The sequence below is a fragment of the Pseudophryne corroboree genome, chromosome 1 (assembly GCF_028390025.1).
Source record: "Pseudophryne corroboree isolate aPseCor3 chromosome 1, aPseCor3.hap2, whole genome shotgun sequence".
In the NCBI taxonomy this organism is placed as follows: Eukaryota; Metazoa; Chordata; class Amphibia; order Anura; family Myobatrachidae; genus Pseudophryne; species Pseudophryne corroboree.
This window is the reverse complement of record NC_086444.1, coordinates 113,408,031-113,480,119: the sequence shown is the minus strand read 5'-3', so window position 1 is coordinate 113,480,119 and position 72,089 is coordinate 113,408,031. Positions and strand designations below refer to the sequence as shown.

Genomic DNA, 72,089 nt, shown 5'->3' with positions numbered 1-72,089 from the left:
CCAGTTACTGGAGAAGGCCCCGAAGGATTTGAGCAAATGTAGCCCTTAGACTATGATATCTGACACCATCTAAAGATGATATTAGCTATGGGGCCAAGATGTCTCACAAATGTTCATAAATAGGCAGTTTATGGAAAAAAAAAAAACAACACTATTTTGTGTAAATACAGTCATAGGCCCTCATTCCGAGTTGGTCGCTCGCAAGCAGCTTTTAGCAGCATTGCACACGCTAAGCCGCCGCCTACTGGGAGTGAATCTTAGCATAGTAAAATTGCGAACGAAAGATTAGCAGAATTACGAATAGATACTTCTTAGCAGTTTCTGAGTAGCTCCACACTTACTCGGCAACTGCGATCAGTTCAGTCAGTTTCGTTCCTGGTTTGACGTCACAAACACTCCCAGCGTTCGCCCAGACACTCCCCCGTTTCTTCAGACACTCCCGCGTTTTTCCCAGAAATGGCAGCGTTTTTTCACACACACCCATAAAACGGCCAGTTTCCGCCCAGAAACAGCCACTTCCTGTCAATCACATTACGATCACCAGAACGGAGAAAAAACCTCGTAATGCCGTGAGTAAAATTCCTAACTGCATAGCAAATTTACTTGGCGCAGTCGCAGTGCGAACATTGCGCATGCGCAATTAGCGGAAAATCGCTGCGATGCGAAGAAAATTACCGAGCGAACAACTCGGAATGACCACCATAGTTCTCAATATGCGCATTTTGTTATGCTCTTCATAGCCAATTATCAAGAATATTTACCATGTAATTATTACAACTTCTTCAATCAAAATTCGAGTCATCATTGATTAGTTGCTGCTAAAGTCTAAGTAACCTGATTTAACAGTACAGGATGCCCTTTCTGTGTTGACTTCTCCTATCATGATTGCTATGGGATAAAAAAACATCTGTCTCACTATAGATTAGAGGGAGTTATTATTTTAGTACTTTAGTTATAATTACAAAGCCTCCTAATATAGTAAAACCCTTTATGTCAAGAAGCAAACTTTTCAATTTTAAACTAAAATACATTTCCAAATTTAGACATTGGCAACATTTTATCAAAACTAGGGTAAATGGTTCAGACCATGTAAAGATTACAGTTATATATAATCCCAACATAATTTATCTAGGATCAGCATCAATGGTAAATATTTGAAATCCCTCTTTTATAATAAAGAAAAATTCCTAATTAATTTGACAAAAATCCGTTATTTCAGATTAAGCCAAGAAGAGTATGGAGAGCAATTATTTTATTTTTCTTGCTGGTGAAGATTTGTAGCTGAAACGTTGTTTACACTAGAAGCTTGTTTTCATTAAGCCATACTAAGTATAGGCTTTTTCTTGAAATGTTAAAGTTTTGTCCATTTTGAGCATGATACTGTTCACAAACCTTGTAAATTATGAAAGTGTATCTTAATAACTGTTTTCATACCGTAATCTATTAAAGAATTGTGTACAAATCTTTGGAAATTGTTTTGTACATTATGAAATGTGAGCTAATTTGTAAACAGAACATACAAACGTCTGCGAAAGTTTTTAAAGTTGCCACCAAGGAATGATATTTTTTAGTTGGTTGAGATGGTTCTAAAATGTAATATAAGTCCTAATGGTACATCAACTCAAGAGTTCAACATAATGCGCGCACCTGACTAGATGTTGAAAGTCTGTAAAATTTATTGTTTATATTTGCTGCAGGTTCCATTTGGATGTGTTCCTGAAACATACAATTTAATGCATGCATATTCACAATTGTGCCAAAATGGATCAGCTTGAGTTAATTGCTTTATGAAAGTAGGCTACTCATAATTACAGAAACGTTGCAGAAATACTCAAGCTAAAGAAACTATGGGGCTAATTTAGGATGGATCGCAAATAGCGATCCAACCGGAATTTTTCCGATCGCTCCGCGGGTGCCTCACTCATGCCTCACTCATTAACTGCGGGCGCCTCACAGAAAATGCGAATGCCTCTGCTTGTCAATCAGGCAGAGGCGCTCGTGGGGTGGGGGACGGCAATGCTAAATTTCCAAGGTGGAGACAGAGCTTTGCGAGAGCGCGGCTTAAAATTGGGGCGGCAGTGGTCGAACGGGGCTTGTAGCATGGGCATGATCGGGGCAGCTGTGTGACGTCACATGCAGACACTGCAATAACAAAAATGGTGGCGGGCCTCCTGCCAGCACAGCCAGGCTGCGCCGGCAGGAGGCTGCCCTATTTTTAGCAATCACACTGAAATTTCAGTACGATTGCAATTTCAGCATGCTCAAAGGCAGTGGTTAGCATGCTGGGCAGCCTTGCACTGCGATTGGCGGCCCCCAGCATGCAATCAAAAGGATTGCACATTCTGGCTACTTAGCAGAATGTGCAACCCTTACTGAATCGGGTCCTATATCATGGAGAAAGTTTATTACATGTTGCCAACCAAGATCAGTGGTAGCAGAGTACAGGTGTGATGTCTAACAGATTTGCTGCAGAAAATCGGCAAGCCACAGTGCTCATTTCTGCCAATCAGGGTGGCAATCTGTCTGTCGGGGTGGTATAGAAAATTTAGTACAAAATGAGTAATCAGAAGTATTGGCTAACAAGCTGGGCTTTAAGGAGAATGTAAGGAAGCTGGATAAGGAAGAAGTCTTATACACTATCACAAAAAGCTGCCCCAAGAGTAACAAGGTGCTCCTAACTTCAATTACTTGGAGACAAAAGCGGTCACCTAACTACTAGTCAAAAGAGCATTTTAGTTAAGTGCCTGTTCCCTATCCACCACTGCTTAGTGAATCAGAGCATTTTGAATGGTTGAATACTGGATGTCAGATCTGGTATGTAACAATAACCTGCTTCTTTTGGACGGACACCAATCACTAGAAAAAGGGTTTGAGTAAGTCCTGGTCTGTGCAGAGACTGCACAAACCTCTGTTTGCACAGCTCTCCTGCACATGCGATCGCACCCTTGCACAGCGATTTCCCCCTCCCCCTGTAGGCAGCGATCAGATCTGAACTGCGCATGTGAGAAGCAATGCGTCGGCACGTCACACAACAGCACTGGGCATCGGTGCCTAGCAACGGGATGGTGCGAAAAATCCGAACACATGGGCGTTCACAAGAAAATTAACAGGAAGAGGCTGTTTGTGGGTGGCAGCTGACCATTTTACAGGAGTGTCTTGAAAAACGCAGGCGGGATCAGGCGTTTTCAAGGAGGCCGTCTGACATCAGCTCCGACCCCAATCATCAGAATTACATCGCAGTGGCTGAGTAAGTCCTGGGCTGCGCACAGAGACTGCACAAACTGATGATTGTGCAGCTCTGCTACCAAAGCGAATCCACACTTACACACAGTTTATACCCTCCCCCTGTGGCGGAGACTATCTGATAGCAGGGCAACAAAAAACGCAGCCCAGCAATCAGATCTGAATTAGGACCTTGGTTTTGCCCATTAGCTAACAAATTTGCTGCTGTGATCAGGTCTGAATTAGGCCCTCACACCTTAGTAAATATACCCCTTAAAGAGCAGTGTGACAGCCAGTCACAGGCAGTGCACCGCAAATCCCTGGTCACAGGTAGAGTGAGACAGCATCAGTCACTGATAATTCTGTTACAGGCTGCATAGGCCATTTCAGTCAGAACAGAGAACTATCCCAATTGAGCAATAAGTGTGTTGGTAACAGAACCAGTGAACAGCATCCAGCTTATCTTTGCCTTTTAAATTAGCATAAACCATGCTTCATTTCATTACTCAGCTTACATTCCACTTTGAGAAGCTAGCATCACTTAGTTTACACAGCTCTTAGTGAATAAAGGGAGTCATTCCGAGTTGATCGCTCGCTAGCTATTTTTTTGCAGCGCTGCGAATAGATAGTCGCCACCTGTGGGGGAGTGTATGTTTGCTTTGCAAGTGTGCGAACTGCGAATGCATGTGCAGCCGAGCACTACAAAAAAGTTTTGTGCAGTTTCCAAGTAGCTCAGAACTTACTCAGCCACTGCGATCACTTCAGCCTGTTCTTGTGCGGAATTGACGTCAGACACCCTCCCTGCAAACGCTTGGAAACACCTGCGTTTTTCCAACCACTCCCAGAAAACAGTCAGATGACACCCACAAGAGCCTTCTTCCTGTCAATCTCCTTGCAATCGGCTATGAGAATGGATTATTCGTTAAATCCATCGCTCAGCAACAATCCGCTTTGTACCCGTACAACGCACCTGCGCATTGTGGTGCATACGCATGCACAGTAGTGACCTGATCGCAGCGCAGCAAAAAATCCTAGCGTGCGATCAGGTCGGAATGACCCCCAAAGAGAGAATTACCTCATCTAATTTACACAACCGGCCACTGTTTACTGTGATTTATAGAAACAGCAATACTGCTTCAGTCCAACCCCGCCAACTTGTAGACATTGAAAATATTGCGGGGACATATTCTCTTTGTACGAACATGGAGGAGATACTTCTAATTAGGGATGTGCGGCGGGCACTTTTCGTGTTTTGGTTTTGGATCTGGATCCCTGCTCGTGTTTTGGATCTGGATTGGTTTTGCCAAAACCACCCTTTCGGGTTTTGGTTTTGGATCTTGATGATTTTGTTTAAAAATACATAAAAACAGCTAAAATCACAGAATTTGGGGGTAATTTTGATCCTACGGTATTATTAACCTCAATTTCTACTAATTTCCAGTCTATTCGGAACTCCTCAAACATCACAATATTGTTTTTAGGCCAAAAGGTTGCACCGAGGTCCCTGGATGACTAAGCTAAGCAACACAAGTGTGCGGCACAAACACCTGGCCCATCTAGGAGTGGCACTGCAGTGACAGACAGGATGGCACTTTTAAAAAATAGGCCTCAAAGAGCACATCATGCAAACAAAAGAGGTGCACCGAGGTCGTAGGGTGACTAAGCTAAGTGACACAAGTGTGCGGCACAAACACATGGCCCATCTAAGAGTGGAACTGCAGTGTCAGACAGGATGGCAGTTTTAAAAAACAGGCCCCAAAGAGTACATCATGCAAAGAAATAAAAGAGGTGCACCAAGGTCGTGGGGTAACCAAACTAAGCGACACAAGTGTGTGGCACAAACACCTGGCCCATCTAGGAGTAGTGGCATTGCAGTGGCAGACAGGATGGCACTTATAAAAACTAGGCCACAAAGATTACATGATGCAAAGAAAAAAAGAGGCGAAAGATGGAATTGTCCTTGGGCCCTCGCACCCACCCTTATGTTGTATAAACAGGACACGCACACTTTAATAAACCAATCATTTCATCGCCAGGGTCTGCCACATAACTGTGGCTGAAATGATTGGTTCATTTGGGCACCCACAAAACAAACTGACAATTAATCTGTCCCTTCACAAACTGGCTCTACAGAGGCAAGATGTCGTCCTCATCCTCATCGACCGATTCCTCACCCCCTTCAGTGTTGTGTACATCCTCATCCTCACAGAGTATTAATTTGTCCCCGCTGCAATCCACCACCACAGGTCCCAATGTACTATCTGGAAGCTGGTCTTCCTGGAAGAATTGATCATTTATTTTGATGAACATTATCTTCTCGACATTGCGTGGAAGTAACCTCCTACGCCGATCGCTGACAAGGTTACTGGCTGCACTAAAAACTCTTTCAGAGTACACATTGGAGGGGGGGGGCAACTTAGGTAAATAGAGCCAGTTCGTACAGGGGCCTCCAAATTGCCTCTTTTTCCTGCCAGTACAGGTACGGATTGTCTGACATGTCTACTTGGATGCTGTCACCAATGTAATTCTCCACCATTCTTTCAATGGTGACAGCATTATATGCAGTGACATTAGACATGTCAGAAATTGTTGGCAGGCCCTTCAGTCCGGACCAGTTGTCCAAAGTTAGTCCTGCCTGTCCTGCATCACCGCCAGTGGTTTGTTTAGGAATCGGATATCTAAGTTGTTTCCTGGCAGCCCCAGTAGCGGGAGAAAATGAAGGAGGAGCTGTTGCCGTGTCACATTCCGCTTCAGCTGACAATGTTTTCACCAGCATGTCTTTGCACCTCTGCAGACTTGTGTCCGCCGGAAAGAGAGACACCACGTAGGCTTTAAACCAAGGATCGAGCACGGTAGCCAAAATGTAGTTTTCTGATTTCAACAGATTGACCACCCTCGGATCCTGGCAAAGTGAATGAAGGGCTTCATCCACAAGTCCCACATACTGAGCAGAATTGCTCTGTCTTAGCTCCTCCTTCAATTTCTCCAGCTGTTTCTGCAAAAGCCTGATGAGGGGATGACCTGACTCAAGCTGGCAGTGTCTGAACTGACTTCATGTGTGGCAAGTTCAAAGGGTTGGAGAACCATGCACAACACGGAAATCAATCTCCACTGCACTTGAGTCAGGTGCATACCCCCTCCTTTGCCTATGTCATAAGTAGATGTATAGGCTTGAATGGCCTTTTGCTGCTCCTCCATCCTCTGAAGCATATAGAGGGTTGAGTTCCACTACGTTACAACCTCTTGCTTCAGGTGATTGCAGCGCAGGTTCAAGAGTATTTGCTGGCACTCCAGTCTTTGGCACGCAGTCACTGAATGGCGAAAGTGTCCTGAAATTTTTCGGGCCACTAAAAGCGTCACCTACACGCCCTGTCATTTCTCAAAAAATGCTGCATCACCAAATTGTGTGAGCAAAACATGGGACATGCTTGAATTTGCCCTGATTTAATAACCGCACAATATTGGTGGCGTCTGATATCACAAATCCCCATGAGAGTCTAAGTGTGGTAAGCCATTGGGCGATGATTTTCCTCAGTTTCTCTAAGAAGTTGTCTGCAGTGTGCCTCTTACTGAAACTGGTGAGACACAGCGCAGCCTGCCTTGGAGCGAGCTGGCATTTCTGAGATGCTGCTACTGGTGCCGCTGCTGTTGTTGCTGCGCAAGGCGATACATCTACCCAGTGGGCTGTCACAGTCATATAGTCCTGAGTCTGCCCTGTTCCACTTGTCCACATGTGCGTGGTTAAGTGGACAGTGGATACAACCACATTTTTCAGGACACTGAGGATACTTTTTCTGACGTCTCTGTACATTCTCGGTATCGCCTGCCTAGTGAAGTGGAATCAAGATGGGATTTAGTACCGGGGACACACTACCTCCATCAATTGTTGAAATCCCACTGCACTAATGGCTGATACCGGACACACGTCTGACACCAACATAGCTGTCAAGGCCTCAGTTATCCACTTTGAAACAGGATGACTGCTGTCACATTTCATCTTCCTCGCAAAGGACTGTTGGACAGTCAATTGCTTAGTTGAAGTAGTACAAGTGGTCTTCCGACTTCCCCAGGCCAGGTCCAAACCTGTTCCTTGCCACTCCGTGTCGTAAATGGCATATTGGCAAGTTTACGTTTCTCCTCAGACCATTTCAATTTATTTTTTGGGGTCTTTTTACTGAACTTTGGCTTTTTGGAGTTTACATACCCTCTACTATCACATTGGGCATCGGCCTTGGCAGACGATGTTGATGGCATTTCATTGTCTATGTCATGCAAGAATAAAACGATACGGGAACTACCACTGGACCAGCGCCTCACTTCTCATGGACAGATATATCCCAACCTCCGTATAACTCCTATTATAGAGAGACTTCCAGGAGCGTTTTCAAGGATTGTGCCATGGAAAAGAAATGGTATGCAAACATAGTGTGATACTGTATAAAAGACGACAATTTAATACGTAGCACACATCACATGACCAAACATAACATTTAAAAACAATTAAGAACACAGAAGACCACACTATGGTGGTGCAGACATTCACTATTATAACTGGCCTCCTAGGCAACGATGGTAAGAATGGCTGATTACCGGCTGTAAGTAAGAACTGGCTCACACCAGTTCTTAAAGCATGAGTATGTCAGAGGAAGTCACCAAGCTGCAGCATAGGGATTCCCCGGTCTCAGAACTCCTTCACTCGCCAGATCAGTTCTTTGTGCCTTAACGTCCATACAGGAGGTCAGTCAGAAGAGCACCATACAGTCATCCTGCCATTCTAAATCTCTCAGGACCCTTAGGGCGTCATTAGTATCTCTCAAATGAGATTTATTAAGCAGAACCAAGGGCTGCAGGTAATAGTCAATAAATTCTGATAATCCCGCCGTGATTGAGTCTATCCCGGATACTATAGGTCTCCCTGGTGGATTGGTCAGATCCTTATGAACCTTAGGGAGAACATATAGCACCGGGATAACTGGTTCGGGATTAATAAGGAACTTCTGTTCCTTTTCACTTAGGACCTCCTGGGTTCTGTATTTATCCACTAGATTATTTAATTTGTCTATAATATTGCCCGTAGGGTCAGATCGTAATTTATGATAGGTGGTTCAATCATCTAGCTGGCGGAGGACTACAGCCTCATATTTCACTCTATCCATTACCACCACCACCCCCGCCCTTATCGGCGGGTTAGATGATGATTTCTGGGAGGTCTTTTAGGTTCTTAAGTGCCTGTCTTTCTTTGTATGTAAGGTTTGATTTTTCCCCATTCGTAGTGATTTTATTTAAATCGTCATGTACCAAAATAAAGAAGGTTTCCACAAAATTACCCTTAATATATGATGGATAAAATACTGATTTGGGCCTAAAGGGGGTGATGACCCCTTGCTCATCTACTACATTAGTCTCAGTTTCCTTACTTAGAAAGAATTTTTTGATGGTTAACTTTCTAATGAATTTTTGTAGATCAACAAAGGTAGAGAACTTATTGATTGTATTCGAGGGAGCATACTTTAGTCCTTTCTCAAGGACTGATATCTCCTCCTTAGTGAGAAGATGGGAACTTAGGTTAAAAATTTTCACAAACCCCTTTCCAGGTTCAACATTGTTCCCAACCACCTTCCCCTCCTGCTCCTTTTTTCGTTTATTCCCCGACCTCCTCCCCTTTGGCCCCTATATCTAGGAAGGGTTATCTGCGCCAATCTCTGTCTCTGCCCACTCCTAAAAAAGGAATCCACGGACTCCTTTTTTAGGAGTGGGCAGAGACAGAGATTGGCGCAGATAACCCTTCCTAGATATAGGGGCCAAAGGGGAGGAGGTCGGGGAAAGAAATTAAAACAGCTTTCCCGGAAAAAACAGTACAAGAAAGATAAATATAAACGAAAAAAGGAGCAGGAGGGGAAGGTGGTTGGGAACAATGTTGAACCTGGAAAGGGGTTTGTGAAAATTTTTAACCTAAGTTCCCATCTTCTCACTAAGGAGGAGATATCAGTCCTTGAGAAAGGACTAAAGTATGCTCCCTCGAATACGATCAATAAGTTCTCTACCTTTGTTGATCTACAAAAATTCATTAGAAAGTTAACCATCAAAAAATTCTTTCTAAGTAAGGAAACTGAGACTAATGTAGTAGATGAGCAAGGGGTCATCACCCCCTTTAGGCCCAAATCAGTATTTTATCCATCATATATTAAGGGTAATTTTGTGGAAACCTTCTTTATTTTGGTACATGACAATTTAAATAAAATCACTACGAATGGGGAAAAATCAAACCTTACATACAAAGAAAGACAGGCACTTAAGAACCTAAAAGACCTCCCAGAAATCATCATCTAACCCGCCGATAAGGGCGGGGGTGGTGGTGGTAATGGATAGAGTGAAATATGAGGCTGAAGTCCTCCGCCAGCTAGATGATTGAACCACCTATCATAAATTACGATCTGACCCTACGCGCAATATAATAGACAAATTAAATAATCTAGTGGATAAATACAGAACCCAGGAGGTCCTAAGTGAAAAGGAACAGAAGTTCCTTATTAATCCCGAACCAGTTATCCCGGTGCTATATGTTCTCCCTAAGGTTCATAAGGATCTGACCAATCCACCAGGGAGACCTATAGTATCCGGGATAGACTCAATCACGGCGGGATTATCAGAATTTATTGACTATTACCTGCAGCCCTTGGTTCTGCTTAATAAATCTCATTTGAGAGATACTAATGACGCCCTAAGGGTCCTGAGAGATTTAGAATGGCAGGATGACTGTATGGTGCTCTTCTGACTGACCTCCTGTATGGACGTTAAGGCACAAAGAACTGATCTGGCGAGTGAAGGAGTTCTGAGACCGGGGAATCCCTATGCTGCAGCTTGGTGACTTCCTCTGACATACTCATGCTTTTAGAACTGGTGTGAGCCAGTTCTTACTTACAGCCGGTAATCAGCCATTCTTACCATCGTTGCCTAGGAGGCCAGTTATAGTAGTGAATGTCTGCACCACCATAGTGTGGTCTTCTGTGTTCTTAATTGTTTTTAAATGTTATGTTTGGTCATGTGATGTGTGCTACGTATTAAATTGTCGTCTTTTATACAGTATCACACTATGTTTGCATACCATTTCTTTTCCATGGCACAATCCTTGAAAACGCTCCCGGAAGTCTCTCCATAATAGGAGTTATACAGAGGTTGGGATATATCTGTCCATGAGAAGTGAGGCGCTGGTCCAGTGGTAGTTCACGTATCGTTTTATTCTTGCATTTTGTGTTGGGAGGTGGGAAAAGCCTCTCTTGTGATTCACCATACCACTAGCTGCCTCTGCGCACTGTTTGGGTTCTTCATACTATCTATTGCAATTGTCTATGTCATGACTAGTGGCAGCAGCTTCAGCACTAGGAGGAAGTGGTTCTTGATCTTTCCCTATTTTATACTCCAAATTTTTATTCTTCATTATTTTTCTGGAGTTATATAACAATGGGGGTCATTCCGAGTTGATCACACACTGGCATTTTTCACAGCGCAGCGATCAGGTTACTACTGCTCATGCATATGCACCGCAATGCGCATGTGCATCGTATGGGTACAAACAGCATCGTTGCTGTGCAATGCTTCTAGCGATTAATCCATACACACAGCTGTTCGCAAGGAGATTGACAGGAAGAGGGCGTTTATGGTTGTCAACTGACCGTTTTCTGGGAGTGGTAGGGAAAATGCAGGCGTGTCCAGGCGTTTGTAGGGCGGGTGTCTGATGTCAATTCCGGGACCGGACAGGCTGAAGTAATCGCAAGGTCTGAGTAAGTTCAGACTTACTCTGAAATTGCAAAAAACTTTTTCGTCCCGCTCGGCTGCACATGCAATCGCACACTTGCAAAGTGAAAATACACGCCCCCGTGGGTGGCAACTATGCGTTTGCACAGCTGCAAAAAGTAGCTAGCGAGCAATCAACTCGGAATGAGGGCCTGTATGCGGCACAGGAGAGCGTACCCCTTCACCACACATGGCAAACCCTATAAAAATTATTTGGATAATAACCCTTTTATTTGGAGTTATTATAATAATATGCAGCACAGGAGAGCGTACCCCTACACCACACAGGGCAAACCCTGTAAAAATTATTTGGATAATAACCCTTTTATTTAGAGTTATTATAATAATATGCAGCACAGGAGAGTGTACCCCTACACTACACAGGGCAAATCCTGTAAAATTATTTGGATTAAATAGTAAAAACCCTTTTATTTGGAGTAAATAATATACAGCACAGGACAGTAATACTGGACTTATAAGGCAGTACCGCTGTAGTTATACGGCAGTACCACTGGACTTGTACGGCAGTACCCCTGGACTTATACGGCAGTACCACTGGACTTACATGGCAGTACAACTGGACTTACACGGCAGTACCACTGGACTTACACGGCAGTACTGCTGGACTTATATGGCAGCACCACTGGACTGGACTTATATGGCAGCACCACTGGACTGGACTTATACAGCAGTACCACTGGACTAATAGCACCAAAGGACACCACAACTGGACTTATGGCAGCACAGGACACCACCACTGGATTGATGCAGCACAAGACAGCACCACTGTGAACCGAACCCGCTCATCTCTACTTCTAATATTACTTTTACCCATGTGAACTAGGGGTGTGCACCGGGCCATTTTTCGGGTTTTGTGTTTTGGTTTTGGATCTGGATCTCCTTCATGTTTTGGATCTGTATTGGTTTTGCCAAAACCATCCTTGCAGGTTTTGGTTTGGTTTATGAATTTGGACCTGTCGTTTTTTCGAAAAAATCATCAAAACAGCTAAAATAACAGAATTTGGGGGTATTTTTGTTCCTACAGTATTATTAACCTCAATAACATTCAATTCCACTCATTTCCAGTCTATCCTGAACACCTCACAGTTTTTAGGCCAAAAGGTTGCACCGAGGTAGCTGGATCACTAAGCTAAGCGACACAAGTGGGCAGCACAAACACCTGGCACATCTAGGAGTGCCAATGCAGTGGTAGACAGGATGGCAGTTTTACAAACTATGCCCAAAAAATGCTCCAAAGAGCACATAATGCAAAGAAAAGAGGTGCAAGATGGTATTGTCCTTAGGCCCTCCCACCCACCCTTATGTTGTATAAACAGTACATGTACCCTTTAACAAACCAATAATTTCAGCGAAAGGGACTGCCACATCTGTGACTGAAATGATTAGTTTGTTTGGACCCCCACAAAAAAAGAAGAAATTGATCTCTCCCTGCACAAACTGCCTCTACAGAAGCAAGATGTCATCATCATCAGTGCTTAAAGTGGTCCTAGAGAGGTGGTGGAACTCTCCCCCCTCCCCACGGCACCCATGTAATAAAGGTATTGCGTGCGCCATAGGCGTGCGCAGCAAAAAAGGGGTGTGGACTCAAAAATAAAGGGGCGTGGTCACACATAAGTAATAATGCCCACAGTAGTAGCACCCCATAATACACATAATGCCCACAGCAGTAGTGCCCCTTATACAATGCCCACAGTAGTAGTGCTCCTTATGCAATGTCCACTGTGCTGGTAGTGCCCATAGTGGTAGTGCCCCTTATATAGAGCCCAAAGTAGTGGTGCCCCTTATGCAATGCCCCCAGTTGTAGTGCTCCTTATGTCTCCAGGAGTGATGCCCCTTATGAAGTGCCCCCTTTACAATGCCCTCATTAGTAGTGCCCCATTAGTAATGCCCCTGTGTAGTATTGCCCTCAGTAGTAATGTTGCCTGTAGTAATGCCCCCTGTCGTTTAACCCCAGTAGTAATGCCCCCAGTGGTAATGCCCCTGCAGATATGACCCCTGTAGTTTACGCCCCCTTTAGTTTAGCCTCCCAGTGGTAATGCCCCCAGTAGTTTGCCCCTTGTAGTTTAGCCACCAGTAGTAATGCCCCCAGTGGTAATGCCCCCCTCTAGTTTGCCCCCTTGTAGTTTAGCCCCTGTAGTTATGCCACCAGTAGTTTAGCCCCAAGTAGTTATGCCCCCAGTAGTTTAGCCCCTGTATTTATGCCCCCTTATATTTAGCCACCAGTAGTAATGCCCCCAGTAGTAATGCCTCCAAGTAGTAATGCCCCTGTAGTTACGCCCCCTAGTAGTAACGCCCCTGTAGTTATGCCCCCAGTAGTAATGCCCTCCTGTAGTTTTCCCCCTTGTAGTTTGCCCACAGTAGCTTGCCCCCTTGTAGTTTGCCCCTTGTAGCTTGCCCCCAGTAATAATGCCCCCCAGTAGTTTGCCCCCAGTAGATGCCCCACAGTAGTTTGCCCCCAGTAGATGCCCCCCAGTAGTAATGTCTTCCAGTAGTTTGCCCCCAGTAGATGCCCCCCAGTAGTAATGTCCCCCAGTAGTTTGCCCCAGTAGATGCCCCCCAGTAGTAATGTCCCCCAGTAGATGCCTCCGAGTAGTTTGCCCCCAGTAGGTGCCCCTCTGTAGTAATGTCCCCCAGTAGTTTGCCCCTAGTAGATGCCCCCCAGTAGTAATGTCCCCCAGTAGATGCCTACCAGTAGTTTGCCCCCAGTAGATGCCCCTCTGTAGTAATGCACCCCAGTAGTTTGCACCCAGTAGGTGCCCCTCTGTAGTAATGCCCCCCAGTAGTTTGCCCCCAGTAGATGCCTCCCAGTAGTTTGCCCCCAGTATATGCCCCTCAGTAGTAATGCCCCCCTGTAGTTTGCCCCCTTGTAGTTTAGCCCCTGTAGTTATGCCACCAGTAGTTTAGCCCCAAGTAGTTATGCCCCCAGTAGTTTAGCCCCTGTATTTATGCCCCCTTATAGTTTCGCCACCAGTAGTAATGCCCCCAGTAGTAATGCCTCCAAGTAGTAATGCCCCTGTAGTTACACCCCCCAGTAGTAATGCCCCTGTAGTTATGCCCCCAGTAGTAATGCCCTCCTGTAGTTTGCCCCCTTGTAGTTTGCCCACAGTAGCTTGCCCCCTTGTAGTTTGCCCCTTGTAGCTTGCCCCCAGTAATAATGCCCCCCATTAGTTTGCCCCCAGTAGATGCCCCACAGTAGTTTGCCCCCAGTAGATGCCCCTCAGTAGTAATGTCTTCCAGTAGTTTGCCCCCAGTAGATGCCCCCCAGTAGTAATGTCCCCCAGTAGTTTGCCCCAGTAGATGCCCCCCAGTAGTAATGTCCCCCAGTAGATGCCTCCGAGTAGTTTGCCCCCAGTAGGTGCCCCTCTGTAGTAATGTCCCCCAGTAGTTTGCCCCTAGTAGATGCCCCCCAGTAGTAATGTCCCCCAGTAGATGCCTACCAGTAGTTTGCCCCCAGTAGTTGCCCCTCTGTAGTAATGCCCCCCAGTAGTTTGCACCCAGTAGGTGCCCCTCTGTAGTAATGCCCCCCAGTAGTTTGCCCCCAGTAGATGCCTCCCAGTAGTTTGCCCCCAGTAGATGCCCCTCAGTAGTAATGCCCCCCAGTAGTTTGCCCCCAGTAGGTACCCCTCTGTAGTAATGCCCCCCAGTATTTTGTTCCCAGTAGGTGCCCCTCTGTAATAATGCCCCCCAGTAGGTGCCCCTCTGTAGTAATGCCCCCCAGTAGTTTGCCCCCAGTAGGGGCCTCTCTGTAGTAATGGCCCCAAGTAGTTTGCCCCCAGTAGATGCTGCTATACAACAGAAAAAAACAAAAACAAAATACACCATACTCACCAAGCCCCGCTCCGTGTCCGGCTGCTGCAGTCCTCTAGGCGCCCGCTCCTCGCTCATGACGTCTCTCCCATAGCGCACAGTGACAGCGCCGGAAGCCGGAGCTCAATACTGAGCTCCTGCCTGTCAAAGTCGAAAAATATTGGCCCTCATTCCGAGTTGTTCGCTCGGTATTTTTCATCGCATCGCAGTGAAAATCCGCTTAGTACGCATGCGCAATGTTCGCACTGCGACTGCGCCAAGTAACTTTACTATGAAGAAAGTAATTTTACTCACGGCTTTTTCTTCGCTCCGGCGATCGTAATGTGATTGACAGGAAATGGGTGTTACTGGGCGGAAACACGGCGTTTCAGGGGCGTGTGGCTGAAAACGCTACCGTTTCCGGAAAAAACGCAGGAGTGGCCGGGGAAACGGTGGGAGTGCCTGGGCGAACGCTGGGTGTGTTTGTGACGTCAACCAGGAACGACAAGCACTGAAATGATCGCACAGGCAGAGTAAGTCTGGAGCTACTCTGAAACTGCTAAGTAGTTAGTAATCGCAATATTGCGAATACATCGGTCGCAATTTTAAGAAGCTAAGATTCACTCCCAGTAGGCGGCGGCTTAGCGTGTGTAACTCTGCTAAATTCGCCTTGCGACCGATCAACTCGGAATGAGGGCCCTTGTTATACATATCCATTGTACTAACCCCTCATGCACATGCACGCTGCTCGTGCACCCGGTCCCCCGTGCATACACATACCCGCAAGTTGCGTAAGAGACGCTCCAGCGACTCGTGCGCATGATATGTGTATTTACGGCGGAGTTTGTGAGCGTGTAGCGTGCGACTCGAACGCAGCATATTTAACCCAAATAGTGCATTTTGTAGATATAGTTCCCTTAGATCATGTCAGCGAGTAATGTTAGTTTAAACAGTTCCTGGACAGAGAGATTCGTCTTTGCATGATAGGAAGGGTCAGATAAAGGTTGGTAGGTGATGTCTAGTATCCAGCTGTAGGGTATTTTAAGGGTAACATTCCGGTATTAGTTAGGAAAAGATCGCTTACTGCGTGCAGTTATGTACAAAAGTAGATTATGAACATTAACTGTATTTGCTGTAAATTACACATGCGGCGGGAATCCAGAGGATGCCTCCCACCAGAGCAGTTGGGGAAGGACATCGCCTACCTATTCAAATCCACCTATGACCTTTGCTGTAATGTAGGGACACATCCCTGTGTCCAATGAACAATGAGATTACAGGGACCATTGTATTGTGAATGTATGCTGTGTATAAAAAGACCACTGTTGCCTGGCCGGACACAGACTCTGAAGGCTTTCTCCCTGATAGCTGAGGACTGGTCCAGGACGCGCTTGCGAACGATTCCCCACGTATGTATATTCTCTGTAGCCATTATTCTCTGTTATTCTGTTAGATTTCCTTGTTAGCCTGTAGTGTATAACTTGTACCTGTTTTCCCCTTTTCTCTGAATAATCCGCTGCGGTGTTAGAGCCCAGTGGTTTACCACAAACCGGTGTTGTGTTTTCACTTTCCTGCAAAGGGCTTTCTTAGCGTCTCAATCGCTATAAGGTGTATAAGCATTGTTAAGGTTTTAAGGTATTACATCGTTGCAGTACTAGGCTGCTAAGGTTTAAAGTATAAGCTCATCCTTACACTGTTTCATTACTAAAAGGTTTACTGTATATCACTCTGTGTGCGTACGCGCCGCGTGTACGTTGTACCCACGGCACGGCGTCTGATACGCTAATAGTACTCAGTGCGCTAACAGCGTGCTTAGTACGAAGCGTGAATCTGTGTGCGTACGTGCCGCTCGTGCGTCGCACCCACGGCACAGCGTCTGATACGCTAAGTGCGTATCCATACGGTACTCAGTACGCAAATAGCGTACTTAGTCCGTAGTGTGTGTAATAAGTCTGGCGGCCATAGCGGCTCCACGGTAATAGTGTATAGCTTTATGTTTTAAGGTAATATTTTACATTATCATGCCTCCGGCTGCCGCCGGGCGCCCGCTGGTAACGCAATCTCAGTGGGCGCCCGGCATCTCCCTGCAGCGCCGGCCACACACCTGCGTTCCGTCTCCAAGTGGAACTTACCGTTCTGGCTCACTTTAACCCCTGGTCATCATCCTACGATTCCTCACCCCCATCAGTGTGTATATCCTTGTCTTCTCAGACTATTAATTCGTCCCAGCTGGAATCCACCATCACAGGTCCCTCTGTACCTTGTGGAGGTAATTGCTGGTAAAGGTCTTCCTCATGGAATTTGTAATTAATTTTGATGAAAATAATTTTTTCCACATTTTGGGGAAACAACCTCCTACGCCGATTGCTGACAAGGTCCCCGGCTGAGTACACACTGGAGGGTGGGCAACTTAAGTAAAAAAAAAAGCCAATTTGTGCAAAGGCCTCCAAATTGCCTTTTTTCCTGCCAATATTGAAATGGACTGTCTGACATGCCTATTTGGATGCTATCACTAAAATAATCAGCAACCATGCTTTGAATGGTGACACTACATATACTTCATATGGTACAGCATCAGTGTCACAAAAATGAGTCAGAAATATATTTTTTGCTCTGGATCACACACAGAGGATATATCATATATAGCAGTAGTGTATGGCAGCCGCAGTACTAGTAGTCAGAGTGACGCACCAATAGAAATATATTTTTTGCTTTGGATCACATATTGGGGGTGATTCCGAGTTGATCACTATTTTTTTCGTTCGCACAACATATTCGCAATATTGCGAACACGTTGCACAATAGCGAATAACCACCCCCAACGGATTTTTGCTATTTCGTACGCAGTAGTGCACAAAGTAGGCGTATGCCAAATGACATCGCATTAATGCGAACCCATCGCATTACCACAAACCTCATCGTACAAATCCTAACTTCTTGTAGATTTACACATTCCTCTTAAAATTGCACACGCTTTTGCTAAAAACCGCACAGCAATGGGGGGTTTTTAAGTTAAATTACATCTTTCAGTTCAAACTCCACAAGCCTTCCTCAATTACGATTACAATTAGTGTAATGAATGATAATGGTCATGACCAATTAAGTCTTCAAAGAATACTTGAAGAATACTTTGTAGGCATAATTGGCCATCAACATTGAAATGTATAAAAGAAAAATATAGATGTGCCTGGTCTAATGCTAATTTGTTTATTTTTGTGTAGAGGTGTAGTTTGTGAATAAATGTGTTTACATGTTTTTTAAAACAATAACCTCCTAACTCTCCTAAATTAAAAATAAAATTCTTAAGTTAGATGTGTGAAATGTTTAAGTTTACCAATTTCTGCTAGGCAATCTGCTGTTCCTTTATTGCATTAATAAACACAACACCCGCTTAACTTGAAATATTTTTTTAACAATTTTTTTTTTGTGCATTTTACTTTTCAAACTTTTTTTTTTTATGTACATTTTTTTAACTACATTTTTGGAGCTGGTCCACATTAGCCAGCAAGGCTTCCAGGTTCCTTCGCATGCTGTCCAGAATGCCCGCAAAAGTTGTGGGATCTCCAACTGCAACATCTGAAATTAAGAGGCAAAATAAACATTACTAACTTACTCACATGACCTATTATACAAGCAAGGGACAAAGCACACTTTAATGCAGGCATGTCCAAACTGCGGCCCTCCAGCTGTTGTGAAACTACATATACCAGCATGCCTTGACCCAGTTTTGCTGTCAGAGAATGCTAAAGCTGTGTCAGGGCATGCTGGGATGTGTAGTTTTTCAACAGCTGGAGGGCCGCAGTTTGGACAGGCCTGCTTTAATGGCAAAGTGACTACATCATGGATGTTTTAATGAGAAAACAGTAGCAGAACAACACACAAGCCTGCTCAGCAATGTTTGTTATTGTTATTTTTTTATTTTTACAAAGTGTACCACACCATGGGGTAAATTTACTAATATGGGAGTTCTATTTAAGATGGGACGTTGCCCATAGCAACCAATCTAATTCCACATATTGGGGGTAATTCCAAGTTGATCGCAGCAGGAATTTTTTTAGCAGTTGGTCAAAACCATGTGCACTGCAGGGGGGGCAGATATAACATTTGCAGAGAGAGATAGATTTGGGTGTGGTGTGTTCAATCTGCAATCTAAATTGCAGTGTGAAAATAAAGCAGACAGTATTTACCCTGCACAGAAACAAAATAACCCACCCAAATCTAACTCTCCCTGCACATGTTATATTTGCCTCCCCTGCAGTGCACATAGTTTTGCCCAACTGCTAAAAAAATTCCTGCTGCGATCAACTTGGAATTACCCCCATTATCTTGGAGAAGGAGCAAAATAAATGAAAAGTATAATTTGATTGGTTGCTATGGGCAACATCCCATCTTAAATATAACTACCATCTTAGTAAATGTAACACCATGCTGGGATTCATTCACATCTGGATTGAAGCAGACTTATCTTTTTTGGGGTTGGCCCAAAAAAGATCTTCAGAAGGACAACATATCCTAGCATGCCCACACTCCCTGAAAGCCTGCCTTACTACATAAGGTAAAACTGGTTTTTAAATGTTTTTTTTTAAATTTTGGAGTGTAACTTTCACAGCACAAATCACTGTGTTCTTAGCCTGCCTAACAAAGGCCCTCATTCCGAGTTGATCGGTCGGTATTTTTCATCGCATCGCAATGAAAATCCGCTTAGTACGCATGCGCAATATTCGCACTGCGACTGCGCCAAGTAATTTAACAATGAAGATAGTATTTTTACTCACGGCTTTTTCATCGCTCCGGCGATCGTAATGTGATTGACAGGAAATGGGTGTTACTGGGCGGAAACACGGCGTTTTATGGGCGTGTGGTTGAAAACGCTACCGTTTCCGGAAAAAACGCAGGAGTGGCTGGAGAAACGGAGGAGTGGCTGGGCGAACGCTGGGTGTGTTTGTGACGTCAAACCAGGAACGACAAGCACTGAACTGATCGCACAGGCAGAGTAAGGTTGAAGTTACTCAGAAACTGCTAAGTAGTTTGTAATCGCAATATTGCGAATACATCGGTCGCAATTTTAAGAAGCTAAGATACACTCCCAGTAGGCGTAGGCTTAGCGTGTGTAACTCTGCTAAATTCGCCTTGCGACCGATCAACTCGGAATGAGGGCCAAAGTGAAGCATGCGAGTTCAATGTGCAAATATTGGAATACCCAGGCACAAGTGTAAAAGTCAAACAACATACTAAACTCCACTCAGGTCTAACTGTTTTGCTGATAATGTCGCACATATAAACCCTGTTGTCCAGGCAACCCTGTCGACATAATGAGTGTTGACCTAGAGTGGGCAGCCTAAACATTGCAGACGTAGACACTGTACAGATAATGATCCTCACACAAATGTAAAAGCAACATCCATACCATGATGAAGAAGACAAACATTTTACCTTGGCACAAGATTGGCCCCAGTACAACACTGCATTTATTAGAATGTTAAGTTAAATTAGGTAACAAATTAAACGTCAATGTGTGTCAACTTACTCTCCTCTGCCACTTGATAACCTCCCTGAAGCGGCTCCGGGGCCTCTGCTGCCCATTCTGAAGGTGGGGATGGCCACTGGATGGGGGATGGCGGCTGGATGGGGGAAGGAGGCTGGATGGGGGAAGGAGGCTGGATGGGGGAAAGAGGATGGAAGGGGGAGCTGGTTACAGAGGGTGGGTCAGATTGAGAGAGGGAGGGTGGCGGAGAGGTGGGTTGGGCCACAGAGGGGGAGGGGGGTAAAGAGGGGGATTGGGAAAGAGAGGGGGAGGGTGGCGGAGAGGTGGGTTGGGCCACAGAGGGGGAGGGGGGCAGAGAGGGGGATTGGGAAAGAGAGGGGGAGTGGGGCGGAGAAGGGGATTGTGAAAGAGTGGGGGAGGGGGGCGGAGAGGGTGATTGGGCCACAGAGGGGGAGAGGGGCAGAGAGGGGGATTGGGAAAGAGAGGGGGAGTGGGGCAGAGAGGGGGATTGGGAAAGAGAGGGGGAAGGGGGTGGAGAGGGGGATTGGGCCACAGAGGGAGAGGGGGGCGAAGAAGGGGATTGTGAAAGAGAGGGGGAGGGGGACGGAGAGGGGGATTGGGCCACAGAGGGGGAGTGAGGTGGAGAAGGGGATTGTGAAAGAGAGGGGGAGGGGGCGGAGAAGGGGATTGGGAAAGAGAGGGGGAGGGAGGCGGGGAGGGGGATTGGGCCACAGAAGGGGAGGGGGGCAGAGAAGGGAATTGGTCTGGCCAAGAAATTGGCGGCCTTCGACCTGCTGCTTGCCGTTGTGCTTGCCCTAGAATGACATATGTAATAATTAGGTTGTGGCCAAAAAAAAAACCATCAGCATTTTAAAATTACATTGTTCTGTCCCATGATAAAGACACAGAGCAAGTTATTGTGTTCAGCCGACAGCCTGTGTACCAACTCAGTACAACAACATTAACTTTTTCACAAGCACTTTGCTACACAGTCAGTACTGCAAGCCATAACCACACAATGTGGAAACTTGTCATGTTTGTTCTACAATAGTGTAATTACACAGTCTGCTAATTTTCTCACTATATAACTTCTTAGTGAAAATGTGCAGTCTGTACATTTTAAGTTTCTGCTACTAATCTCAGTGTTTTAAACATATTTAATGTAATGTGTTAAACTTACTGCGTCTACGTCGACTGTGAATTTGATGGCGCAGTCACTCCACCGCCTTTCTAGCTGAATTATTGAGTGCCGTGTCCGGGTGCGTGTCCGCAGTATGCGGCAGACCTTCGCGTAGGCCTCGCGCTTAACCCTATTGGGTATAAAGGGCCCTGCGCGGCCTATGCGGCGGTCAATGACCGCTATTAAAACCTGCAGCTCCAAGCGACTAAAGGCAGCTGCGCGCATGGTGCCCATGGCGTTTTCCATACATGGGCATATATTTATAGTGTGTGGTGGCATTTGATTGGTTGTGATTGTATGGTGTCATCTGTATTAAACTTTATTGATATGTGTACATTAATGTGCAGGACAGTATGTACAGTTCACAACTGCGGAGATTCACACACACACACACACACACACACTCACTCACACACATGCACACTCACACACACACACACAATTATTATTTTTATTTATATTCAAAAGTCATGCTTCTAAATTAATAGCATTGTAGTTTGTAGGATAAAAGCAAAAACAAACTAACAAGACAATGTTTAGATATATGTCTCTAGAAAGTTCTATAGATACATACACACGCATATACCAATCATATATGGCCGCTATTCCCCAAAAAATAAGTATATATATATATATATATATATATATATATATATATATATTAGTGATGAGCGGGTTCGGTTCCTCTGAATCCGAACCCCCCCGAACTTCACCCATTTTACACGGGTCCGAGGTATACTCGGATAATCCAGTATTGCTCGGTTAACCCGAGCGCGCCCGAACGTCATCATACCGCTGTCGGATTCTCGCGAGATTCGGATTCTATATAAGGAGCCGCGCGTCGCTGCCATTTTTCACTTGTGCATTGGAAATGATAGTGAGAGGACGTGGCTGGCGTCCTCTCACTTTGTTTCAGAACTTTCAGGGGGCTGCAAATATCTTTATTCTGGGGACCAGCAGTATTATAGGAGGAGTACAGTGCAGAGTTTTGCTGACCAGTGACCACCAGTATTATACGTTCTCTGCCTGAAAAACGCTCCATATCTGTGCTCAGTGTGCTGCATATATCTGTGCTCACACTGCTTTATTGTGGGGACTGGGGACCAGCAGTATTATATAGGAGGAGTACAGGGCAGAGTTTTGCTGACCAGTGACCACCAGTATTATACGTTCTCTGCCTTAAAAACGCTCCATATCTGTGCTCAGTGTGCTGCATATATCTGTGCTCACACTGCTTTATTGTGGGGACTGGGGACCAGCAGTATTATATAGGAGGAGTACAGGGCAGAGTTTTGCTGACCAGTGACCACCAGTATTATACGTTCTCTGCCTGAAAAACGCTCCATATCTGTGCTGCATTGTAGTATATAGTAGGAGTACAGTGCATAATTTTGCTGACCACCAGTATATAATATATAGGAGTACGGTACAATAGGCCACTGCTCTACCTACCTCTGTGTTGTCAAGTATACTATCCATCCATACCTGTGGTGCATTTTAGTTTTGCACAGTTTGCTGACCACCAGTATATAATATATAGCAGTACGGTACAGTAGGCCACTGCTCTACCTACCTCTGTGTCGTCAAGTATACTATCCATCCATACCTGTGGTGCATTTCAGTTTTGCACAGTTTGCTGACCACCAGTATATAATATATAGCAGTACGGTACAGTAGGCCACTGCTCTACCTACCTCTGTGTCGTCAAGTATACTATCCATCCATACCTGTGGTGCATTTCAGTTTTGCACAGTTTGCTGACCACCAGTATATAATATATAGCAGTACGGTACAGTAGGCCACTGCTCTACCTACCTCTGTGTCGTCAAGTATACTATCCATCCATACCTGTGGTGCATTTCAGTTTTGCACAGTTTGCTGACCACCAGTATATAATATATAGCAGTATGGTACAGTAGGCCACTGCTCTACCTACCTCTGTGTCGTCAAGTATACTATCCATCCATACCTGTGGTGCATTTCAGTTTTGCACAGTTTGCTGACCACCAGTATATAATATATAGCAGTACGGTACAGTAGGCCACTGCTCTACCTACCTCTGTGTCGTCAAGTATACTATCCATCCATACCTGTGGTGCATTTCAGTTTTGCACAGTTTGCTGACCACCAGTATATAATATATAGCAGTACGGTACAGTAGGCCACTGCTCTACATACCTCTGTGTCGTCAAGTATACTATCCATCCATACCTGTGGTGCATTTCAGTTGTGCGCAGTATATATAGTAGTAGGCCATTGCTATTGATACTGGCATATAATTCCACACATTAAAAAATGGAGAACAAAAATGTGGAGTTTAAAATAGGAAAAGATCAAGATCCACTTCCACCTTGTGCTGAAGCTGCTGCCACTAGTCATGGCCGAGACGATGAAATGCCATCAACGTCGTCTGCCAAGGCCGATGCCCAATGTCATAGTAGAGAGCATGTAAAATCCAAAAAACAAAAGTTCAGTAAAATGACCCAAAAATCTAAATTAAAAGCGTCTGAGGAGAAGCGTAAACTTGCCAATATGCCATTTACGACACGGAGTGGCAAGGAACGGCTGAGGCCCTGGCCTATGTTCATGGCTAGTGGTTCAGCTTCACATGAGGATGGAAGCACTCATCCTCTCGCTAGAAAAATGAAAAGACTTAAGCTGGCAAAAGCACAGCAAAGAACTGTGCGTTCTTCTAAATCACAAATCCCCAAGGAGAGTCCAATTGTGTCGGCTGCGATGCCTGACCTTCCCAACACTGGACGGGAAGAGGTGGCACCTTCCACCATTTGCACGCCCCCTGCAAGTGGTTGGAAGGAGCACCCGCAGTCCAGTTCCTGATAGTCAAATTGAAGATGTCACTGTTGAAGTACACCAGGATGAGGATATGGGTGTTGCTGGCGCTGAGGAGGAAATTGACAAGGAGGATTCTGATGGTGAGGTGGTTTGTTTAAGTCAGGCACCCGGGGAGACACCTGTTGTCTGTGGGACGAATATGGCCATTGACATGCCTGGTCAAATTACAAAAAAAATCACCTCTTCGGTTTGGAATTATTTTAACACAAATGCGGACAACAGGTGTCAAGCCGTGTGTTGCCTTTGTCAAGCTGTAATAAGTAGGGGTAAGGACGTTAACCACCTCGGAACATCCTCCCTTATACGTCACCTGCAGCGCATTCATCATAAGTCAGTGACAAGTTCAAAAACTTTGGATGACAGCGGAAGCAGTCCACTGACCACTAAATCCCTTCCTCTTGTAACCAAGCTCCAGCAAACCACACCACCAACTCCCTCAGTGTCAATTTCCTCCTTACACAGGAAAGCCAATAGTCCTGCAGGCCATGTCACTGTCAAGTCTGACGAGTCCTCTCCTGCCTGGGATTCCTCCGATGCATCCTTGAGTGTAACGTCTACTGCTGCTGGCGCGGCTGTTGTTGCTGCTGGGAGTCGATCGTCATCCCAGAGGGGAAGTCGGAAGACCATTTGTACTACTTCCAGTAAGCAATTGACTGTCCAACAGTCCTTTGCGAGGAAGATGAAATATCACAGCAGTCATCCTGCTGCAAAGTGGATAACTCAGGCCTTGGCAGCCTGGGCGGTGAGAAACGTGTTTCCGTTATCCACCGTTAATTCACAGGCAACTACAGACTTGATTGAGGTACTGTGTCCCTGGTACCAAATACCATCTAGGTTCCATTTCTCTAGGCAGGCGATACCGAAAATGTACACAGACCTCAGAAAAAGAGTCACCAGTGTCCTAAAAAAAATTAGTGATGAGCGGATTCGGTTTTACTCGGTTTTACTCGGTTCTCAAAACAGAATCTTATTGGCTATCCAAAACACGTGACATCAGTGAGTCAATAAGATTCTGTTTTGAGAACCGAGTAAAACCGAATCCGCTCATCACTACAAAAAATGCAATTGTACCCAATGTCCACTTAACCACGGACATGTGGACAAGTGGAGCAGGGCAGACTCAGGACTATATGACTGTGACAGCCCACTGGGTAGATGTATTGCCTCCCGCAGCAAGAACAGCAGTGGTGGCACCAGTAGCAGCATCTCGCAAACGCCAACTCGTTCCTAGGCAGGCTACGCTTTGTATCACCACTTTCCATAAGAGGCACACAGCTGACAACCTCTTACGGAAACTGAGGAACATCATCGCAGAATGGCTTACCCCAAATAGACTCTCCTGGGGATTTGTGACATCGGACAACGCCAGCAATATTGTGCGTGCATTACATGTGGGCAAATTCCAGCACGTCCCATGTTTTGCACATACATTGAATTTGGTGGTGCAGAATTATTTAAAAAACGACAGGGCCGTGCAAGAAATGCTGTCGGTGGCCCGAAGAATTGCGGGCCACTTTCGGCATTCAGCCACCGCGTGTTGAAGACTGGAGCACCAGCAAACACTCCTGAACCTGCCCTGCCATCATTTGAAGCAAGAGGTGGTAACGAGGTGGAATTCAACCCTCTATATGCTTCAGAGGTTGGAGGAGCAGCAAAAGGCCATTCAAGCCTATACATCTGCCCACGATATAGGCAAAGGAGGGGGAATGCACCTGACTCAAGCACAGTGGAGAATGATTTCAACGTTGTGCAAGGTTCTGCAACCCTTTGAACTTGCCACACGTGAAGTCAGTTCAGACACTGCCAGCCTGAGTCAGGTCATTCCCCTCATCAGGCTTTTGCAAAAGAAGCTGGAGACATTGAAGGAGGAGCTAAAACAGAGCGATTCCGCTAGGCATGTGGGACTTGTGGATGGAGCCCTTAATTCGCTTAACCAGGATTCACGGGTGGTCAATCTGTTGAAATCAGAGCACTACATTTTGGCCACCGTGCTCGATCCTAGATTTAAAACCTACGTTGTATCTCTCTTTCCGGCAGACACAAGTCTGCAGAGGTTCAAAGACCTGCTGGTGAGAAAATTGTCAAGTCAAGCGGAACGTGACCCGTCAACAGCTCCTCCTTCACATTCTCCCGCAACTGGGGGTGCGAGGAAAAGGCTAAGAATTCCGAGCCCACCCGCTGGCGGTGATGCGAGGCAGTCTGGAGCGAGTGCTGACATCTGGTCCGGACTGAAGGACCTGCCAACGATTACTGACATGTCGTCTACTGTCACTGCATATGATTCTCTCACCATTGAAAGAATGGTGGAGGATCATATGAGTGACCGCATCCAAGTAGGTATGTCAGACAGTCCGTACGTATACTGGCAGGAAAAAGAGGCAATTTGGAGGCCCTTGCACAAACTGGCTTTATTTTACCTAAGTTGCCCACCCTCCAGTGTGTACTCCGAAAGAGTGTTTAGTGCAGCCGCTCACCTTGTCAGCAATCGGCGTACGAGGTTACTTCCAGAAAATGTGGAGAAGATGATGTTCATCAAAATGAATTATCAATTCCTCCGTTGAGACATTCACCAGCAATTGCCTCCAGAAAGTACACAGGGACCTGAGATGGTGGATTCCAGTGGGGACGAATTAATAATCTGTGAGGAGGGGGATGTACACAGTGAAAGGTGTGAGGAATCGGACGATGAGGAGGAGGTGGACATCTTGCCTCTGTAGAGACAGTTTGTGCAAGGAGAGATTGATTGCTTCTTTTTTGGTGGGGGCCCAAACCAACCAGTCATTTCAGTCACAGTTGTGTGGCAGACCATGTCGCTGAAATGATGGGTTTGTTAAAGTGTGCATGTCCTGTTTATACAACATTAGGGTGGGTGGGAGGGCCCAAGGACAATTCCAGCTTGCACCTCTTTTTTCTTTCATTTTTCTTTGCATCATGTGCTGTTTGGGGACTATTTTTTTGAAGTGCCATCCTGCCTGACACTGCAGTGCCACTCCTAGATGGGCCAGGTGTTTGTGTCAGCCACTTGTGTCGCTTAGCTAAGCCACCCAGCGACGTTGGTGCACCTCTTTTTTTCTTTGCATCATGTGCTGTTTGGGGACTATTTTTTTGAAGTGCCATCCTGTCTGACACTGCAGTGCCACTCCTAGATGGGCCAGGTGTTTGTGTCGGCCACTTTGGTCGCTTATCTTAGTCACAAGGCTACCTCATTGCGCCTCTTTTTTTCTTTGCATCATGTGCTATTTGGGGACTATTTTTTTGAAGTGCCATCCTGCCTGACACTGCAGTGCCACTCCTAGATGGGCCAGGTGTTTGTGTCGGCCACTTGTGTCGCTTAGCTTAGCCATCCAGCGACCTTGGTGCACCTCTTTTTTTCTTTGCATCATGTGCTGTTTGGGGACTTTTTTTTTTGAAGTGCCATCCTGTCTGACACTGCAGTGCCACTCCTAGATGGGCCAGGTGTTTGTGTCGGCCACTTGGGTCGCTTAGCTTAGTCATCCAGCGACCTCGGTGCAAATTTTAGGACTAAAAATAATAATGTGAGGTGTGAGGTGTTCAGAATAGACTGAAAATTAGTGGAAATTATGGTTATTGAGGTTAATAATACTATGGGATCACAATGACCCCCAAATTCTATGATTTAAGCTGTTTTTGAGGGGTTTTTGTAAAAAAACACCCGAATCCAAAACACACCCGAATCCGACAAAAAATTTTCAGGGAGGTTTTGCCAAAACGCGTCCGAATCCAAAACACGGCCGCGGAACCGAATCCAAAACCAAAACACAAAACCCGAAAAATGTCCGGTGCACATCACTAATATATATATATATATATATATATATATATAAAAATATATATATATATATATATATAAAAATATATATATATATATATATATATATATATAAAAATATATATAAATATATATATATAGATATATAGATATATATATAGATATATAGATATATATATATATACAAGTCTTGAACGGCGGCACTCAGAACAAAAAGACACGACACTGCAAGTTGTTGCCAACGTTTCAAAGCAGACAGCTTTTTCGTCAGGGCATAAACAATACAAACATACACTCACCCATTTATGTGCTCACCATCACCACGCCGCTTCCCGCCGCCGGCCTCCTCCGTTCAGCCGTGCGCGGGTTGATGACATCACCGTGCAACCCGTCACCATAGAAACAGCTGTAAACAATGTTTTACAATATAACAGTGCTCAGATGTTACAGATAGACAGCGATGGAAACATACAAACTGCACCAAAATACTATGTATCCTGCTATAAAAGCTAATGCATACCAATAGTCATTTAACTAATCATATAATGCACTAAGTAACAGGGCTATAGGAAACTATGTAAACCATTGTTTTCATTAAGCCCTTTAGGGCTGAGGGTATCAAGCAAAAATATCCACCTAGCCTCACGCTGCCTAAGCAGCTTAGAACGGTTACCTCCTCTGGGTAATGCTGGAATATGATCTATTATCTTATGTTTGAGTGAAGTAGGGGTATGTCCTGCCACGGCAAAATGCCGGGCAACAGGTTGTTCACTTTTTCCAGAGAGGACAGCCTCCCGGATCGCAAATCTATGTTGTCCCATTCTAACCTTAAATTCGCAGTCGGTCTTGCCCACATAATATTTACCACAAGGGCATATCAATACATAGATTACGAATTTAGATGAGCAAGACAAATGGTGATAGATTTTAAATGTTTGATTTTTAAAAGGATGTTTAATCACGTCCCCGGTCAGCATGTAACTGCATGTTACACACCCGAGACATTTAAAGCAACCAGGCTTTTTATTGCCCAAAAAGGTGAAAGGCACATTACGTTTACCAAACCCCGTAATGTCGGTACGCACTACAAAATCGCGGATATTCCTGCCCCGTGAATGGCAGCACATGATCTTTTTGTTGCCTAAACCCGTAAGCTTTTTATCAGAGGCAATGATGGGCCAATACGTATTAACAGCTTGTCTGACCTTATCACTAGCTAGATTAAACCTGCTAGGCCAAATAATCCTATCAGAAGTAGACTTAGCATGTTTAGATTTAAGGGTATCCGTTCTAGGAATTGCTAATACTTTTCTTTTGACTTCTAAGAGTGTCTTTCTATCATATCCCCGTGCTTCAAATTTATCCACCATTAGGTCAAGTGATTGTATGGCCTCATAATCCTCACTGCAAATGCGTCTCGCACGTAAAAATTGGGAAAAAGGGAGACCCCTCCGTATGGGCATGGGATGATGGCTGGTCGCCTGCAACAATGTATTGCGATTAGTGGGTTTCACAAATAAAGATGTTTTAATTTTGTCCCCGCATCTTTGAATTCTAACATCCAAAAAATCAATGCTGTCTGTGTCAAATTTACAAACCAGTTTGACAGGGCTGTCGCTGTGGTTGTGTCGTTCAATAAGAGATTGTAATGAATCTATATCTATGAATCTATAACATGCTAAGTCTACTTCTGATAGGATTATTTGGCCTAGCAGGTTTAATCTAGCTAGTGATAAGGTCAGACAAGCTGTTAATACGTATTGGCCCATCATTGCCTCTGATAAAAAGCTTACGGGTTTAGGCAACAAAAAGATCATGTGCTGCCATTCACGGGGCAGGAATATCCGCGATTTTGTAGTGCGTACCGACATTACGGGGTTTGGTAAACGTAATGTGCCTTTCACCTTTTTGGGCAATAAAAAGCCTGGTTGCTTTAAATTAGAGATGAGCGGGTTCGGTTCCTCGGAATCCGAACCCGCCCGAACTTCAGGTTTTTTTACACGGGTCCGAGCGACTCGGATCTTCCCGCCTTGCTCGGTTAACCCGAGCGCGCCCGAACGTCATCATCCCGCTGTCGGATTCTCGCGAGGCTCGGATTCTATCGCGAGACTCGGATTCTATATAAGGAGCCGCGCGTCGCCGCCATTTTCACTAGAGATGAGCGCCTGAAATTTTTCGGGTTTTGTGTTTTGGTTTTGGGTTCGGTTCCGCGGCCGTGTTTTGGGTTCGAACGCGTTTTGGCAAAACCTCACCGAATTTTTTTTGTCGGATTCGGGTGTGTTTTGGATTCGGGTGTTTTTTTCCAAAAACACTAAAAAACAGCTTAAATCATAGAATTTGGGGGTCATTTTGATCCCAAAGTATTATTAACCTCAAAAACCATAATTTACACTCATTTTCAGTCTATTCTGAATACCTCACACCTCACAATATTATTTTTAGTCCTAAAATTTGCACCGAGGTCGCTGTGTGAGTAAGATAAGCGACCCTAGTGGCCGACACAAACACCGGGCCCATCTAGGAGTGGCACTGCAGTGTCACGCAGGATGTCCCTTCCAAAAAACCCTCCCCAAACAGCACATGACGCAAAGAAAAAAAGAGGCGCAATGAGGTAGCTGTGTGAGTAAGATTAGCGACCCTAGTGGCCGACACAAACACCGGGCCCATCTAGGAGTGGCACTGCAGTGTCACGCAGGATGGCCCTTCCAAAAAACCCTCCCCAAACAGCACATGACGCAAAGAAAAAAAGAGGCGCAATGAGGTAGCTGTGTGAGTAAGATTAGCGACCCTAGTGGCCGACACAAACACCGGGCCCATCTAGGAGTGGCACTGCAGTGTCACGCAGGATGTCCCTTCCAAAAAACCCTCCCCAAACAGCACATGACGCAAAGAAAAAAAGAGGCTTTTTACTGATATTTGGTGTTTTGGATTTGACATGCTCTGTACTATGACATTGGGCATCGGCCTTGGCAGACGACGTTGCTGGCATTTCATCGTCTCGGCCATGACTAGTGGCAGCAGCTTCAGCACGAGGTGGAAGTGGATCTTGATCTTTCCCTAATTTTGGAACCTCAACATTTTTGTTCTCCATATTTTAATAGGCACAACTAAAAGGCACCTCAGGTAAACAATGGAGATGGATGGATTGGATACTAGTATACAATTATGGACGGGCTGCCGAGTGCCGACACAGAGGTAGCCACAGCCGTGAACTACCGCACTGTACTGTGTCTGCTGCTAATATATAGACTGGTTGATAAAGAGATAGTATACTCGTAACTAGTATGTATGTATAAAGAAAGAAAAAAAAACCACGGTTAGGTGGTATATACAATTATGGACGGGCTGCCGAGTGCCGACACAGAGGTAGCCACAGCCGTGAACTACCGCACTGTACACTGGTTGATAAAGAGATAGTAGTATACTCGTAACAACTAGTATGACACTATGACGACGGTATAAAGAATGAAAAAAAAACCACGGTTAGGTGGTATATATTATAATAATAATACAATTATGGATGGACGGACTGCCTGCCGACTGCCGACACAGAGGTAGCCACAGCCGTGAACTACCGCACTGTACACTGGTTGATAAAGAGATAGTAGTATACTCGTAACAACTAGTATGACACTATGACGACGGTATAAAGAATGAAAAAAAAACCACGGTTAGGTGGTATATATTATAATAATAATACAATTATGGATGGACGGACTGCCTGCCGACTGCCGACACAGAGGTAGCCACAGCTGTGAACTACCGCACTGTACACTGGTTGATAAAGAGATAGTAGTATACTCGTAACAACTAGTATGACACTATGACGACGGTATAAAGAAAGAAAAAAAAATACCACAGTTAGGTGGTATATATTATAATAATAATACAATTATGGATGGACGGACTGCCTGCTGACTGCCGACACAGAGGTAGCCACAGCCGTGAACTACCGCACTGTACACTGGTTGATAAAGAGATAGTAGTATACTCGTAACAACTAGTATGACACTATGACGACGGTATAAAGAATGAAAAAAAAACCACGGTTAGGTGGTATATATTATAATAATAATACAATTATGGATGGACGGACTGCCTGCCGACTGCCGACACAGAGGTAGCCACAGCCGTGAACTACCGCACTGTACACTGGTTGATAAAGAGATAGTAGTATACTCGTAACAATTAGGATGACACTATGACGGTATAAAGAATGAAAAAAAAACCACGGTTAGGTGGTAGGTATATAATAATAAATAATACAATTCTGGTCGGACGGACTGCCTGCCGTGTGCCGACACAGAGGTAGCCACAGCCGTGAACTACCGCACTGTACACTGGTTGATAAAGAGATAGTAGTATACTCGTAACAATTAGGATGACACTATGACGGTATAAAGAATGAAAAAAAAACCACGGTTAGGTGGTAGGTATATAATAATAAATAATACAATTCTGGTCGGACGGACTGCCTGCCGTGTGCCGACACAGAGGTAGCCACAGCCGTGAACTACCGCACTGTACACTGGTTGATAAAGAGATAGTAGTATACTCGTAACAATTAGGATGACACTATGACGGTATAAAGAATGAAAAAAAAACCACGGTTAGGTGGTAGGTATATAATAATAAATAATACAATTCTGGTCGGACGGACTGCCTGCCGTGTGCCGACACAGAGGTAGCCACAGCCGTGAACTACCGCACTGTACACTGGTTGATAAAGAGATAGTAGTATACTCGTAACAATTAGGATGACACTATGACGGTATAAAGAATGAAAAAAAAACCACGGTTAGGTGGTAGGTATATAATAATAAATAATACAATTCTGGTCGGACGGACTGCCTGCCGTGTGCCGACACAGAGGTAGCCACAGCCGTGAACTACCGCACTGTACACTGGTTGATAAAGAGATAGTAGTATACTCGTAACAATTAGGATGACACTATGACGGTATAAAGAATGAAAAAAAAACCACGGTTAGGTGGTAGGTATATAATAATAAATAATACAATTCTGGTCGGACGGACTGCCTGCCGTGTGCCGACACAGAGGTAGCCACAGCCGTGAACTACCGCACTGTACACTGGTTGATAAAGAGATAGTAGTATACTCGTAACAATTAGGATGACACTATGACGGTATAAAGAATGAAAAAAAAACCACGGTTAGGTGGTAGGTATATAATAATAAATAATAAAATTCTGGTCGGACGGACTGCCTGCCGTGTGCCGACACAGAGGTAGCCACAGCCGTGAACTACCGCACTGTACACTGGTTGATAAAGAGATAGTAGTATACTCGTAACAATTAGGATGACACTATGACGGTATAAAGAATGAAAAAAAAACCACGGTTAGGTGGTAGGTATATAATAATAAATAATACAATTCTGGTCGGACGGACTGCCTGCCGTGTGCCGACACAGAGGTAGCCACAGCCGTGAACTACCGCACTGTACTGTGTCTGCTGCTAATATAGACTGGTTGATATTTAAAGAGATATTAGTAGTATACAACAATACTATACTGGTGGTCAGGCACTGGTCACCACTCCTGCAGCAAAAGTGTGCACTGTTAATTAATATAATTGTACTCCTGGCTCCTGCTAACAACCTGCAGTGCTCCCCAGTCTCCCCCACAATTAATTATAAGCTTTTAATTTATACATTGATGACTGTGCAGCACACTGGGCTGAGCTGAGTGCACACAGACTGAGTCACACTGTGTGACTGACTGTGCTGTGTATCGTTTTTTTTTTCAGGCAGAGAACGGATATAGCAGAGAGAAGTGAACGGATATATTATATTAAATAAAAGTTAACTAGCAACTGCACTGGTCACTGACTGTGGTAAACTAACTCTGTCTGCGACTCTGCACAATCTCTCTCTATCTAATCTATCTATCTCTATTCTAATGGAGAGGACGCCAGACACGTCCTCTCCCTATCAATCTCAATGCACGAGTGAAAATGGCGGCGACGCGCGGCTCCTTATATAGAATCCGAGTCTCGCGATAGAATCCGAGCCTCGCGAGAATCCGACAGCGTCATGATGACGTTCGGGCGCGCTCGGGTTAACCGAGCAAGGCGGGAAGATCCGAGTCGCTCGGACCCGTGGAAAAAAAAGTGAAGTTCGTGCGGGTTCGGATTCAAAGAAACCGAACCCGCTCATCTCTAATTTTCACACGTGCATTGAGATTGATAGGGAGAGGACGTGGCTGGCGTCCTCTCCGTTTATAGAGAAGAGAGTGAGACTAGAGTAGAGAGAGACACAGTATTTACTTTAGTAATTTTGGGGAGCATTATGAGGAGTACTACTACTTGCTGAAGTGATAGTGTGACTGTATATCTGACTTGTGGGGGAGACAGTGGGGAGCAGTTAGAGTCTGAGAGCAGGAGTACATATTTTAACGTACAGTGCACACTTTTGCTGCCAGAGTGCCACACTGCCATTGTGACCACACTGACCACCAGTATATATTGTGATTGTCTGCTTAGGAGTACTACTTGCAAGTTGCTGATAGTGTGACCAGTGACCTGACCACCAGTTTAATTAATCACCACCAGTTTAATATATATATATATATATAATTGTATATAATATATATATAATTGTATACCACCTACCCGTGTTTTTTTTTTTCTTTCTTCTTGATACATACTACTATAGTAGCTTACTGTAGCAGTCTGCGGTGCTGCTGAGCTGACAGTGTCCAGCAGGTCCGTCATCAGTCATTACATAATAAATATATATACCTGTCCGGCTGCAGTACTAGTGATATTATATATATATATATATATTAATTTCATCTCATTATCATCCAGTCTATATTAGCAGCAGACACAGTACGGTAGTCCACGGCTGTAGCTACCTCTGTGTCGGCAGTCGCTGGTCCATCCATAATTGTATACCACCTACCCGTGGTTTTTTTTTTTTCTTTCTTCTTGATACATACTACTATAGTAGCTTACTGTAGCAGTCTGCGGTGCTGCTGAGCTGACAGTGTCCAGCAGGTCCGTCATCAGTCATTACATAATAAATATATATACCTGTCCGGCTGCAGTACTAGTGATATTATATATATATATATTAATTTCATCTCATTATCATCCAGTCTATATTAGCAGCAGACACAGTACGGTAGTCCACGGCTGTAGCTACCTCTGTGTCGGCAGTCGCTGGTCCATCCATAATTGTATACCACCTACCCGTGGTTTTTTTTTTCTTTCTTCTTGATACATACTACTATAGTAGCTTACTGTAGCAGTCTGCGGTGCTGCTGAGCTGACAGTGTCCAGCAGGTCCGTCATCAGTCATTACATAATAAATATATATACATGTCCGGCTGCAGTACTAGTGATATTATATATATATATATTAATTTCATCTCATTATCATCCAGTCTATATTAGCAGCAGACACAGTATGGTAGTCCACGGCTGTAGCTACCTCTGTGTCGGCAGTCGCTGGTCCATCCATAATTGTATACCACCTACCAGTGGTTTTTTTTTTTCTTTCTTCTTGATACATACTACTATAGTAGCTTACTGTAGCAGTCTGCGGTGCTGCTGAGCTGACAGTGTCCAGCAGGTCCGTCATCAGTTATTACATAATAAATATATATACCTGTCCGGCTGCAGTACTAGTGATATTATATATATATATATATATTAATTTCATCTCATTATCATCCAGTCTATATTAGCAGCAGACACAGTACGGTAGTCCACGGCTGTAGCTACCTCTGTGTCGGCAGTCGCTTGTCCATCCATAATTGTATACCACCTACCCGTGTTTTTTTTTTTTTTTTTTCTTGATACATACTACTATAGTAGCTTACTGTAGCAGTCTGCGGTGCTGCTGAGCTGACAGTGTCCAGCAGGTCCGTCATCAGTCATTACATAATAAATATATATACCTGTCCGGCTGCAGTACTAGTGATATTATATATATATATTAATTTCATCTCATTATCATCCAGTCTATATTAGCAGCAGACACAGTACGGTAGTCCACGGCTGTAGCTACCTCTGTGTCGGCAGTCGCTGGTCCATCCATAATTGTATACCACCTACCCGTGGTTTTTTTTTTTTCTTTCTTCTTGATACATACTACTATAGTAGCTTACTGTAGCAGTCTGCGGTGCTGCTGAGCTGACAGTGTCCAGCAGGTCCGTCATCAGTCATTACATAATAAATATATATACCTGTCCGGCTGCAGTACTAGTGATATTATATATATATATATATATATATATATATATTAATTTCATCTCATTATCATCCAGTCTATATTAGCAGCAGACACAGTACGGTAGTCCACGGCTGTAGCTACCTCTGTGTCGGCAGTCGCTGGTCCATCCATAATTGTATACCACCTACCCGTGGTTTTTTTTCTTTTTTCTCCTTGATACATACTACTATAGTAGCTTACTGTAGCAGTCTGCGGTGCTGCTGAGCTGACAGTGTCCAGCAGGTCCGTCATCAGTCATTACATAATAAATATATATACCTGTCCGGCTGCAGTACTAGTGATATTATATATATATATTAATTTCATCTCATTATCATCCAGTCTATATTAGCAGCAGACACAGTACGGTAGTCCACGGCTGTAACTACCTCTGTGTCGGCAGTCGCTCGTCCATCCATAAGTATACTAGTATCCATCCATCTCCATTGTTTACCTGAGGTGCCTTTTAGTTGTGCCTATTAAAATATGGAGAACAAAAATGTTGAGGTTCCAAAATTAGGGAAAGATCAAGATCCACTTCCACCTCGTGCTGAAGCTGCTGCCACTAGTCATGGCCGAGACGATGAAATGCCAGCAACGTCGTCTGCCAAGGCCGATGCCCAATGTCATAGTACAGAGCATGTAAAATTCCAAAACACCAAATATCAGTAAAAAAAGGACTCCAAAATCTAAAATAAAATTGTCGGAGGAGAAGCGTAAACTTGCCAATATGCCATTTACCACACGGAGTGGCAAGGAACGGCTGAGGCCCTGGCCTATGTTCATGGCTAGTGGTTCAGCTTCACATGAGGATGGAAGCACTCAGCCTCTCGCTAGAAAAATGAAAACACTCAAGCTGGCAAAAGCACCGCAAAGAACTGTGCGTTCTTCGAAATCCCAAATCCACAAGGAGAGTCCAATTGTGTCGGTTGCGATGCCTGACCTTCCCAACACTGGACGTGAAGAGCATGCGCCTTCCACCATTTGCACGCCCCCTGCAAGTGCTGGAAGGAGCACCCGCAGTCCAGTTCCTGATAGTCAGATTGAAGATGTCAGTGTTGAAGTACACCAGGATGAGGAGGATATGGGTGTTGCTGGCGCTGGGGAGGAAATTGACAAGGAGGATTCTGATGGTGAGGTGGTTTGTTTAAGTCAGGCACCCGGGGAGACACCTGTTGTCCGTTGGAGGAATAGGGCCGTTGACATGCCTGGTGAAAATACCAAAAAAATCACCTCTTCGGTGTGGAAGTATTTCAACAGAAATGCGGACAACATTTGTCAAGCCGTGTGTTGCCTTTGTCAAGCTGTAATAAGTAGAGGTAAGGACGTTAACCACCTCGGAACATCCTCCCTTATACGTCACCTGCAGCGCATTCATAATAAGTCAGTGACAAGTTCAAAAACTTTGGGCGACAGCGGAAGCAGTCCACTGACCAGTAAATCCCTTCCTCTTGTAACCAAGCTCACGCAAACCACCCCACCAACTCCCTCAGTGTCAATTTCCTCCTTCCCCAGGAATGCCAATAGTCCTGCAGGCCATGTCACTGGCAATTCTGACGAGTCCTCTCCTGCCTGGGATTCCTCCGATGCATCCTTGCGTGTAACGCCTACTGCTGCTGGCGCTGCTGTTGTTGCTGCTGGGAGTCGATGGTCATCCCAGAGTGGAAGTCGTAAGCCCACTTTTACTACTTCCACCAAGCAATTGACTGTCCAACAGTCCTTTGCGAGGAAGATGAAATATCACAGCAGTCATCCTGTTGCAAAGCGGATAACTGAGGCCCTGACAACTATGTTGGTGTTAGACGTGCGTCCGGTATCCGCCGTTAGTTCACAGGGAACAAGACAATTTCTTGAGGTAGTGTGCCCCCGTTACCAAATACCATCTAGGTTCCACTTCTCTAGGCAGGCGATACCGAGAATGTACACGGATGTCAGAAAAAGACTCACCAGTGTCCTAAAAAATGCAGTTGTACCCAATGTCCACTTAACCACGGACATGTGGACAAGTGGAGCAGGGCAGGGTCAGGACTATATGACTGTGACAGCCCACTGGGTAGATGTATGGACTCCCGCCGCAAGAACAGCAGCGGCGGAACCAGTAGCAGCATCTCGCAAACGCCAACTCTTTCCTAGGCAGGCTACGCTTTGTATCACCGGTTTCCAGAATACGCACACAGCTGAAAACCTCTTACGGCAACTGAGGAAGATCATCGCGGAATGGCTTACCCCAATTGGACTCTCCTGTGGATTTGTGGCATCGGACAACGCCAGCAATATTGTGTGTGCATTAAATATGGGCAAATTCCAGCACGTCCCATGTTTTGCACATACCTTGAATTTGGTGGTGCAGAATTTTTTTAAAAACGACAGGGGCGTGCAAGAGATGCTGTCGGTGGCCAGAAGAATTGCGGGACACTTTCGGCGTACAGGCACCACCTGACACTTTCGGCGTACAGAAGACTGGAGCACCACCAAAAACGCCTGAACCTGCCCTGCCATCATCTGAAGCAAGAAGTGGTAACGAGGTGGAATTCAACCCTATATATGCTTCAGAGGTTGGAGGAGCAGCAAAAGGCCATTCAAGCCTATACAATTGAGCACGATATAGGAGGTGGAATGTACCTGTCTCAAGCGCAGTGGAGAATGATTTCAACGTTGTGCAAGGTTCTGCAACCTTTTGAACTTGCCACACGTGAAGTCAGTTCAGACACTGCCAGCCTGAGTCAGGTCATTCCCCTCATCAGGCTTTTGCAGAAGAAGCTGGAGGCATTGAAGGAGGAGCTAAAAGGGAGCGATTCCGCTAGGCATGTGGGACTTGTGGATGGAGCCCTTAATTCGCTTAACAAGGATTCACGGGTGGTCAATCTGTTGAAATCAGAGCACTACATTTTGGCCACCGTGCTCGATCCTAGATTTAAAACCTACCTTGGATCTCTCTTTCCGGCAGACACAAGTCTGCTGGGGTTCAAAGACCTGCTGGTGACAAAATTGTCAAGTCAAGCGGAACGCGACCTGTCAACGTCTCCTCCTTCATATTCTCCCGCAACTGGGGGTGCGAGGAAAAGGCTCAGAATTCCGAGCCCACCCGCTGGCGGTGATGCAGGGCAGTCTGGAGCGACTGCTGATGCTGACATCTGGTCCGGACTGAAGGACCTGACAACGATTACGGACATGTCGTCTACTGTCATTGCATATGATTCTGTCACCATTGAAAGAATGGTGGAGGATTATATGAGTGACCGCATCCAAGTAGGCACGTCAGACAGTCCGTACTTATACTGGCAGGAAAAAGAGGCAATTTGGAGGCCCTTGCACAAACTGGCTTTATTCTACCTAAGTTGCCCTCCCACAAGTGTGTACTCCGAAAGAGTGTTTAGTGCCGCCGCTCACCTTGTCAGCAATCGGCGTACGAGGTTACTTCCAGAAAATGTGGAGAAGATGATGTTCATTAAAATGAATTATAATCAATTCCTCCGTGGAGACATTGACCAGCAGCAATTGCCTCCACAAAGTACACAGGGAGCTGAGATGGTGGATTCCAGTGGGGACGAATTGATAATCTGTGAGGAGCGGGATGTACACAGTGATATATCGGAGGATGATGATGAGGTGGACATCTTGCCTCTGTAGAGCCAGTTTGTGCAAGGAGAGATTAATTGCTTCTTTTTCGGTGGGGGTCCAAACCAACCCGTCATTTCAGTCACAGTCGTGTGGCAGACCCTGTCACTGAAATGATGGGTTGGTTAAAGTGTGCATGTCCTGTTTATACAACATAAGGGTGGGTGGGAGGGCCCAAGGACAATTCCATCTTGCACCTCTTTTTTCTTTCATTTTTATTTGCGTCATGTGCTGTTTGGGGAGTGTTTTTTGGAAGGGCCATCCTGCGTGACACTGCAGTGCCACTCCTAGATGGGCCAGGTGTTTGTGTCGGCCACTAGGGTCGCTTATCTTACTCACACAGCTACCTCATTGCGCCTCTTTTTTTCTTTGCGTCATGTGCTGTTTGGGGAGTGTTTTTTGGAAGGGCCATCCTGCGTGACACTGCAGTGCCACTCCTAGATGGGCCAGGTGTTTGTGTCGGCCACTAGGGTCGCTTATCTTACTCACACAGCTACCTCATTGCGCCTCTTTTTTTCTTTGCATCATGTGCTGTTTGGGGAGTGTTTTTTGGAAGGGCCATCCTGCGTGACACTGCAGTGCCACTCCTAGATGGGCCAGGTGTTTGTGTCGGCCACTAGGGTCGCTTATCTTACTCACACAGCTACCTCATTGCGCCTCTTTTTTTCTTTGCATCATGTGCTGTTTGGGGAGTGTTTTTTGGAAGGGCCATCCTGCGTGACACTGCAGTGCCACTCCTAGATGGGCCAGGTGTTTGTGTCGGCCACTAGGGTCGCTTATCTTACTCACACAGCTACCTCATTGCGCCTCTTTTTTTCTTTGCGTCATGTGCTGTTTGGGGAGTGTTTTTTGGAAGGGCCATCCTGCGTGACACTGCAGTGCCACTCCTAGATGGGCCAGGTGTTTGTGTCGGCCACAAGGGTCGCTTATCTTACTCACACAGCTACCTCATTGCGCCTCTTTTTTTCTTTGCGTCATGTGCTGTTTGGGGAGTGTTTTTTGGAAGGGCCATCCTGCGTGACACTGCAGTGCCACTCCTAGATGGGCCAGGTGTTTGTGTCGGCCACTAGGGTCGCTTATCTTACTCACACAGCTACCTCATTGCGCCTCTTTTTTTCTTTGCGTCATGTGCTGTTTGGGGAGTGTTTTTTGGAAGGGCCATCCTGCGTGACACTGCAGTGCCACTCCTAGATGGGCCAGGTGTTTGTGTCGGCCACTAGGGTCGCTTAGCTTAGTCATCCAGCGACCTCGGTGCAAATTTTAGGACTAAAAATAATATTGTGAGGTGTGAGGTATTCAAAATAGACTGAAAATGAGTGGAAATTATGGTTTTTGAGGTTAATAATACTTTGGGATCAAAATGACCCCCAAATTCTATGATTTAAGCTGTTTTTTAGTGTTTTTTGAAAAAAACACCCGAATCCAAAACACACCCGAATCCGACAAAAAAAATTCGGTGAGGTTTTGCCAAAACGCGGTCGAACCCAAAACACGGCCGCGGAACCGAACCCAAAACCAAAACACAAGACCCGAAAAATTTCAAGTGCACATCTCTACTTTAAATGTCTCGGGTGTGTAACATGCAGTTACATGCAGACCGGGGACGTGATTAAACATCCTTTTAAAAATCAAACATTTAAAATCTATCACCATTTGTCTTGCTCATCTAAATTCGTAATCTATGTATTGATATGCCCTTGTGGTAAATATTATGTGGGCAAGACCGACTGCGAATTTAAGGTTAGAATGGGACAACATAGATTTGCGATCCGGGAGGCTGTCCTCTCTGGAAAAAGTGAACAACCTGTTGCCCGGCATTTTGCCGTGGCAGGACATTCCCCTACTTCACTCAAACATAAGATAATAGATCATATTCCAGCATTACCCAGAGGAGGTAACCGTTCTAAGCTGCTTAGGCAGCGTGAGGCTAGGTGGATATTTTTGCTTGATACCCTCAGCCCTAAAGGGCTTAATGAAAACAATGGTTTACATAGTTTCCTATAGCCCTGTTACTTAGTGCATTATATGATTAGTTAAATGACTATTGGTATGCATTAGCTTTTATAGCAGGATACATAGTATTTTGGTGCAGTTTGTATGTTTCCATCTCTGTCTATCTGTAACATCTGAGCACTGTTATATTGTAAAACATTGTTTACAGCTGTTTCTATGGTGACGGGTTGCACGGTGATGTCATCAACCCGCGCACGGCTGAACGGAGGAGGCCGGCGGCGGGAAGCGGCGTGGTGATGGTGAGCACATAAATGGGTGAGTGTATGTTTGTATTGTTTATGCCCTGACGAAAAAGCTGTCTGCTTTGAAACGTTGGCAACAACTTGCAGTGTCGTGTCTTTTTGTTCTGAGTGCCGCCGTTCAAGACTTGCATATTTGGGGAGTTGCTTCACTCTCCTAATTACGGAAGGCAACAGACAGAGTAATCCTGTTATGCTGAGAGTGCCGGGCTACAAGCGATATATATATATATATATATATATATATATATATAGAGAGAGAGAGAGAGAGAGAGAGAGAATCCAATTTTTTTTTAAAAAAAAGCAACTAAGTGTTTCAATCTGTGTACTCACCACATTTTGCAGGAAGAATCAGCTACACAAAGTCACAAAGTTTAAGTTTTTTAGGATCAGATTTTGTGTTATTTTTTGGGTAAACAGATGCACAAGCCAAACATTAAAAAAAAAAAAAGATATTGTTGGTTAATAACACAATTACCCCAAATTACAAACTAAAAACAAAACAAAGAAATCCCATTGTCTAAAACATTTTTACACAACAAACATGATAAGGAGAACATTACAGATTAATTCTGTACTGAAACAATAATAAATACTCACAAAACACAAGCAACACACTCTGAACTTAACCAAGCAACCTAAATGCCATCAGTCCAAAAAAATAAACACGTACAGACAGTTTTGGGCGACAAAATAAAATAAAAAATACCTGAAATAATCCCGCACAATTCAAGCCCTTACAGCATTCCCCTGGCGGTACACACTCCACCCACGGAATGTCCGGCCAACCTCTGGCTCCTCATCCGGCAATTTCTCCATGTGGGGTAGCTCTACGCGACTCCTTACAGCGATGTTATGTAGGATAGCGCACAGGACCACAATTTTACTTACCATTTCCGGCGAATACATGATGTCGCCACCAGTGCGGTGGAGCACACGAAAACGCCCTTTAAGAACACCAATCATGCGCTCCACCAGCTGTCTAGTGGCAGTAAGCGTGGAATTAAATGCCGACTGTGGTCCTGGCCTGGGTTTACTGTAAGGAGTCATGAGCCAGGGGGTGCAAGGATATCCACGGTCTCCTGTTTGATAAAATGAGAAGAGAAAAAGGATAAAAACAACATTAAAGAAGGTAATTACCACAATATGACTGTTCCAATAATGAAAATTTAAAAACTCACCCAATAGCCACATGTCTTGGTCTTCCATCGTTCTTAATCTTTGCCATATCCCTGATTGTCTAATGACATGGGCATCATGGGAGTTCCCAGGGAACTTAGCATTCAGGGAGAGGATCTGGAGGGATGGGCCACAAACAACCATTACATTCAGAGAATGAAACAGTTTCCTGTTTCTAAAGATTTCTTTATTATGTCTTGGCGCAACAATGGCAACATGTGTCCCATCCACAACCCCAATAACGTGTGGGAAGCGACTGACTGAAATTGCCGCTTCACCACAGCCAGGGCACCAGCATCCAAAGGCATTGATATAAATTGCTTTACTCGGGTTATGAATGCTTGGCTGACACGCCGCAGGACCTTACTGAACTGGCCCTGCGACATGCCAACCAGATCACCAACTACATGCTGGTACGAACCAGTGGCCAAAAAATGTAACACAGCAAGGAATTGTGTCAATGCTGGTATTGCTGTAGGATACCTAATGGATTGTTCTAGATCACTCTCTATTATGGAGAGATTGTCTAGGATTAGATGAGGTGGCAGTCTGTATCTGTGCAACACAACATCATCAGGCATCCCAAAAAGGAGGACACGGGTACGGAAAATTGGTGGCCTTGCACGCCTCCATTGCCTTGGAGGATGAGGAGCCGGTTGGGGTTGGAGGGCTTGCGCCGGTTGGGGTGGGAGTGCTTCCGTAGGTTGGGGTGGGAGGGCTTCCGCTGCCACATGTATGGACATCACCAACTTCAAATGAAGGTAAGAATCATTAAAACACACAATCAATTAACAACACACATTGTCAAAAAAAAACAAGTGTATGGGTGTTCACTTACTGCAGGAGTGTACTCCATATCTTCATGATGAAAATACGGAACACTATAAACCCCCAAAAAAACCATTAAGCCACAGTTAGCTACATAGCTACAACATAGGTTAACATCACAAATAACAATTTAATTTTAATATTAAACATACCCATATAATTACTGCAACAAGATATGAATTAACTACTAAGTATGAATTTTATTTTAACAAAAAAACAAACAAAAAATGGTAATAGGCCACTTACCTGCTCAGAAAAAAAAGGAAACTTGGCTTCAATAAGGAAACAAAAACAGGCCTACTTCGGCAAAAGAAAGATATAAGGTCCAAATCAAACAATACAGCAACCTACAAGAGAGAGGAAAGGCCAATAAGAAAAACTACACACACTCTGTCAGCACTCCCACACCATGCCACCCAGGGACAGGCAACTTACCTGCTCAGAAAAAAAAGGAAACTTGGCTTCAATAAGGAAACAAAAACAGGCCTACTTCGGCAAAAGAAAGCTATAAGGTCCAAATCAAACAATACAGCAACCTACAAGACAGAGAAAAGGCCAATAAGAAAAACTACACACACACTGTCAGCACTAGAACGGGCACACTGCAAATTACATGTAACATAACTATTAGATACTACATGTAAACAAAGATAATAAAATAAACATTAAACACCATACAAAATGAACAAATTAAAACCTACTACAAAGAAGCATTGCACACCCATACATAATTTGTTTTGTAATATACTAACTAATTTTTTGAAGAACAAAACAGTTGTGTTAAATACGCCATCCGCAACACAACAGTAAGAAATGAGCAAGCTAACAAACGCACATTTTTATGCTATATACTGCAATAAAAACTCACTCTGAAATGTGCTATGTACCACGTCCACCTTGCTTCTGTGTTGCTTCAGTATTTCTCATCATACACCCACTCACACAGGCTGCAGTCAAGATGTTTAAATAGCCAGTACAACAATTAGTGGAACTATTTGCATAATTGACACCTGTGCGAATTACCGCACTGGAAATCACACGCAGCTTTAAATCGCAAGACAGCTGCGCAAACACACATGCCACCAGCAACATGGCTACACGTGAGCAGATGGCAGCAGAGATGGACATGGTGCTGCAGCAGATGTCCGCATTGACATCTAGGCGCCTTGCGCTGCGGAGACAGATGCTGGAAGCTGCCAGTGCGGATGTTGAAATGGCAGGACCCAGTACTGTTGAATCCCCATCTTCTGATACCCATGAGTTAGGTGTGAATCCCCTGCCAGACTTAGATACTGGGGAAACTGAGGGCGATTCTGGACTACCATCTCAAACCCAAAGTACACAAGCAGCTAGTGAAGAGGAAAATGGTGAGGAGGGACAGGACGATAGCTCACAGGCTACATCCAAAAAACGAAGAAGACAGCCCGCCTTCACTAAGAGGGAGTTACGTGTTTTGGTCACACAGGCCATGGACAAAATTCATAGAGGCAGCAAAAACATGGGTGCTGCAACCAAAGATCGAATCTGGAGGGACATCACTGATTCTGTTAATGAAGTCGGCTCAATTGTCCGCACCTCACAGGAAGTTAGAAGACGGTAAGTGTATATTGACACACCATTTTCTGGCCTAATTATTATTACAAATTTAGCTAGATGTGATGTTGCCTATAGCAACCAAATACATAACATGGGGTAAATTTACTAAGATGGGAGTTCTATTTAAGATGGAATGTTGCCCATAGCAACCAATCAGATTCTACTTCTCATTTATCTAGCACCTTCTAGAAGATAATACCTGGAATCTGATTGGTTGCTATGGGCAACATCCCATCTTAAATAGAACTCCTACCTTAGTAAATTTACCCCCATGTGTACTATCAAGAAAAACAGGTAATCATAACTTTTATGTGCCTTGCCCCTAATTCTAATCACATATGTAGTTGGGCCGACTTCAAATCCCGCCTGAAGGGCAAGAGGTCTGCGGAGTGGAATGCCTTGAGGGCAACAGGGGGAGGTCCAGCTGCCACTGTGGAATACACAGATCTTGAGCTGGCGATGGACTGTGTGAGCTACGAGGAGGCGGGTGGGGTGTCTCATATGGACACGGGTCTGCCTGAAATAGTTAATCTACATGACTTGCCAGGTAAGTTTACACACATATTCCTAAAAAAGTAATTTAGTGTTTCCAAAAGTCTAATGTTGTTTTTTTCTTCCATTTTTCCACTCATTCTTCTATTTGCTTTAAACATAACACAACACAGGTGGGTGAGCAGGTAGAGTCAGAGGAGGGTTATGTGGCTGAGGCTGAGGTGGGGGGACCTAGTGTCTCTGCCAGTGTGGGACCACATATTCCATCAGTCCAGATTCCAACTGCCCCCCCCACCCAACCCTCTGCTATCCCAGACATCCTGTCTCAAATTGCCAGGTATGGTGAGAGCCTGAATGCTTTTCAGGACAGGATGATCCGGGAGGTAAGCCAGATACCTGTCCGGCTCACTGAGCACAGAACCAGTGTGGAGCACGGTGTAGCTCAACTCTGCCAAGGTCTGGTAGAGATCAGGCAGGGCCAAGAGCAACTCGCCTCCTCGTTCCAACAAATTGGCAATTCCATTCTGCAAGGGCTCCAGGACATCGCTGGCTGCCTTGCCCACAGTGGCAGAGAGCCAGCCACATCTGCTCCCTCCCCTCCCTCTGTCCAGGAAGAACATCCCACTGGGCAGGGCCCTCGAAGGTCACTTCACAGACCGAGCCGTGAAGAACAACATCAGGCGGGGAAAAAGAAGAGAAAGTGATGTCTCTCCAGATGCCCAGCACCCATGTTTGAAATGTTGCCTCTATGTTTTTTTTGTGTGCTTGTGTGGCCAGAATGTACAACTCCCTCAAGGTGAAAGGGGGTTGTTTTTTTATTTTAGATTTGTAGCCTGTGAGTTATTTTCCTGTATACTTGAGCCATCTTCCTCTTCCTAGCGTGCTGTGTATGTTAGGGTTGGTGTATTGGTTCCAGAATCGACCTCAGTTCCCCTAAAAGTATCGTCTGGCTGGGGGTTCACAACATATACTTGGTAAATATTATACTTCCGATTTTGACAGAAGATGGGGTTACCATAGTACTGGGTTCTGCTATGTCAAATTTGCCACTGCCAGCTGCTTGTTGCTATGTCCATCTTTGTATGTGATGCTCATTTGTAGCCATGTTGTGATGCTGCTTTACTTTATTTTTTTAAGTAAAAAAAAAATTGTAAACACTTGTTTGTGTGTTTTATTAAAGGTTATGCACTCTTGAAAACTGTGCCCTGTAAACTTTAACACGGCATATTTACATTTGTGGAGCAAGGGAACAATCAGAATATTCTTACAAACATTGAATATTATAATGATAAAAATGTATGCCTTGCACAACACTTAACTGGGCATATAAAATAAAAAAAATTTGGAATTGAACTTGGGTTACTAGGGGCAACATGGCATAGTATTAGATATGGACACATATTCCCAAAAAAAATAAAAATGTTATTAAGTAACATTAAGTGTATGCTGCATTATGTACCTCATATTATTTGGTATGTACAAAGGAATATGTCTATGTCTAGAATATTTAGCTGATGTAGTTTATAAGTTGGTTGATTCACACTTGATTAACTTGCAAATTATTCAGCAAATAATTTAAACATGCAGTTAACATCAAAGGATTTTACCAAATAATTAAAAGACAGTGCATTATTTGTGAGTGTGTAAGATTTAGACCTGGTAAAGGTACATTTGTTATGTGGGCATACAATTGCTGTTTGGAGTCATTTGTAACTGCAGTGTTTGGCAAGTAATTGCTGAACAGGTGAATTAATTTGCTAATTAATTGCTAAATAGGGCAGACACACTTGTAACAATACTTCGCAAGTGCTGAGTAGCTGCAGACTTACTCCTCGGCTGCGTTAAGATAGCGAAAATTTGATGTGTACTTTTTACCATCGGATACGCATTTCTGCTCAAGACATGTCTACTGCTGTTTGCATACTCCCACACTAGCCGCCCACTTTCACGCCCAGTTCGTTAGATAGCGAAGCCGAGCCTCTGCCATGCCTCCGTCACTCCCTGTTTTCGGTGATGTAGTACGAGCTGATTTTCAGTTAGTAATTTTGCACAAGCGTCGTATCGCTCCCTTTGCGCACGCGCATTTCTGCTTTCGCACAAACGCAGTTTGCTAATTTTTGCCGTTTGCGATGCGAGGAACTGTTGCGATCAACTCAGAATGAGGGCCATAGATATATAGCAGTAGTGTACGGCAGTACTGGTAGTCATCACTGAGTGATGCATCAATAAAAATATATTTTTTGCTTTGGATCACACACAAATATATAGCAGTAGTGTATGGCAGTACTGGTAGTCGTCACTGAGTGATGCAGCAGTAGAAATATATAATTTTTGTTTTGGATCACACACAGATATATAGCAGTAATGTACGGCAGTACTGGTAGTCATCACTGAGTGACGCACCAATAGAAATATATTTTTTGCTTTGGATTATACACAGATATATAGCAGTAATGTACGGCAGCAACAGTACTAGTAGTCAGAGTGACACAGCAATAGAAATATATTTTTTGCTTTGGATCATACCCAAATATATAGCAGTAGTATACAGCAGCTGCAGTACTAGCAGTCATAGTGACGCACCAATAGAAATATTTGTTTTGCTTTGGATCACACACAGAGGATATATAGCAGTAGTGCACGGCAGTACACAGCCCCTTATAGACAGAGAACACCCGTTCCTATACACAGCCATAGAATGCTACTATGCAGAGCCCTTACACAGAGACAGCACACCCAAGCACCCAACTCAACTTCCTGCAAAACTGCTCTCTCCTGCACCCCTTTGCTCTCTCCTTGCTTGCTCCTTCCCTAACAGCACAGAAGGAAAATGTCCTTACTGTGCACTCTCCAAGTCCGGAGTGAAGATGGCAACGATCAGTGGGACTATATATAGAATCCAAAACCCGCGACATCCGACAGCGGGATAATGAAGTTTTGCCTCATTTTCGGATCCGAGTCAGGTGCGACAAAACCCAGCCTGACTCGGATCCAGGCTCAGATCCCCAAGTTCGGGCGGATTCGGTTCTTAGAGAACCGAACCCACTCATCCCTAGTGTGAACCATTTCTTGTTTGCTTAAGTTTCATTGTATGTTGTGTTTGTGCATATTTTGTGATATGCAGAAGTGACATGACGACTCATTCCTGAAAAATAAACAACTCAGTCACTGTCCTCATGTGTAGTGACTTGATTTGGAATCTTCAGGGGGTCCTTATCTTTCTGCTGTGTCCAAAAGCGGAGTCCTGAATTGGAGTGATTTCGAGGCGCCCAGTCAGGGCAAGACGAGTGCATGACAATCAGGTACGATCCAATCTCGACAACACCCTACCACTATTCTGAACACCTCATACCTCACAATATTGTTTTTAGGCCAAAAGGTAGCACTAAGGTGGCTGGATGACTAAGCTAAGCAACACAAGTGTGCGGCAAAAACACCTGGCCCATCTAGGAGTGGCACTGCAATGGCAGACAGGAAGGCACTTAAACAAACTAGGCCCCAAACAGCTCATCATGTAAAGAAGAAAAAGAGGTGCAATAAGGTAGCTGTATGACTAAGCTAAGCAACACAAGTGTGCGGCACAAACAACATGGGACGTGCTGGAATTTGCCCAGATGCAATACACGTAAGAAATATTTTTTTACTTCAGGTTGCACAAATCAAATTATAAATAGCAGCCTCCTTCACTCCAAATAGAGAAAACACTAGTCTCTTGTGTACAAAAATAGAAAAACAATGCAAACAGGTGAAGAAATAGGTGCTAATGACCATAAATGTTTGTGATAAGGTATTCCCTTATTAATTTAAAGTATTACTGGAACTGCTTAACATCACAATTTTATTGAATTAAAGTGCGTAGGCAAACACTTATTGTACATTCATTTTTGTGATCTGTTAAATTTTAATGGCCACAATATAAAGTTTACTTTTGTCAAAAGTAAGGATAGTCTTACTTTTTTAGATCTCGTTGTATATATACAAGATCAAAAACTTTACACAAAGACCCACAGAAAAGAAACAGACTCAAATGCATACATTAATGTTACTAGTGAGCACCACGCTAGATGGTTAGACAATATTCCTCTAGGACAATTTAAGCGATTAAAGTGAAATTGTACCGATGAGGAAGTCCTAGGAGCCCAAATAGTAGAAATGTCCTAAAGATTTGAAGAAAAGGGATATACAGAGACCAATCTTTCAAAAGCTAAAAGCAAATTGAATTTAGTTAAAAGGGAAGACTTATTGAAAGAAAAAAGTAAACGGAAGTAATAGAATTCACCATACGAATGGGCTTTTATAACTCAATATGGGTCACATTTTAAGAAAATTGAAAATATATTTAAAAATAAATGGAGAATTTTAAAAGAGGACCCGGTTCTAGGACAATATATGCCAGAAAAAAAACAGTTTTTATTTAGAAGAAAGCTAGATCTTTAAAAGACAAACTGGTTAAAAGTAGTCTTGTGGAAAACCCTCTGGTAAGGAACTGCACAAAAGGTTTTCACCGGTGTGGAACATGTATAATGTGCAAAGCTACCACTAAACCCAACATTGAAAGGAAAATTACAGAATTTGAGGTCAATGGCAAGAAATATAAGATTAATAATTTTATTACTTGCCATTCGAAAAAATGTCCTATATATGTTGGAATGTAGTTGTGGACAACTATACATAGGAAAAACCACCCTAACTCTAAAAACCCGTGCAGCCGAACATGTATATAATATCAAGAAGGGATTAGTAACACATCCTTTATCAGAACATTTCTGTAGTAAACATAACAACAATGTGGGCCATATAAAACGTTTTATAGGAATCCAACAGATCAAACAAAGCTGGCGAAATAAAAATATAGAAAAAACATTAGCCCAGGGAGAAATGAGGTGGATTCTTGAATTAAATACACTCAAACGAATGGGACATAATAAAATATTTTTTTTCAACAATGATCCAAGGCGCAAACCAGTTGTGCAGCAGAAAAGGAAAAAATAGGACCACTAACACCCTTTTTAGAGTACAGTCACAAGAGAAATTAACCAATCATCATGCGCTCACTGTGTTCATCATATAAAATGGAAAAAGCTTTTCTGAATAATTGTGCTGATACTTAAGTCCAGAACAGTCTCTGTGAAGATATCATGTCTCTATTGAGTCGCTCCTAGAAGATGTCATACGTCTCATCAAATCCTCCAGATGTTTGAGTTATGTAAAAAAACAATATGAACAAATCATGGTGTAGTATGTTCAACAATAGAACAAAATTAAAGGTTCTTCATATCCCACTTGAAATCAATAGCGTACCCGACTTACACATCACACATGTGAATTCCACTTATCAAGGTATCTTTAAATCACTGTTAGGTCATCTGTGTCAAGATTTTATAAAACCACCACCAATCTCAATTGATGCATAGTATACTCACTGGTAAACAGGATGGTACACCTCCTATAACGGTTTCTTTGTTAGGCTTAACGTGACTCCGTCAGTACATCTGTCTCAATATCAAACTTGAGCAGGGTGGATGTTCAAAGCGATTAAAAGGTTTTAAAAAAACACACTAATGACAGACAGGTATTTATAACTATTTACAATAGCGGTAAGAACCAATAAATCATGTAGTGTTCACCAATTGGAAGCTATGCATGTGGGTATATGACCCGGCGTCCGAAAAAGGGACTACCCACATAGAATAGAAACTGCAACACTTACCAACTGGAAACTACACCGGTTCGGTACACTCGCTTCCGACGTGTTTCGACCTGTAATAGGTCTTAGTCGTGGAAACCGAGTGTATCACATTGCCCCAATATTTATTGTACAAATCCGGAAGTGTTTGTGATGTAAAAAGCTTTACTGATTGGTCGCCGCGTTGCTAAGTGACCTTACGTCACCGCCCATGCCATCATAAGCAATCAACAAATGGCGGCGGCGGTGCGTCATCACGCTGTCTAGCGCCAACCAATCACAATATTTAGGTCGTGGATGACGACACCAGAACTCTACATAGCAAATGTATGCACAGGAAGTAAGCCTAAACAACATGATTACGTTGCTAGGTTACAAAAAAAAACACAATCCCGATCAAAAGGACTCCACTTAACCCCCGCATTACATGTATCCATATATATAATATGAACTTCATTGCTAAGTACCATTTTAAATACTGAATAATAATAGCTAAAAACTTATTAAAAGACTGGTTCTGTCATCCATCTATCATGCATTACATAAAAATATATACCATACCAAATGAATTATTATAAAAACCACCTTAATTCGAACTCATGATTTAGACCATTGGGTGCCAAAGTACCTAAATTAAAAATCCACCTCATCTCTGCTTGTGCCAATCTTGTATCCCTATTGTTTGTGCGCCAATGATTATTGATTGTTTCAAGTCCATAAAAAGCAGTGATATGATTAGTAGAGCAATTATGATGCTTCTTAAAATGGAGTGAAAAAGGATGTGTCTCTAGACCCTTACGTATATTCCTGAGATGTTCCATCCATTTGATCTTTAAAGTTCTAGTTGTTCCTATATATAACTTATTACATGAGCATTGGATAGCATATATAGCAAATTTGCTGTTACAGGTTACAAATTGTTTAATTCTATATTTCTTCCCATTCCTCTCAAAAATACTAAATTTTCTCACATCCATGGGGCAACTTTTGCACATATTACAATCCCCGCATCTGTGGAATCCCTGATTCCTAATAGTACCTCCTATGGGTTTCTCCACATAATCACTTCTAACTAAATTATCCTTTAAATTTTGTGGTCTTCGGTATATAAACCTAGGGCGTTCAGGTAAGATAGTAGATAATACGGGGTCCTTCAAGAGGAGGTGCCAATTTTTCTTGAACATACTTTCAACATATCTATGATGGCTATTATAAGCAGTATTAAAACCCATATTAAGTCCCGTCTCTCTCTTTTTTTTATCTTGATCGTGGTTTGTAATTTGAAGCAAATTTTCCCTTTGTATTTCAGATACTTCATCCAGTGTGTTTTGTAATTCCATTGGGTTGTAACCTCTCTTCCTAAATTTATCTTTCATCAAAGATGATTCCTTTATATAATTAACTTGGGAAGAGCAATTACGTTTTAATCGTATAAATTGGCCTTTGGGGACATTCTTCAACCAACGTGGTAAATGATTACTCCTAACATCGATATAGGTGTTGGAATCTGTAGGCTTATTAAATATAGTGGATTCTATCTTATCATTTTCGATATACAATTGGAGATCTAAAAAATTTATGTTTGTTGATTAAAATTGAATTTAATGTTTAAATTGTTATTATTCAAATGAGGGAAAAAATTATTAAGCTCCTCCAGGCCTCCTTCCAGATGAAGAGCACATCATCTATTTATCGCCACCACCCGACCAGGTTTGCCCCCCATTCATGTCCACTCCAGACAGACGTCTCCTCCCACCTGGACATGAAGATGTTAGCATAACGTCTGGCAAACCTGGTCCCCATGGCGGTGCCGATTTCCTGGTAATAAAATATCCCATCGAAATTAAAATAATTATTGTGCAGTATATATGTAATGCCTTGTAAAATAAAATTTTGTAAATTGGCATCCAAAGAACTTATTACTAATGTCTGTTTAACTGCTTCTATCCCATCACTATGTTTAATTATTGTATATAGTGACGTTACGTCTCCTGTCACCAGGAACATACCTTCCTCCCATTTAATATCCTTCAATTTGATTAATATATCCTTACTATCCTTAAGGTGAGAGCATCCCTCTGTCACAAATGGTTGTAATTGGTGATCTATGTAATGGGACAAATTTGCTGTGATTGAATTAGTACCCGCTATTATCGGGCGACCTGGTGGATTTCTCTCATCCTTATGTACTTTTGGTTGGAGAAAGAGAACAGGCACAGTATATTCCTCATTAATAATAAAACCAGCTTTGTTCTCATCTATAGTGTTATTCTCTGTAAATTCCTTTACTATATTTTTTAAGCCGTTCAAGATCCATGTAGCCTCTCTACATGACCTTAATCTCTTATATGTTGTTCCATCCTTTAGTTGGCGTAATGCCTCCTCTACATATTTAGTTCTACTGAGGATGACAACACCTCCACCCTTGTCCGCTTGTTTAATTATAATGGAATCATTTGTTTTCAACCTTTCCAAAGCCTCTCTTTCATTTTTGTTTAAATTATGCTTATGTGCTGGTAAATTATTTTGTAATGAATTAATTTCATCAGTCACAATTTTATTAAAGGCATCTACAAAGCACCCTTTCAGGTAACAAGGATTCAATGTTGATGTCTTTTTAAAGGTAGAAGAGCTTTCAGGAGCATCAGTATTTTGAACAATCTTAGAAGCAAAAAAAAATTTTTAAGGACAACTTATGGATACATTTTTGTACATCAATATACAAATTAAAGAAGTTAATATCATTAAATGGACAGAATTTAAGTCCTTTTTGTAGGACCGAAATTTCTTCCTCATCCAATGTTTGATCACTTAAATTAAAAAATGTTGTGAGATTGTTAGTACCTTCTTTTTTTAAATTAATCAATTTATCAGATTTCTTTTTAAATTTGGTACATTGTCCCCCTCTTTTCCCACGTCTCATTTTAAAAGCCTTGTGGGTGGATGTTCTTTTTTTATTATTTGTTAATGGTATCTCCATGAGTCCCTCCTCCGGTTTAAAAAATCTGGAGTATTGTCCAGATTTTTTAAAGGTTCAAATCTATTTCTGGAAACAAAAGGGGTATTTTGAGATGGTCTGTGGAATCCATCATTTTCCCTCCACTCTTGTGTGGACTGGAACCCAGGTTTCTGTTCAAAATGATTTCTCCAATAAGGTTTATTCCTTCTATTGACGAAATTTTCATGTTTATCATGATTTTGATAGCTCGTGAAATCTGAAATGGGAACTTTTCTATTTCTATTATTAATTTTATTTTTGTTTTTATTTTTATTAGTTTGTTGTCTCCATGCAGGGGTAAATACCGGAGTACGTGGATCGGGTATGATCCTCCTTACTTCGGAATGTTGATCCCTCACTGAAGGGACATCCAACTGATCTAACTCCCCTTTTTCTTTGGAGACCTTATCCCTATGAAATTTCCTTTGTTTTCTTAGGATAATATCTTTTTCATTTTTCTTTATTTTTGCAATGATGCTCTCTTCCATGGATTTATACTCCTCAAGATCCTTAAATGGAACTATCAAAGGTTCCATATTCTTAATTTGCTCATCGAGGAGGCAAACCTCCTTTTTCCTTTCCTGGATGATCAACTCCATTAAAGAAAAAGAGCAGGACTGCAAAATAATATCCCATCTCATTTTGAATTGTTCAGATGCATTAGTAAACGAAGCCCGTTTTTGTATTTGTAACCCCTTAGGTACTAACTTGGTCTGTAAATATCTGTCCAATGTCACAATTTCCCACCATAGGCGGTATTCTTTGATTAATATATTCTCAAGTTTATGCATAACATTTTCAAGAGTTTCATTCTCTATATCAATAATATTGTTGCATTTGAAGATATTAGCCAGACCATCTCGTTTAGATCTATGATGAAACATAATGCAGCCTAGATAATTGTTTAAGTGAAACTAAACAAAGCAAAATATTTTTTTTTCAACAATGATCCAAGGTGCAAACCAGTTGTGCAGCAGAAAAGGAAAAAATAGGGCCACTAACACCCTTTTTAGAGTACAGTCACAAGAGAAATTAACTAATCGTCATGCGCTCACTGTGTTCATCATATAAAATGGAAAAAGCTTTTCTGAATAATTGTGCTGATACTTAAGTCCAGAACAGTCTCTGTGAAGATATCAGGTCTCTATTGAGTCGATCCTAGAAGATTGTATACGTCTCATCAAATCCTTCAGATGTTTGAGTTATGTAAAAAAACAATATGAACAAATCATGGTGTAGTATGTTCAACAATAGAACAAAATTAAAATTAAAGGTTCTTCATATCCCACTTGAAATCAATAGCGTACCCGACTTACACATCACACATGTGAATTCCACTTATCAAGGTATCTTTAAATCACCGTTAGGTCATCTGTGTCAAGATTCTATAAAACCACCATCAATCTCAATTGATGCGTACCATACTCACTGGTAAACAGGATGGTACACCTCCTATAACGGTTTCTTTGTTAGGCTTAACATGACTCCGTCACTACATCTGTCTCAATATCAAACTTGAGCAGGGTGGATGTTCAAAGCGATTTATTAAAAGGTTTTAAAAAAACACACTAATGACAGACAGGTATTTATAACTATTTACAATAGCGGTAAGAACCAAGAAATCATGTAGTGTTCACCAATTGGGAGCTATGCATGTGGGTATATGACCCGGCGGCCGAAAACAGGACTACCCACATAGAATAGAAACTGCAACACTTACCAACTGGAAACACTACACCGGTTCGGTACACTCGCTTCTGACGTGTTTCGACCTGTAATAGGTCTTAGTCGTGGAAACCGAGTGTATCACATTGCTTCAATATTTATTGTACAAATCCGGAAGTGTTTGTGAGTAAAAAGCTCTACTAATTGGCCGCCGTGTTGCTAAGCGACCTTACGTCACCGCCCGTGCCGTCATAAGCAATCAACAAACGGCGGCGGTGCGTCATCACGCTGTCTAGCGCCAACCAATCACAATATTTAGGTCGTGGATGACGACACCAGAACTCTACATAGCAAATGTATGCACAGGAAGTAAGCCGAAACAACATGATTATGTTGCTAGGTTACAAAAAAACACGCAATCCCGATCAAAAGGACACTTAACCCCCGCATTACATGTATCCATATATAATTGTGCTGATATAAGTATCAGCACAATTATTCAGAAAAGCTTTTTCCATTTTATATGATGAACACAGTGAGCACATGACAATGGGACATAATGTTGATTTTGAACTGAAATGGTTTTTAGATTAGGTAGTTTTTAAGAATTTATATATGACAAGTATATTACCCTAAATTTATTTTGGTTTTTTTTTGTATGCAAAAAAATTCAATCTTATGGATAACTATTTGTACAAGGAAACAGGAACGTTTCCCACTCCAATAAAGGGTAAGACTTCGATGGAATACAAAGTATGGCAATAGATAGATAGGGAGTGGATACAAGTACTGTTTCCGAGAAGAAAAACCAAACTAGCGATGTATTAAGCGTAGACAAATTATCATCGATACATATCGTTTGGGAGCCATATCTCATCGCCAACTACGATCTAAAGAAATTTTTATGGAATCCAAAAGTTTGCCATGAGGATATGAAGATTTTGCTTTCAAAAAGATGGATGAAATGTATTATGACCCACAACGGAGATACGCACATGTCACTTCCACCGCGTGGAACGCATCCGGAAGTAGGCTGTGAACCGCAAACGTCACTTACGTATCTTGTAGTATAAGAGGAAGAAGACTCTGGTTTGCAAACGTCAGTTCCAGCGAAAGTGAAATACGAAAGGGGGCGGCAACGCATATCCGGGATAGGGATTTAAAAACCCCATAAGTAACACAGCACACCATCTGTTCTTGAGGAAGGTCTTCGGACCGAAATGCGTTGCACAGACTTTTTTTGGTTGTGATCCAGGAGGACTTGCCGTTTGGGCCTTTTTTGCGATCTGCGGTGGTGCCGTACTTTCAAGCCCAGGACCTGCTCTTTGCTTTATCAAATAAGCTTAGCCCACCGCATCCTCAATAAATGGTGAGATACAATATACACCTAACTACTGCACCTGCACTTTATGGACTGCATTGTGGAATTTTTAATGTTTTAAATGTTTTTGAATGTACAATAAGTGTTTGCCTATGCACTTTAATTCAATAAAATTGTGATGTTAAGCAGTTCCAGTAATACTTCAAATTAATAAGGGAATACCCTATCACAAACATTTATGGTCATTAGCGCCTATTCCTTCACCCGTTTGGATTGTTTTTCTACAGATGTAATACACGCACAATATTGGTGGCACAGGAGAGCGTACCCCTAAACCACACACACACGGCAAAGCCTGTAATATTAATTTGGATAATAATAACCCTTTTATTTGGAGCTATTATAATAATATCCAGTACAGGCGAGCGTACCCCTACACAACACAGGGCAAACCCTGTCAAAATTATTTGGATAATAATATAAGTAATATATATAACCCTTTTATTTGGAGTAAATAATATACAGCACAGGACACCACCACTGGACTTATGGCACCACAAGACACCACCACTGGACTGATGCAGCACAAGACAGCACCACAGGACTAATACGGCAGTACCCCTGGACTTATACGGCAGTACCCCTGGACTTGTACGGCAGTGTCAAAGAGGATGGAACTTTAAAAAACTAGTCCCCAAACAGCACATGATGCAAAGAAGAAAAAGGGGTGCAAGATGGAATTGTCCTTGGGCCCTCCCACCCTTATGTTGTATAAACAGGACATGCACACTTTAACAAACCAATCATTTCAGCGATGGGGTCAACCACATGACTGTGGCTGAAATGACTGGTTTGCTTGGTCCCCCACCAAAAAAGAAGCAATCAATATCTCCTTGCACAAACTTTCTCTACAGAGGCAAGAAGTCGACCTCATCCTCAGATTCCTCACCCCTTTCAGTGTGTACATCCTCCTCCTCACAGAGTATTAATTTTGTCCCCACGGGAATCCACCATCATAGGTCCCTGTGTACTTTCTGGAGGCAATTGCTAGTAAAGGTCTTCCCGGAGGAATTTATAATTCATTTTGATAAACATAATCTTCTCCACATTTTGTAGAAGTAACCTCCTATGCCGATCGCTGACAAGGTTACCAGCTGCACTAAACACTCTTTTGGATTACACACTGGAGGGTGGGGCAACTTAGGTAAAATAAAGCCAGTTTGTGCAAGGGCATCCAAATTGCCTCTTATTCCTGCCAGTATACATACGGACTGTCTGACATGCCTACTTGGATGCTGTCACTCATATAATCCTCCACTATTCTTTCAATGGTGACAGAATCATATGCAGTGACAGTAGACATGTCAGTAATCATTGGCAGGTCCTTCAGTCTGGACCAGAAGTCAGCACTTGCTCCTGACTGCCCTGCATCACTGCCAGCGGGTGGGCTAGGAAACTAAAACTATTCCTTGCAGCCCCAGTTGCAGGAGAAAATGAAGGAGGAGCTGTTGACGGGTCACGTTCCGCTTGAGTTGACAATTTTCTCACCAGCAGGTCTTTGAACCTCTGCAGTCTTGTGTCTGCTAGAAAGAGAGATACAATGTAGACTTTAAACCTAGGATAGAGCATGGTGGCCAAAATGTAGTGCTCTGATTTAAATAGATTGACCACCCTTGAATCATTTGCATAAATCAAAAGTGAAATAATTATGGGTCATTATAAATTTAACAGCTTCCAGAATAAACCAACTTTTTATAGTGCTAAGTGATGCCTCTGTGTTTAGTGCAGTCTCAAGTACCTCTACACCCAGCTTATGGGGTATATTGGTATAAAGGGACTCCACGTCACAAGTCATAAATAGATAGTTATCTTTCCATTCTAGATCCTTTATTAAATTAATAAAGTGGGTGGAGTCCCTAATATATGATCTCAGTACCAAAACGTGTGGTTGCAAAAAGTGATCAACAAAAGCAGATAAATTAGAAGTGAGGGATCCCAACCCAGAAATTATAGGTTAACCAGGAGGTGAGTGAAGTGTTTTGTGAATTTTAGGATGGTGATAATAAGTGAGTATAATGGGGTGAGTAATATATAAAAATGTGAATTCGGTCTTGGATATCGCCCCCTCTGTTAGAGCAAAATCCAGAAGTGCTTTCAATTCATTCTGATATCTGGACGTAGAATCGAACTCAATTTTTAAGTAAAAATGTGTATTATTTAGTTGTCTATAAGCTCCAGTCAGATAATCTACAGTGTTTTGAACCACTGTCCCCCCCCCCCCCCCCCCCATTTGTCTGCAGCTCTGATTGTGATAAAGCTGTCACTAGTGAGATTCTTAAGGGCCCTTCTTTCTTGTGGATGTAGATTATCCTTTTTCCTAGGTAGAGATTTTGAGTTTTGACATAGTACTTTAAAATCATGAAGGGTAAGATTGTAAAAAGCTTCTATCCCCCCACTCAAATGTTGAGTGGGGTAGAATTCAGACTTTTTCTTAAAAATATATTTTTAGGTTACATCAGCTTAAACAGAGGTAATAAACCATCTTGGCTCAAAATATCTTGTTCTAATTCCATCAAAATATTGAGGCCCAAAGAACCAGCAGACCAGCAACCAACCTGGAGAGATTGGCACACTGGTGGCTCCAAATTTGAAATACCGCTTGCGTTGACCATCTATGACTGTTTGCTCCAGACTCCTTCCCTGTGATGCTGCTGTGGCACCTGTAGCGGTCGTGCCTAGGGGCGCCGCCACCTGATGTCCTGCAGCCTTCTACCAGGACCGGCAACTGACGCACAGAACAATAAGTAGTAGGGGTTGCAGGGGGAGCAAAAGATGAGAGGAGGCAGGGGCCCCTGCTTATTCTGGCAGTCCCAGGCCTCACAATTTCTGATGGAAGCCCTGTATATGTCTGTTTATGTATGTTCTGTTTTCCTGTCTGTCTGGTGCTGCAAAGAACTTTGGCTAATTACAAATTAATAATAATTCCTTTGAATTAAAATTACAGCTCTGACAGATTAGATCATAAATCTGATCAAACTAAATAGGGGCGCTGAGAGGGAGAGGGAGGAGGTATGGATTATATGGGCCTGATCCTATGTAGGGATCTGGGAGTGCAGGGAAGAGTAACCATTGCCCCCTGAGAGGCAATGACCACATCCCAAGGATATACTGAATGAGGGTGAATAGGCCTTCATGACCACACTCCCTAGCACCAAGGCCAGTTGGAATTCTAAGCGGTCCTGCACCCAAGTTCTTATTGATGCTTGGTAGGACCTTTGGTCTTCTCAGTTAGTATCTGCAGTTTACTGGTCTAAAAACATCACTGGAAATCAGGATATTTCTCTTATCAATACATTTTAACACTAATGTACACTTACTTTACAGAGCAGATCATATTTACAAATCATATTTAAAAATCAGGATTTGTCCCCAAACATATTCATGCATGCAAATAATTTTTTTATTAGAACATTTTTATTAGCCCTCTTCCTTCCAGCACTAAAAAACAAGACATGTAGCTTAGCGCATTCCTGTGACTCAACATAAAAAAACAAACAAAATATTTGGTTCTGAATTTAGCATATAAAGTGTATGGTATAATAATCTGATATCTCTCTAGAAAAGCACATTGAGTTACATGAATTCATATGCTTCTGAATGGTAATGCACTAAATCAATTTATTTTAAGAAGAAAGAAAAGAGATCAGTAAATTGCAAATATGTGCAGAATGTGAGGTTGTGGGCAGCCTTCCAGAACTAGTATTAAACCCACTCAGCGCATAGCTTGTGCTTTTGTGTTAAACATCTATAAATCATTTCTAATTAAAAAAACGTTGTTAAAGGAAGTGAAATTAGTGACTGTATTAAGATCTATACCTCAGCTACGCTTGGTATGGGATCTAGAGCTTACATGCTAACCATTAAGCAAAATACATCCTTATAGGTTAATATGCGGCAAATGGTGGGAATGTTGTCTAGAAATTATATTTATCACAGTCTTGGTAATTTTGCTAGAAAAGAACGTTGATGAATTTGCATGCAAACATATGTGAAATGCTTGGCTAGATTAATTTACTATGATTAACACAACAAAGACACGTTAATAAAGAGCCATCACAATTAAAGACACTTGTTTTATGTGGTCATCAAGTAAATTATATTACTGTATCGCTAACAATTGTAGTAGGCATTCTAATTATTAAGGAAAATATTAAGTTTTTATTGTTATTTGCAACTTTAAGATCTCTTTATGCTTTACAAAGGAAATAAGCGTAAGAGTAGTTGATTGCAGTGAGAGGCCAGGAGCAAGCATAACTCACACTAGGGGGTCATTGCGAGTTGATCGCACGTAGCAATTTTTTGCTGCCCGTGCGATCAACTAGACGCCGCCTATGGGGGAGAGTTTTTTTGCATAGTAAGGCTGCTAACGCTTGTGCAGCCGAGCAGTTTCTGAGTAGCTCTGGAGTTACTTACCCGCTGCGATGTCTTCAGCCTGTCAGGTCCTGGAATTGACATCAGACACCCGCCCTGCAAACGCCAGGACACAACTGCGTTCGCCGCACCACTCCCAGAAAACGGTCAGTTGACACCCCGGGATGCCTTCCTCCTGTCAATCTTCTTGCGATCGCAGTAGTGATGTTATGATTCCAGCACTCTGGTCAGAGGAGATCTTATGGCAAGGACCGGAGCACTGGAACGGAATGCTGGGGAAGGGAGCAGGACAGGAAAATAGCCCCTGGCGCCCTAACTCTGTTGTCTCACCCGTGTTGTCAGAAATCCCCTGCGAGACTATGGTTTCTTGAGCCCTTGGCAGCCGCGTTTGAAGGGCGGATTATGTCTGCCCAACTTCGATGCCCCCCGGTCTTAATGAGAGACAAAGGGAAATCCGAGACAGGGTGATAACAAGAGGCCCTCTAACTAAACAACCAGGCCAGGGGCTAAGCAAACTCAAAACTATAATATGTGCGGAGAAACCGCCAGGGAAAAGGACAACCAAAATATCCACTTGTCCAATTCTCCTACCCGGCACCGCCGAGTACCAGAGAGGACTTGTGGAAGCGGAACCCTCCGCAAATGCTCCAAACACAAAATATAAAAGGTAAAGCGGCTGAGCCGCAACACACGGCAGAGCCGCAACTCACGAACACCACTGGATATAAAACGGTGATCAGTCAGGACTCCAGGGAACCAAACGACCTCTTGGGATGAGATGACAACTCCCGAATACCGGACTTCTGAGGACTGGAATGACCGGATACAGCAGGACTGGAAACAGACTCTCAGCAAACAAAGGCGGCATGCAGGAAGCTATCACCGGCGTCTGTGAGAAGCCCTGGGAGTGTATTTAACAAGGAGTCCTCCAATCAGCTGCTAAAGGCTGATTAGAATAAATGCCGTGCAGCTGCATTGCTGCACGGCCAGAGAGCAGGTGAATATCTTAATTTCCTAAAGCCTAGCAACGGGGAACGCGGTCCGCCAGTGGCGTCCCCGTTGCTAGGGTCCGTGCGGCTCAGCGCGCCCGGCGTCTAGCATTGCTAGGGAGCCGGCGGCTGTACGTGCACGGCGTCTCTAGTTGCTAGGCGCCGGGCCGCGCAGACCATCAAGCGGACCCCGGCACCTAACAGTACCCCCCCCTTGAGGAGGGGTCAAGGAACCCCTAAAGCCAGGTTTCTGAGGAAATTCCCGAAAAAATGCCCTCTTGAGCCTCGGGGCATGAAGATCCTTATCCAGGACCCAAGACCTTTCCTCCGGACCATAGCCTTTCCAGTGAACCAGAAAATACAGCCGATCCCGGGACAATTTTGAATCGAGAACCTTCTCTACCAAGAACTCCTGTTGTCCCTGTACATCCACTGGAGATCTACCCTGAGAGATCTTCCGAGGAAATCTACTGGAAGAAGCGTATTGTTTCAACAGGGAACAATGAAACGTATTTCCAATCCTAAGAGATCTTGGTAAACGTAACCGAAAGGCAACTGGGTTGACTCTTTTAATAATAAGAAATGGCCCAATAAATTTGGGTCCCAGTCTAGCCGAGGATTGTCGAAGCCTGATGTTGCGAGTCGACAACCACACCCTATCTCCCACCTTAAAAGTGCAAGGACGTCGGAGCCTGTCAGAAAATTTCTTCTCTCGAAAGGCCGCTTTTCTGAGAGCAAGGTGCACCTTTTTCCAAATGGCTCTGAGATGGGAGGTTAAGGTAAGCGAGGAGACTGAGGAATGATGAAAAAAAGAATTAGCTCTGGGGTGAAAACCAAAAGCTGAAAAGAATGGAGACTCTTTAGTGGAGGAATGACAAGAATTATTGTAAGCAAATTCAGCCAACGGAAGAAACTCGGACCAATCATCCTGGAGTTTGGCTGAATACAAGCGCAAATATTGTTTCAATGATTGGTTAACTCGTTCGGTTTGCCCGTTGGATTGTGGGTGGTAACCGGATGTTAACGACAATTTCATCTTCAATGAGGCACAAAAACATTTCCAGAATTGTGCAATGAATTGTGGACCCCGATCAGAAACAATATCAGTAGGCAACCCATGAAGCCTGAATACATGGCGGAGAAACAAAACTGCCAACCCTTGGGCAGAAGGCAATCGGGGAAGAGCAATTAAATGAGCCATTTTACTAAAACGGTCCACTACCACCCATATGACTCGGAATCCGGCTGAAAGGGGAAGGTCAACCACAAAATCCATGGAAATATGAGACCACGGCCTGAGAGGAACATTTAAGGGCATAAGTTGCCCGATGGGCAAGGAACGGGGAACCTTATGCTGTGCACAAACCTGACATGAATAAACAAATTCCTTGACGTCTTTAGAAAGACCAGGCCACCATACTGAGCGAGAGACTAACTCCAATGTCTTAGAGACTCCTGGATGCCCTGAAACTTTGTTATCATGGAATTCCGTTAAAACAGTAGCTCTCAAAAACTCAGGGACGTAAAGACGACCAGCAGGAGTAATTCTAGGAGCTTGGTGTTGAAGCTGTTTTAACTGGGTAAATAAATCTTGTGTGAGGCCCGCCCAGATGACCGAAGATGGAAGTATGGGGGTAACAGGATTGTTATTGTGAAACGGAAGAAAGCTACGTGACCGGGCATCAGCCTTAGTATTCTTGGAACCAGGCCTGAAAGTGATTATAAATTTGAAACGCGTAAAAAATAATGCCCAACGTGCCTGCCGGGCATTAAGCCGCTTAGCCGTTTCAATGTATTGCAGGTTCTTATGGTCAGTCAATACCGAAATAGTATGTTTTGCTCCCTCCAGCCAATGCCTCCACTCCTCGAAAGCCCACTTTACCGCCAGTAACTCCCGATTACCAACGTCATAGTTGGATTCAGCGGAGGAGAATTTCCTGGACATAAAGGCACAAGGATGTAACTCCAGAGACTCCGGATCCTTTTGAGAAAGGATAGCCCCCACTCCAACCTCCGAGGCATCAACCTCCACCACAAAGGGCAATTCCGGATTAGGATGTCTGAGGACTGGAGCCGAGACAAAGGCTTGTTTCAAGGCCCGGAAGGACAACTCAGCTTCACGCGACCAGTTGGTAGGATCCGCTCCTTTCTTTGTCAGAGCTACAATGGGAGCAACCAGGTCAGAAAAAGAATGAATGAACCTCCTATAATAATTCGCAAACCCTAAAAAGCGCTGAATTGCTTTTAAATTGGTGGGTTGCGCCCAACTAAGGATGGCCTGGAGTTTCTTTGGTTCCATGGAAAATCCCTGAGGGGAAATTATGTACCCTAAAAAAGATACTTCCGTGACATGAAACTCACACTTCTCCAGCTTGGCATATAAATGATTCTCACGTAACTTTTGAAGAACCAGACGCACCTGGGTAACATGTTGTTCCATTGATTCAGAAAAAATCAGGATGTCGTCTAAGTAATCGACCACGAATTTCCCTAGGAAGTCACGGAGCACATCGTTAATGAGGTCTTGAAAAACTGCCGGAGCATTGGACAGGCCGAACGGCATCACTAGGTATTCGTAGTGACCCGACTGAGTACTGAAGGCCGTTTTCCACTCATCTCCAGATTTAATTCGGATGAGGTTGTACGCTCCTCTAAGGTCAATTTTAGAAAAAATCACAGCAGAACGTAACTGATCAAAGAGTACAGAAATCAACGGCAAAGGATAGGTGTTTTTAACTGAGATCTTATTCAGGGCTCTAAAATCAATGCAAGGTCTAAGCGAGCCATCCTTTTTCTCCACAAAGAAGAAGCCTGCACTTAAAGGAGATTTTGATGGTCTAATAAATCCTTTCTCAAGGCTCTCCTTTACATAATCATTCATAGCCGCAGTTTCTGGCCCAGATAATGCATATAATCTTCCCTTTGGCAATGCGGCACCAGGAATTAACTCAATAGCACAATCATAAGGCCGATGGGGAGGCAGAATGTCCGCATTGCCTTTAGAGAAAACATCAGCAAACTCCTGGTATTCCACCGGAATGAGTTCTGGAATGATAGCTGCTACTCTGACTGGAAACGTGATACATTCCTTATCACAAAAAGTACCCCAATGTGAAATCTCCCCCGACCGCCAATCAATGGTGGGATTATGAAAGGCCAGCCAAGGGTGACCCAGAACAACTGGAACTGCTGGGCAATGTGTAAGAAAGAACTCGATTTTCTCGGAATGTAGAGCTCCTACTGTAAGTAGTACAGGGGGAGTACGGAGAGAAATAATCCCATTAGACAGCGGACTCCCATCTAAGCCATGCATGGTGACACACCTACCCAAAGGTAACTGAGGAATGCCTAAGGCCTTAGCCCAAGTTAAATCCATAAAGTTTCCTGCAGCTCCACTGTCAACAAAAGCCGACACCGAAGAACTGAGGCTGCCAAAGGAAACTTTAACTGGGACTAAAAGGGAGTTATTCGAGGAGATAAGCTGCAGACCTAGGTGAACCCCCTCACAATTCACCTGGTCAAAGCGTTTCCCGACTTGTTCGGACAATTACGAGCAAAATGTCCCTTACCCCCACAGTACAGACAAAGACCAGAATTTTGCCTTCTGGCTCTTTCTTCAGGAGACAGCCGGGAGAGACCCATCTGCATGGGCTCCTCTACGTCTTCAGGAATGGAATATACACACGGACTTGACCTTACAGGTGCTCCTTTTTCAGCCCTCCGCTCTCTGAGACGACGATCAATCTTAATAGAAAGCTCCATGAGTTTATCGAGAGTCTCAGGAGCGGGGTACTGAAGGAGACTGTCTTTTATAGACTCTGATAAGCCGAGGCGAAACTGACTGCGCAGGGCTGGGTCATTCCAGCCACAGTCGTTCGACCAACGGCGAAACTCTGTACAATAAACCTCCGCAGGATTTCTACCCTGTCTGAGAGCACGCAACTGACTTTCAGCGGACGCCTCTCTATCAGGGTCATCATACAAGAGCCCTAAAGACTCAAAAAAAGCGTCAACTGACAACAATGCTGGATCCTCTGCTCTTAAACCAAATGCCCAGGTCTGAGGATCCCCCTGGAGCAAAGAAATAATAAACCCGACCCGCTGAGATTCAGTACCCGAGGAAGTCGGTCTTAAACGAAAATAAAGTTTACAGGATTCTTTAAAATTAAAAAACTCTTTTCTATCACCAGAAAAACGGTCAGGCAAATGCATCTTTGGTTCAGGGACTACCCTTGGGGAAGCTCGCAAAAGATCTTCCTGCGACTTCACCCGAAGAGAAAGATCCTGAACCATCTGAGTAAGTTCTTGAATCTGGCTGACTAAGAGCTGACCATGATTTGGCCCTAAACCTGTTGGATTCATGAGGCCGATAAACTCTCACAAAACTGAATGAGAAAAAATTAAACCCCGTTTAATTTTAAGTTTTGGTATGGCCGGTAATAATGTTATGATTCCAGCACTCTGGTCAGAGGAGATCTTATGGCAAGGACCGGAGCACTGGAACGGAATGCTGGGGAAGGGAGCAGGACAGGAAAATAGCCCCTGGCGCCCTAACTCTGTTGTCTCACCCGTGTTGTCAGAAATCCCCTGCGAGACTATGGTTTCTTGAGCCCTTGGCAGCCGCGTTTGAAGGGCGGATTATGTCTGCCCAACTTCGATGCCCCCCGGTCTTAATGAGAGACAAAGGGAAATCCGAGACAGGGTGATAACAAGAGGCCCTCTAACTAAACAACCAGGCCAGGGGCTAAGCAAACTCAAAACTATAATATGTGCGGAGAAACCGCCAGGGAAAAGGACAACCAAAATATCCACTTGTCCAATTCTCCTACCCGGCACCGCCGAGTACCAGAGAGGACTTGTGGAAGCGGAACCCTCCGCAAATGCTCCAAACACAAAATATAAAAGGTAAAGCGGCTGAACCGCAACACACGGCAGAGCCGCAACTCACGAACACCACTGGATATAAAACGGTGATCAGTCAGGACTCCAGGGAACCAAACGACCTCTTGGGATGAGATGACAACTCCCGAATACCGGACTTCTGAGGACTGGAATGACCGGATACAGCAGGACTGGAAACAGACTCTCAGCAAACAAAGGCGGCATGCAGGAAGCTATCACCGGCGTCTGTGAGAAGCCCTGGGAGTGTATTTAACAAGGAGTCCTCCAATCAGCTGCTTCAGGCTGATTAGAATAAATGCCGTGCAGCTGCCTTGCTGCACGGCCAGAGAGCAGGTGAATATCTTAATTTCCTAAAGCCTAGCAATGGGGAACGCGGTCCGCCAGTGGCGTCCCCGTTGCTAGGGTCCGTGCGGCTCAGCGCGCCCGGCGTCTAGCGTTGCTAGGGAGCCGGCGGCTGTACGTGCACGGCGTCTCTAGTTGCTAGGCGCCGGGCCGCGCAGACCATCAAGCGGACCCCGGCGCCTAACAGTGATCGTTTTCTTCGTTCTTTTTGTCGTTGCCCAGCGACAGCCGTCACTGGGCAATGACGCGCCTGCGCATTGTGGCAGCCGTGCATGCACAGAACCGACCCGTTCACACCGCTGCGAAAAACAGCAGCTTTGCGAACGGGTCGGAATGACCCCCTTAGTCTATGGACTAGCAGTGAAAAGTGTGGAGAAGTGAGTCAGTGGAGAAATTCCCATGGCAACCAGCATTGAAGTAACTTTATAATTTGCATATGTTAAGGAAATTAAACAATTTCTAGCATTCTGCCCTGTCTTTTAATATAATTTAATACTTAAATCAATATTATGAAAAACATGTTTGTGACAAGGTATGTATGTTCTTGACAAGAACTTGCTCACTTTGCTAAGTCATCCTAGCCTTGCTGATTTCTGCATGTCATGTACCCAAGCAAGGACCAGATGGTGTTCGATAAGGAGGAACTGTCCTCAAGGCCTACTCGGATTGGTCCAAGCCTTAGGCGGAGGCATTTGATATGTTTTAACATCAATCGTTCAAAGCAGTGCGTTAATGTCATTAGTTATGAAATGCTTTGAACGATTGATGTTAAAACATATCAAATCCCATTTTCCTGCAAATTTTGATCCTTTTCAGTTTGCCTATCGGTAGAATCGGTCTACGGAGGACGCAGCTCTGACCGTTTTACATCAGGCACAGAACCATTTAGAAAAGAAAGGGACTTGTGTGAGAATTTTATTTGTGGATTTTAGTTCTGCGTTTAATACTATTGTACCGGCATCTTTGGTTTTTAAGCTTTTTAGTTTGGGCTTAAATGGGTTCGCGTGCCATTGGATTTTAAATTTTTTGACCGATAGGCCTCAAGTAGTTAGGTTAGGAAAATCTGTGTCTGGTGAGGTCTGCATAGGCACGGGGGTTCCACAAGGGTGTGTTTTGAGCCCGTTATTATATTCATTATTTACGCATGATTGTTTTTCAGTCTCTGATTCTGTTAAAGTGGTGAAATTCGCAGACGACACAGCGGTTGTCGGTCTGATAAGTGGAAATGATGAGTTATCTTATAGATCCGAAATTTTACGTTTACCGGAATGGAGTAAAGTAAATTGTTTGATTTTAAACATATCCAAAACAAAGGAAATGGTTGTTGATTTTTAGACGTGGTAGCAATAGACCATTATTTCCTGTATTTTTGGATGGAAAGCCGATTGAGGAGGTGGCTTCTTTTACATTTTTGGGCATGTACATTTCAAATGATCTAACTTGGTCCTTGAATAGTATTTTTTGATTAAGAAGGCGCAGCAGCGCCTTTTCTTTTTGAGGAGACTTAGAGCTGTCTGTTCGAGTACGAGTACCTTAGTTAGGTTCTATCGTAGTATTATAGAGAGTGTTTTGACGTACGGAATGATAGTGTGGTTTGGAAATTGCACTGTAGCGGAACGTACTGCTCTTGAACATGTGGTCAAAACTGCTAGCATGATCATTGGGGTGTCCCTGCCATGTATGAAGGATTTTTATACTAAAAGTGTATTAAGGAAAGCTAGGTGTATACTCATTGATGAGAGTCATCCAAATTTTTGATCTTTGAAAGATTGCCATCCTTAAAACGTTTTAGGAGTGTTCGTGCCCATACAAATCGTATGTCAAACAGCTTCTTTCCTACTGCTGTTCAGTTGTTAAACAATCACCGGGTTTTGTGCTAATCTTTTAGAAATGGAGTATAGTTCTACTGTTTATCTTATTGCACTGAATGCTCATATTGTATTTCATTGACATCTCGTTGCTGTTTTGTTAATGACTAATAAAGTATATTATTTTTTATTATTATTATTATTATTATTATTATTATTTCTGGAGTATGCAATATGAAGGGCTTTTGTTTGCCATGTTCTGGGCAGACTGAGCGCTCTTGTAATATTACTTGTAAGTGCACGCTGACTGTCACTTTATTGTAATCTTGCTCTGCCATTATCAATATAAAAAACAAATTTGATAACAGCTTTTCACATTGTTTTTTATCCACAACAATTACTATAAATTTATACAGAGCAGCTGATGGGCAACTTCTCCACTGGCTCACTTCTCCACTCTATTTACTGCTTAGTTCTACTTCTCCCTTAGTCCATAGACTAAGTGTGAGTTATTCTTGCTCCTGGCCTCTCACTGCAATTAGCTACTCTGTTTATTTCCTTTGTAAAGCATAAACACTAAAATCCCTAGGCCTATAGGACACAGCCCTTACTTGGTTCTCATCCTACCTATCAAATTGCTCTTTCAGTGTTCATTTCTCTGATTCTACCTCCTCTTTGCTACTTCTATCATCAGTTGTAGTAGGCTCAGTCTTAGGTCCTTTGCTTTTCTCAGTCTATACCTCATCTCTTGGTAAACTAATCAGCTCCTTCGGATTTCAGTAACATCTGTATGCTGATGATACTCAAATCTACCTATCCTCCCCTGATTTATCACCATCTGTATTGGTCCATGTCACTGAATGCCTGTCTGCCATTTCATCTTGGATATCATCTCGCCACCCCAAACTCAACATTTCCAAAACAGAATGAATTATTTTCCCGCCAGCCAAGAGTCGTTACCAAAAAAAAAAAAAATCAGTTACCCAAGGCGCAAACACACTTGTGCAGCCACTTGAGGATGAGAGGGCCACTAAACCCCTAATGAATACAATATAACAAAGAAAATACTCAAGCACAGGTGCTCAGTGCAGTTTCATGTAAAATAATAATACTTAATGTCCATAAATGTCTAGACAAGAGGGTCCAGGTTCAATATGTCTCCTCCTGTAGTGATACAGATGAATCTTCCACTCCACCAATTATCTCATGACGATATGAAATAAAACGTAATAAAACACATCATGGTGTAGTATGTCCCATATAATTCATATCAGGCTGAAACAAATCCACTAAAATCAGATGGCGTACCCCACTCACAATCAATGAAAGCGATCTCCACACATAAAGGTATCTTTATTTGTACACACATGGATATTGATGAATAAAGATGCGTACCATACTTACTGATATCTAAGCATGGATCCTCACGTGGCGGTTTCTTTAAAAGCTGATCCAATAAAGTCACCTTTCTTATCCAAATAAGATGCAGGAAAGTAAAATATTACTTTTATTGACTAAAAAATATATACATATGGGCAGTGTAAATGCACAGCTATAGATCTCAAGAGAGGAATTGGGTCACTGGTATGGCCGTCGGCCGAAAACGGCACTG

The 72,089-nt window shown here is 43.5% G+C and overlaps 1 protein-coding gene across 1 annotated transcript; it reads right to left on the bottom strand.

Annotated features, from left to right (window-relative positions):
• Positions 1-18,254: 18,254 nt before the first annotated feature.
• Positions 18,255-44,779, bottom strand: LOC134969484 (BCL-6 corepressor-like protein 1). The gene is made up of 7 exons (XM_063945854.1): positions 44,683-44,779; positions 44,494-44,594; positions 44,258-44,300; positions 43,422-43,536; positions 43,132-43,322; positions 20,351-21,123; positions 18,255-18,399 (listed from the first exon to the last, which is right to left on the bottom strand). The coding sequence occupies exons 3-6, from the start codon at positions 44,273-44,275 to the stop codon at positions 20,530-20,532; spliced, it is 918 nt and encodes a 305-aa protein (XP_063801924.1). The 5' UTR covers positions 44,276-44,300; positions 44,494-44,594; positions 44,683-44,779; the 3' UTR covers positions 18,255-18,399; positions 20,351-20,529.
• Between the last annotated feature and the right edge of the window lie 27,310 nt (positions 44,780-72,089).

Excerpts from the sequence above, each read along its gene's own strand:
- LOC134969484 (XM_063945854.1), bottom strand. Across the intron at positions 43,323-43,421 it reads CCAAGACATGTGGCTATTGG|GAGACCGTGGATATCCTTGC; the intron begins GTGAGTTTTTAA and ends TTTATCAAACAG. Across the intron at positions 21,124-43,131 it reads TCATGTATTCGCCGGAAATG|GGCAAGCACAACGGCAAGCA; the intron begins GTAAGTAAAATT and ends ATGTCATTCTAG.